Source organism: Nymphaea colorata, chromosome 5, assembly GCF_008831285.2.
Source record: "Nymphaea colorata isolate Beijing-Zhang1983 chromosome 5, ASM883128v2, whole genome shotgun sequence".
NCBI lineage: Eukaryota > Viridiplantae > Streptophyta > Magnoliopsida > Nymphaeales > Nymphaeaceae > Nymphaea > Nymphaea colorata.
Window position 1 is genome coordinate 25,424,164 of NC_045142.1, and position 57,775 is coordinate 25,481,938.

The following is a 57,775-nucleotide window of genomic DNA, read 5'->3' on the forward strand; positions in this document are numbered from 1 at the left end:
TCTCTTAGACGTGTGAAGGTGCCCATATATTAATAACAATAATGCCTTGATTTTCGGACTTGTTTTTAAAAGGCCGATACACACCCATGTGACTCGGGATTTCGTGCACCGATTTTTGTCGGTTTCCAGTCGGTATTCATGACGTTTAACTTCTGCTGGTTGTACTTGTACACCTTGGATAGTGAACCGTACCCCTGATGCAAGAGTAATTAGCCAATTAAGTTTGCATTAAAATACATCAATTATTAGCTGGGGAGCCTAAACAAATCGAGTTGAGCGGGCAAGTAAATCATTTCCATAAGTTCGAGAGTTTGATAAAGCGAGCCAAGTCAAACTGGAAGTCTAATCATTAGTTTGATTCTGGTACTGGTAGTGCAAATCATCTAGACTGCAAAGGTAGATGCACAACTCTATAGTTGATAGTGGATCATTTCGTACCCAAGTCTTAAAGCATGGGGTCTGGTCAGATTGACAAGTTGGTGAATGTCTGGTCATTAGTTTGATTCTGGATAGCGCAACACTCTAGTTGATAAGTGGACCACTTTTTACTCAAGTTCCAAAGTAAGAGGTATAGTCTAGCGGGTCAGGTTGGCGGGCTGATGAAAGTCTGTCTAGTCATTAGTTTGATTTTGGATAGCAAAAATCATCTAGACCCACCAAAAGGTGGATGCGCAATATTCTAGTTGATAGGTGGACCATTTCGTACTCAATTCTTAAAGCGGGGGTATAGCATAGCTGGTCACAGGCAGGTGAAAGTTTAGTTTGATTTTGGGTAGTGCAAATCATCTAAACTGCAAAAGGTGTTGTTGATAAGTGGACTACTTCTTACCCAAGTCTCAAAGCATACCTAAACCCTAAGGTAAGGGGAAGAGGAAGGGGTTCTCGATCTCTTTCGGATATCTCTCCTTTTAGTGACAAATGAAGATAAAAAATTTGGAGATTGAGGTTTGTTTATCCATATGAGATTTTGTTAGTACCCTTCTTTGAGGATTGAATCATTTCCTTGTATATGAGAGAAACTTCCACATTAATTCAAAGTGGTTGAATCAAATGTTGATGTTTTGCAATTTTGGGCTGTATCATGTAAGTGAACCTAGATCCATTTGTTGGTATGGTTTGTTTGGTTGTCTGACATCAGGTGACAAACCATTATTGGAGTTATAGCACAAATCTTTAAGATTGAAGGACTATTTACCTGTATCTTTAAGCACATCCGACTAAGTTGTTAATTGATAATTAGTCAACCGATTCCAAATGTATATTCCGAGACCTACCCTTTGTTTCGTATTTTAAAATAGCTGTTGTTTTCTGAAGAAAAGTTAGCATTTGGATCCAACTTTTAGCTTATTCTGTCAAATAAAGCCCTCAACTTGGCTCTTTTTAGGTTAACTTTAAGTTCAGTATGTGATGCAATCGTTTAAAGATAATAAAACATGCAAACCAAAATTTTACAATGTAAATATGATACATCCTATTGTTCTTTCAACTACAAAACTGCTCACATGGAGGATTTGCTGAAATATTGGGGTTGGAAATATCTTTCAGACGTGAACGACTGTTTTCTGAATATTATGACAAGAGGCAGGAGTCAACATGAAAAATTCACCTTGATATGACACCCCACAAGCGTCTTTCACCTTGCAAAATTATCTCCAAGATATTATTAAAAAATGAAAGTTCATTTCAAATGGGTGCTCGAGGATCCAATTGTAAGTAATCGACTTTTTTATTTATAAACTAGAAAATAGAGAAGTATCCACCTAGTCAATGGTTGAGTTTCTCAAAATCTTCCCCAAATATCACCTCCTGCTTTCCTCACAAAAGATTACATGATCAATTATTGAGGAGTTAAAGAAGAATTAGTGAAAAGTTAAATTGCAATTTTATATTCTCTAGCTTCCAGTTTTTTCTTTTTTGTTTCATTAAAATTAAATAAACTGAATGTGCCATAATGTCGAACCATAATCATAAATGACGGCCCATAGACCCATAAATAAATTCAGCAAAAGGCTAAAGGGCTCGTTGTTAACCATATTCCAGCAAAATCTTCATATTGGAATGATTTTTTCTTCAGTGATCCAGAGAATGTTCGCTAGCTATGTAGCCTAGCACACCATTAAGTTGCTGCCAGTACACAAACCGACGAGTACCAAACATCATGTCAAGATTAGAATATTGGAAGATGACAAAGAAAAGAGCTGCCATATGCAAACAATTTTTTGTTCATGTTTATAAAATTAAGACAAAGAGAAAAAATTACCAATCATGGTTCAATACATTATCATTGACTGCAGAATTAGCTTCCTGCTTTTCCAGCAAAATCAATCAGCCATAAGATGCTGAATTATTTAAAATACTGAACTATTGAAAATTATTAATATACACTCAACTAGGAAGGATATGTTGAAAGTTGAAACATCTTTAGGAGATTTTCCCTCCTTTAGAATAAGCAGGTTTTATACATGCCTCGCTAGAAAAGGTGCTTCATTATATAACATGCTTCAGCATCACCTTGCCGTCTCCAGGTAAAGCATGGCATCCAGAATTTTCCTTCTAAGGAATCTAACTTGCAGAAAGAGAGTGGCGGAAGTTCCACTGTCAGATGTAATACACAAAACACAAGTAAACCAAGAAGCCATAATCAAGGAAACAAACTTTAGAACACTATATCAAGCACTTGGTTCCAGCACTAACAATGAAGAAACCAACTTCAGTTATTAGCTGACAAACTTGAGCAACTCACAACAGATGACAAGTTGTCTCTAGAACCCAAAGGTTCAAGTGAGCAAGATGAATCAAGAACAGCAAACAGCAATTTGGAAAAAGAAATAACTGGTGTTTCCCCATTTTCATAGGGAAACTGCCTCGGGACACGAGACTCAGTCACTTGTTTGGCATATAACCTCATTCCCTGTCCCTGATGCCTGCAACGGGCCATTTGAGAACTCATGGAACAGCAGAACAGGAAATCTGCCATTCCACGGAAAGTGATTTTGGTGTTTAAAAGAGAGATCTCAGAAGATCAAAGAATGAATGCTCCTGTATACAGAAATCTAGGAATCTCTAGTCGACCATAACAAACATTGCCTGAAGATTAAACAGCAACTGCCTGCTAAGCAGCCTCAGCCGGCACTTTGATGCTACAACCCCTCAGGGCACTGTTGTTTGAGTTACAAATATTTAATTGGGATCTAATTGTGAATAACTCAAAGCTGCATGCATATAAACATAAAATACTGCCATGCCTGAATACTACTACTCGATGCCTAAAAAGACTTCCCATTGGAATAACAAGTTGCAAAACATAGATAAAAAAATCAAAAACAAGCAAATGGAGTGAAAGATACATCCAGTAGCTTCTGGACACTGCTTCCTCAAAGATCATATTTGGCTCTCGTTTCCTGTTTCAAGCAGTCTTCAGCCTGCAAACATAATTGACAGCTGCTTCTTAAACTAACAATATGCATATGGGGACATGCAATCACTGGGTGAAACTTCAAGAATGTAACTTTCATAATGTAATCTGAATGAGAATACTCCAAGGTCCAATTGGAAGCCTTCCTGGAACAGTAAGCAACAGCCTTGCTAATCACTGCATCTTCAAAGCCGGCCATATATGAATCACTGCCCATCCCAAGTTCCTCAAAAATATTCACAAATTTTTTTAACAAAACCCTGTCAATCTGGTCTCCTTCAGGCTCTTTTTCTATCTGGAAAAATAGCACAAGACGACAGAGCTTCCATTAACACAGACAATTGTTATACAGATACAGAGATACTCTCATAAGCTGAATATTATTTTGACATACCAAAGCAATTACAGAATCTCCAACATGCATGTCCCTGTATACCAGACATTCACAAAAGCCATAACCTACGGTCATGGAAATACTCTACATGAATAATAAAGCTATTTGAGAGAATGTTAGAAGGTGTCACTTTGCTGGAAAATTTATTATTAAGATCTTCCTGAGATATTAAGCAGACTATAAGGTGCATTATTGATTTAAATGAAACTTCAAAGTTTCAAAACATCAAACCATAAAATCATTTCACATAAAGAGAGCAGTTAGAAAGAAGAAAAGTAGTATGTAGTATCTGCACTCTGGCAAAGAGTACGATTAAAAATTAAATGTCAGACTTCTGAAGGGGCTTAAGCATAGTCTAGGTCGATCAGGTGGATTCAAAAGAAGCAAATCAGCGAGATCATCAGGTAGTGCTGTTGCAAAAATTGCACTGTGCATGCTTGAGGAAATAAAGGCAATAATCCGTACTAAAAGCAGGAGGGAAAACAACGATTTCAACAATGAGAAATAAATGCAGAGCAGAAAAAAGAAAATTACATTTGTACAGCCCCCCATAAGGGCCCACTCGAGCAGGTATAAAAGGACCAAAACCCCATTAAACAGGTGAAGCAGCAGTTGGGTGCCATAACATCGTAACCTAAAACTTCCAACCGACTTGCAATTCAAACAAAATAAGAGATCGCATGTTTGAGTGCAGACATAAATAGAGCATGTTACCAGATCATGGAAGCTTGTGAGGCCAACTTTATTGAGTGGTGGAAGTGATCTTCTAGGAATGAAGTAGCGATCAAGATAATGAAATAATCGAGAAAGCCAATAGACCATGAGCTTGTGATTTGACCACCTTTTTACAAGCTCCGTCAGCATCAACTCACCATGCTTCTCTTTCAGAGATGGTATCACCTTGTCATATAAGGATGGAAACCACGTGAATAAGAAAACTCAACAAGCTCGCAACGCGAGGATCTAAATTAACACCTTGGAAACAACCAATTTAACATAAAAGTTACAGAACATTTTTTTTTTCCTAAAACTATCTGGCGTAAATCAGGAATCATAAAGAGAAACTAGTTGTTTCTAAGAGGTGAGATGGCATAGTAAAGTAGCGTAACCTCTGAATATTATATATTCACAGATAAAGTATAAACTGTGTGGTAAGTCAACGGGTAGGACAAAATATTTCTAGTCTTCTTTCCTGCAACCACCAAGTCCTTAATCCAGCCAAGCATGAATCAACATGCAAATAACGTCTTGCTTTTTCGTTTGAAGCGTATTTTCTGTATTCGCTAAACTGAATCTGCGCACCAACGGAAGTTGAAAAATAGGAAAGTGACCGCAGAAAAAGAATTTCACGATTCTCACAGGTGCGAGTGGTAGTTCGTAAAGGATGAAGTGGCATAATTTGAGGCATGGTGAAGAAACCAAACTGCAGGTTTGGTTCTGTCTTTTGATTATTTGAATTTTATTTCTCTGAAAGAAATGCAAACTTTGACATGATTGATGTCAGTTCGAGTAACTGACCACGAATTGCTTTGAAAAACTACACGGATTCTAAGTTGTACGTTTTGCTTTAAGAAAAACTGTCCAAAAGTTCAAAGCCGTTACAAGTTTGGCATTAGAATGAAGTTCAGTGCTTAATTCTACAATCCGACATCAGAGAATGCAAGATGATTTTCGGTGATAGACTTAACAAACCACTTGTACGCAAGGACTTCAAACAGTCTCCAATATATTTTTCGGAGAATTCTTCAGGAACTTGTAGACTCATTTCACAACATAGGGCCCTCGGTTTGTAGTCTTTTTTGGTGAGAACCGACGCACGCTATACAGGCGGTTTGGATCCGGCACACTGGCTGGTCAATTTTCACCGAGTTGTTCAGCATCAATATAAAATAAGATAAATATGAGCCACCAAACACAACCACATAACAAGAAAGGCCCCCTTTCAAACGAAACAATGAGGTAATGAGCCACTAATAAAATAAAAACAGCAAATTGTCAGTGAAGGATATTCAATATGGTACCTTTGAGGTAATGTACTCTTCATAAACTTCCTTATATCTGTCATAAAGCTGTTGAGAATAGTCGTGAGGAGGTTCCTGAGTTCACATACGATAGATTGTACCACAGACAAGACAAGCAAAGATTTCAACGAGGTTTCCAATATAGAGAAACCAATGCCTCCTCCCTTGCATGAGACGAGCAAATTCCGAACCAAAGCACGGGGAAAATGTCCCTACTCATAGAGCGCCATGTACTCTTCTGAAGAGAAGGTCGTGTCTGAAAGTCCCTCCAGAATGTTCTCCAATTTTATGATACCCTTTTGCACAAATTCCCATCCCTGCTCCAAATCGATGATTTTGCTCTCGTTCGTGACCATGAATCCGCGTCCGATTTCAGTGCCCCTAGTCCGATTACAACCATTAAGTCAATAGAAAAACGAAACAGTTACATAATCGACGAACCGAGATACATGCATTTGATTAACGAATTAATTGAATGAATTGAGCTTTCGAGAAGCAAGTTTAAGAAAGCAAAATCAAAAGATCTGTGGCCTCCACCCAACGAAGTAGCGATTTTCTCGACATTGTAAAAAATCAAAGGTCAACGTGAAAGAGGATAACCCACTAGAATTCGAATGAAATAAGAGGAATCAGAAAAAGATAGGGGGAACCCAAAACCTTAAATCCGATGAAGAGCTCGACGCATGAACTTGGGCCAGTATTACCAACCACACCACCCATTGACATCTTAAAGCAAACTCAGCCATTAATCTCGCTCTCTCTCGTCAATTCTTGAGTTGTGCTGCTTGCTGCATGGTGGAACAAAAGAATTTTCCAACGGACGTGGCACAAAAGAAGGGTCTTCAATTTAAGAATTTTCATTTGCTCCCACTTTTTCATGGCAGAACAGAGTCTCAGGTATCTGATTTTACACATCCGCTAATGTCGCAATAATAATTTTAATTAAAAATATCAAGTAAGCTAAGCTGCTTAAGATGCTGCAGCCTTTTCTTTTCTAGAATTTTTAGAAGAAACGAGCTCAATTTTGAAGTTATTTCATTCAACCACGTGCAGTTTATGTATTTTGACCATTACTGAAAGAAATTAAAATGAAGTGTATTTTCATTATATCATTCAAATTTAAACATGTTTTTGTGAAGCTCTCAATTTTTTTCCAACTTAAAAATATGAAACTGGAAAGCAACAATTCTGGTATGACTGTAAAAATTACACATAGTAGACATACTGCCCTAAAAGAGCATGCCAAAGGACGCAGTGTTGGATCTTGTTATAGGAAATGAGTAGGGTTGTAAACTGTTTGAACCCAGTTTAGATCCACCGCTTACCAGATCCGACCTAATTGGGTTTGCGGTCGGGCTCTTGTTTGGCCTCGAAATTCTTAGATGCGGCTTTTACATGTAATCGGCGTCAGATCCATGTTGAATCTCAGGAATCGACTTAAAATTCTGTTACCTAAACAGAAATCAAGTTTCACTCTGACCAACTAAAACAGGTTCATTCTTCGCTTGGCCGGATAACATGACTTATAAACCATCCAACCATAACATTACTCGTTACGTAAGAAGAATAATTTTTCAGGCGGGCATACTTTTCAAGCTGTTCATGCAAAAACAAGCCTTCCAAAGTCTCTTCTAAAGCGATATATCAAAATGCTCTTGAACACCGGAATTTAGGTTACTTCAAACGCCACCATCTTTGTGCAAACCGCTAGCTGATTAAGTAGGTCCCTCCTAATTTACTCCAATTATGGCTTTATGAGAATACATTTTATTAGATCTCACCCACTCAGGCAAGGACACAGTACAAGTTAAGGCAAAGGAGTGAGAGAAGACACAGGATCCTTTACCTCCGTAGAATGTAGAGAAAAAAATTAGAACATCCACATGGTAAGACAGCCGGATAAAAGCATGCAAGCTACAAGGATAATAACCAACTATATGATGAAATAATACAGGCGTTTTTTTTTTTTTTTTTAATTTTATCTGGTGGAGGACAACATGGAAAGCAAGGACAAAGAGAATCTGGCAAAACAAATGACGATGTGGCCGGCTGCAAAAACTTTCTCATTAACACTTTACACCATCGGCATGGTCGGTACTGACAGGATTTTCTTCACTCCAGCAGCTTGAACATGCCGTTTACAGAGAAGGATTATGATGAGGACTAAGGCTGCTTTCATCTCGAGTAGCCATCGTCTTCCCACAGATTCCCAACTTTTCCAGTAACTACCTCCGAGAGGAAACCAGAGTTAGCTCCCTTTCATGAACAAATCAGTGTACTGGATCAAGCCAAGTATCTAAAAGTGTTGGACTTGTCCTTGTCTCTTTCAAGATAATCCCTCGTGATCAAGTCTTCAATCCTTTTCTTGATTGCTTTGATATCAGGCTGCATCAACAAGTACTACGCTCAGTTCAATATACACCATGATTGAACAAGTCAGAAGGGTACCAAAAACTAGGACGTGCAAATTATTTTCAAGGCCCATGACCACACATTCCAGTTTAATGGCCCCACCGGGGCAAATTTCTCATGAGTTATGAAATCCAGCAGTCCATGCGTTAATACCTTGAACATGCGCTCAAGCTGCTTAACACATTCCGATACCAGCTCTTGGTGAGTAAGAACTTTGCGGCTTTTCATTATTCGCACGATTTTGGCATCAATTGCATATCTCCTATCCTTGTCCACATCTTCAATAACCTTCTTCTTCTCATCAACAGGAGGGAGAGGAATCTGCATTTTTGCAACGGCAGGTGTCACTCACTACCTAGGTAATAGTAAGAACTAAGAACTCGTAGCAAGAGACAAACATTATCAAAAAAGGAAATAATTCCAAAAGGAAAATTTAGACCTTAATTCTCTTCAGTTTGTCGGTAAATTTTGGATTAAATTCAAAGGTATCACTTTGGGAAACGTTTTTTGTGTTGGGCTCCTTATTAAGGATCTTGTACTTTGCACAGGACAATGAATGAAGTAACCTAATCACATCATCGTCTGTCAAGTTCAGTTGAGTCATAATCTCAGAATAGGTCAACTTGTCTGACGCATTAAAAAGCAGCAGTGCGGATGCCTGAAACAAGAGGAATAAAAACCACATGAAAATCAAGAAACCAGCCACAAATGAATGAAACTACCAACATGATGCAAAACATAGAAAACACAACTATTCACCTGATAGGTTGTCACTATAAGCTCCATAGTCTTCGGTTCAAACTTGCCATTGATATTACAAGTTCCCAAAGAGTATACCCAGGTAAGCTTCCTATGTTTCGTTTTTGTTTGATAGAACTCTTTAAAAACCTCTACGCATTTGATCTACAAAGCAAAACAAGAAAAGGAGCCTTAGTGGCTAATACACCCCCAAGAATACTATGTGGTGCAAAATTTAACAAGTACCATCTCTGCAGGAAGATTCAAATCAAAGGATTTGTAACTAGGCCAGTATCCTGTAGTAAGCACTGTGACTGCCAAATCTATGCCAGGATCTGCGTTGGGATTGTTACTAAGATATTCCTCAAAGTGAGATTGGTGATCTCTCGCCAGTGTCAAATCCATCACCTGCATGAGCATGCAAATTTAAGAAAATTTTGGACAAAAAAAAAATGCTTGAAGAACTGTCTGAGTCTCAAACGTAGTCTCTGTACCATTCCCTCCATCTTTGAGGTGAACTGCCCACCACACTGCTGCTTTAGCTTCGTCAAAATGCTCCTCTCATGATCATCATTCGCACTTTTATCAAACAAAAGCCTTCTTGCCAATTTTTTCCTGCAAGTAAACAGCAAGAAAGTTACAGGAGCAACCAATCTTCCAGATAGCATAAAATGCCATCAGGAAAAATAGAGCAAAAGCAATTGAAGGCCCAAACTGAAACAAGTCCTAACGAAGTTACCTGTAAAACTCCGCGAAAAGGTCCTTGTCGCTGATGTATGCAAGGAGCTTCACAACCTGCAAGGGATGCACAGTTTCATGACCTGATTGATCCCAACAGTGACCAAACATGCAACTAGTGTCAAAGAACGAAATTAAGCAAACCTTCTCAAGTGTCTCTTCAATGGCTTCATCACTAAGTTTCTCACTACTGCCCTTCTTGAGTATATTATCACAGAAATTTGCGAGTAACTCGGCACTGGAGCTGCTTGCAACACCTTTGTTGCAGAATATCTCAAAAGCTTCTTTGAGCGCCTGTACACACAAGATGTACACTTGGGAAAAGAAAAGGACTTGACACCAGGCAAAAGGATATAAGAGTTCAAGCAGACCTTGTGGAAAAGGTTGTGGTTCTGAAAGCAGTTGTTGACATAGTCCAAGTACTTGTCATGGAGCTCAATAACTTTTCTAACAAAAAGCTGGAGACCACAAAGATCTTATTGTTTATGGTAATCTGTTATAAATAGCTTGAGGCAGATTAGTTGACAAAAAAGTTACCTGTTCTTGCAAACCAACGACATCCTTCTTCTCGGCCTGAGAATAAAATTGTTCCAAAGTCAGAAAAGAGTCTTCTAACTAACAGAACCACACCACCTAAGACTATGTTTCATAGAATGAGTCCAGTTACACATTCAACTGAATGTTGCAAAAAAACATGCATACAAGACAAAATTATGAACTTCCTTATCCTTTAAGATAAAGCAAGTCCATTCAACAAACACAAGTGTCCACCCACCTCTAGCATTCTATAATAATCAGAGGGGAAAAGTTAAAATGTAGACCAGATAACCACACACACACCGATTAAGGAACTCTAGTAAAGGACGTAAAAGCCTTTAAAAACTAAGATGAGCAATCTGAGCACCATCTTCTAATACAGCCTATTGCATTTTTGCTTCTCACTACTTGCTGATTTTCAAAACCTGGACTCCAACAGTTTTTTTCTTTTTTTCTCCACGTCAGACTATCATGTTAGATTATTGGAGCACGTGCATCTCCATTAAATACTTGTATCTAGATGTTCATGTGACCAAGTGTTTGGTGTATGGTTGTCGACAATCTTAGTAGCTGCAAGAAATACATGACAAGCGTTCCATTTGGATGGGGTTGAAAGCCAATGCAGTTTCTTGATAGCTGTTCCTAGTTGCTTCAGTTTAACAAAAGTGACACTTGTACAATAATTTATTATATTTATGTATTGATTGCCCTCGAGCAGAGTAATCATACACCCAGGACACTTGTCACTCAGAATACTAGCAGAAGCATGGAATCAGTGTCACAGGCCTCAAGATCAATCTCCATTAGGTTATATTTCGGGAAGCCATAAATGCCCGTTTCAACTATAAAAAAGCAATTTCAATTCCTCAGCTAATGCAATGCCTTCTAAGTTCTACCAGTGTCGGTTGATCGTACAACAAGCTGGAGAGGGATGTAATCATTCCCCTTTTACTCATTCCCCTTTTACCCATTCACGACCACTGCATATGCCTTCTATGTTCTATTCATCAGTTACGTGGAAAAGAGGGTGCAACTTCTATATATCTATAACATACAAACTTAACATATAAAAGTGACCCTGACCAGAAGAGTCACATGCAACCAACACTTTCATGTCCCATAGTATTCAACACTATCAGATAAATAGTCCCCATTTTCCTTCATCCAATAGTTTCCATATTGCATTTCTATTGTCTCATAACATTACAAAATCAATGAAGGATAAAAGAACCTTTGCTATGGCAAGAATGGTCCAGATTAATTAAAGAGAGATTGTTCCTTATACAACATCCAAAAATTAGGGATTAGATGACAAACTTCCAAAGGGAGGGCTTGAAAGCAACAAAAAGGACCGGGAAGCTCAGGACACAAGAATGCAGGATGCTTATGAATTAATGATTTAGGGAAAAAGGGAAAAGATAAATGATTGATAAACAAAAAGGAGGAACTGATGTGACAAAACTTAAGGAAGCAACATAAGGATGGCAAACTATCCATGACATCAATACCAGTGGTAGTCAGTTTTGCTGGATGGAAAAAATCCAGAAGATTTGATAAGTTAAATCAATGAAAATGTTAACTAACACACAACAATGATCCCCAACAAAATGTGCAAAAAAGGTGCACGATAAATTTGTACTTACACAGGACATACATGAAATGAAGATATAGTTTCAGTATCAATCTTAAAAGAGAAAGTAAACATAGTAATAACAAACACCCGTAAAAGCCAAACTAAGATGAAGAATGCTTATCATACCTTCTTGCTGCTTGCAGCATCTTCTGCTTGTTTTACCAAGGCAATCCCCTCAGCCGTAACATGCTGAATTATGTTTACCATTATCAATACAAAAGGACAGAAGAAAATGTACCTTGAGTACTGAGAGGGGAAACAAGGTGATCCTTACATGCTTAAATATAAGAGAAACTGGGTCCAAACCCTTGTTTATTCTGCTAAAGAGCCTGAACATTCTTGAAAGATCTTCTCTCTACAATGAAGATGAAATAGACAGGTTTAACTTTACGTAAACCGTACTGGAAAAAGGAAATGCTTAAAAAACATAACATAAATCTTCAGCATCACCTTGTCATCTCTAAGTAAAGCATGACATCCAGAATGTTCCTTTTCAAGAAGCTGACTTGCATAGACAAATAGTAGCTCATGTTGCACTTTCTGATGCCATCAAACAATTCCCACACAAAAAAAAAAGAGAATTAGTACCAAAAACCATGGTCCAGGGAAACAAAGTTGAAAAAACTCCTGTCACCATGATAGTGACTTGTGGCAAAGGTGCAAAAGCTATGCAAATCAATTTGTTTTGGAATCCAGATTAATATATGCAGACAAAACAACAATAGACAATTTGAAGGACATTAGTGTCCAAGCCCTAAATGACCAAGACGAGAATAACTAGGCTAAATTCCATAGGCAAGCAAGCATGGTCCATGAAATGGGAAAATTACTAAATACATATATTTCAGAGATACATATGAAATAACAGACAGCTTCCATGTGTATGCCTGAGAAATTCATCCTACATGCAATTACTGATGCAGTGATACTCAAAAGCATTTTCTTTAGCGAAGTTATATTGGCAACTCACAAATACTTTACAATTAAACAGAAGACATTTACCTCTAACAACTTCTGTTCACTACTTGCATGCAAATAGTGTGTCACTCTATCTTTCTCTCGTTTCAAGCACTCTTCAGCCTGAAAATCCAAATGATTCCTCAGTAAACTATTCACTATGTGGGGTAGCATGCCAACCAAACATTAAAGAGTGACCTTTAGCATGTAATCAGGACAAGAATCTTCCAAGATCCAATTCGAAGCCTTCCGAGAATAGTAAGCAGCAGTATCACAAAGCATGGCATCTTCAAAATCAGCCACATAGCAATCCATACTGACCATCCCTATCTCCACAAAAATGTCCAGAATATTTTTTAACAATGCCCTATCAATTTGCTCTCCTTCCCGCTCTTGATCAATCTGCCAAGGAAGCACAAAAATAGAGATCTAAGAAGTAAGAGCACTAAAAAAAATAACCCCTTTAACATGCTTGATTAATTACTAAGACATACCAAAACAATTACAGCATCTCTGACTTTGGTATTGATCTCCTTGTAGACCTGGCACCAAAAAGGAAAGCTACAGCTATGCAATCAAAAACAAACAGTTACGATATAAAATATCAGAGCAAGCAGATCTTTCTTCACATATTTTATGTCTGTCCTGAGTAATCACGAGGTTTGAAGATGCTTTATCAATTTGGAAAGCAACCCTCAAAGTAAAAAATACTACATTGGAAGCAGCAACGGTAAAGGCAACAAAGAGAGCAAATTATGATTGACCAGGAAGAATAGAGGAACAGTACCCAACTGTTATACAAGAGAATTGAGTTCTAAACATGAGCAAGGGAATGGAATTAGCATGCATAATATATTAATAAACTTAATTTGAATCTGACTGCTAACACATACATATAAATGTGTGCCTGTGTGTGTATCTATGTATATATGTGTATATAGTATATACATACATGCATGCATATGATATATATTAATTCATTTGAATCTGACTGCACAGAATCAATGGCATAAGCAATTGAAATATTTATGAGAAAAAAGGTACTGGTGCTTAGCATAATGATGATTTGAGATGTACCCAAAACATGCTGTGTAACAAGACATCCCAGACCAAATGCTCAAACTTTGAAAGGTAGATAATCACTGGATGTTCCATTGGTATTTTATGTAACAAACACTTATTTTTAAGAACACAAATATGTAATACATAGACATTGCACAGCTTCACAGTTTACATGTATAGTAAGAATCTAATCAGGCATATAAATAAAACAAAGAAGCAAGTGAGCTTTATTTTTTACACCAAAATACAACCCAGTTATTAACTGGATCCAAGATTTTATACCAAACCCAGCTAAAGGGGTTTAGGTAGTCAGATATCTAACAAAGACCTGTACTGTTTACATCCCTAGCTTAAACCACAACCCTCTCATGTCTATCTGTAGCATGTTGCCATCTCTATGCTAAAAGAATTAAGCATGACAGAAAAATCAGAAAACGAATAAAGACCTCAATCATGGATAAAAAGAAGGCAAAATGGAGAATGAAAATGAAGTCATTTGACTATCACCCCGGGCCAAAAGGAGCAAATCATAAATAGAGAAAGAGCACTTGCATACAATAATCATATCAAAAGCTAAACCTTGCACCTCACTCTCGAGCCAACTAGTAAAAAAATATTCTACAAGGTGTGATCTAAACACAACCAAGAAATATAACATGCAAAAGTTACAGAGATATAGTGCTTTAATTACCAGATCACGGAAGCATGTGAGGCCAACTTCATTGAGGGGTGGAAGTGACCTTCTAGCAATGAAGTAGCGATCAAGATAATGGAAGAATCGTGAAAGCCATCGAACCATAACTTTGTGATTTGACCACCTTTTTACAAGTTCCCTCAACATAAATTCATCATGCTTCTCCCTCAGAGATGGCATCACCTTGTTAGACAGAACAGCAATAAAATCAATTCGACTAGCATAATGACGTGATTCTGTGGAAAATACCAAACAGATAAAGCAGCATTCTGCGTCATCGAGTAGAAAATAAATTATCTACCATCAGGGAATAGATTTATCAGGGTCAACCCAGATGATAAGTGTGCAATAAACTTTCTTTTCTGTGTGATATAACACCTTATTGGAATTTTGAGTTAGCTGCTAAAAGAGACTCGTGAGCTTGGCTTTTTCAGGCTTAATCATCCGCAGTCACCAGATAATGAACACCATCACTTGTTGAATTCACAATTCAAATGATATCATCAGGTGCACGAATAGCTGTAGTGAAAAGAAAACTGGGGAAACAGCCTAGCTGTAGTAAATGTGGACATATCATGGTTAAAGTAAGTCTGCACCAGTATCCATCAAGACTCTTAATTTTATTGGCGTCAATGAAAAACTCTCGATGGAAGAGTAGGGAGATGGTAAAGTAGGGAGATGGTAACTCCCACAGCAGTGTAATGCACATGGAAGGTTTGGTTTGTTGACACTTCCTTCTCAAAGCCCCTTTATTTCTTTCCTTGCTGGAAGGATTTCCATATAGAAAATGTCACCCATCGCCAGTCTTTAACAGAAGCATCCTACCAAGCATTCACTATTATAGACATTATACTGCCGAAATTAGTTTTTGTTAAGATGAAATCATTGATTGTCAGACACCTTTCAGTATTCCCCATCACTTACTTTTCAAAACAATAAATTGCAAGATTTAAGAGCTTGAGTTCAACCATGTCTACCCTGCTATGTGATCCACTTTCAAGGTCCGACCTATTGTTTCTGGAATCAGCAATCAATTGGCTAAATCACCACCAGTTATTTGTGCATGAAGCCTCAGGATGATTTGGCAATACTAATTTCTTGAAAAAACAAGAGGATCATCAAATCATTAAGTTATCACCAACAATTTCAGTCATTATTCAAGTTCAGAATACAAACACTTATACATGAGAATTTGGAAAAAAATTTGAAGGATGCTGCAGAAATAATGGCAGGAGAAAAGGAGAGAGAGAGAGCGAGATGAAATGATGTTTTTTCTAGAGAAAAAGTTACTCATAATGTCAGCAGTAATGACAGCATGTAAAACAAGAAAAAGAAAAGTCACTAATGATAATATCCAAAGAAATTAATATCTTCACTTACTTAACTTTAAAAAGGAAATAAAATAATTCGAAAATTCAATTTTAAAATGTATATTTATGACATTCATTGTTTACTTTGAATGAAGTGTTTGTGTCATTTGTAATGCCCAATTTTGCCAGTAAACTTTATAATTTCAAATTAGCATCAAATTGACATGCACCCAAAAAAAGAAAGGGTATGCATGAAATGATTAATCGTGATTTTTCTTTTGTCAATTGATTGTGAACTAAAAGTTTCCCAAATGCTGAGCCTGTTCAATTTCCTCTGATTAATCATGATTTTCCAACTTGGACAAGACCTGAGAAACTGCCAATTGACAACTATAGTCCAACTACTGCTAACATCGTTTGGTTTTTCACTTCCAATATTCAGTCCTTGCACCCAACAATCAAGGTACATCATTCAGTTTATTCCCTCTGTTTCTAATCACTAACTCATTATTAGGATGGCTATTTTTCAACAATTTAAAGTTTTCTAAGACTTCTTCTTACTTGACTTTTTTGTTTGCAATATAAGGCATTTGGAAGAAGTCTTTTAACACCAGCATAATTACAGTTCAGCGACCATCAGACCATAGTAACTATAAGTAGTCAAGAGGCCCCTCCAGGAATATCTCAAACATAGTTTTCTTTTCTCCATAATTAATTATGTATCACATACAAATTGCCAAGTATGCTATGGAGAATATTTCTCGTTTATAGTATGCCTTTATATTGTGCAATTGACTGAAAGTTTTGGTAGTGCATGAATGTGTGCGCATGTCTGCAAAGATGATCCTAGAAAGACAAAACTTCGGTAATTCTTTGCAAGTCAGGTAGTACAATTATTGTGCCCTGACAGCAAAATGTAGACGTATTATCCACAATAAATAAGCAAAAAAGCATGTAATTACCACCACCTATTCTTCTTCCTTGAAACAGATACAATTATGTCAAGGGATAATTATCGTCAAACATTCATTAATTAATGTTAGCTAGTGGTTACCATTAACCATTGACATTGTGATCTCAGAATCAATATTCTGGTGCAGTACAAATTCACTGCTTGCATGACCGACCATAAGCTATTGAATACTCAAGTGAAAGAAATGACACCAATGAAACGTTCCAAAAAAGTTTAGGCAAATGTAATGCTCCAGAAAAGGGAGAAACTGACTATCAGCAAATACATAAAAGGATGCAAGCTATAGACATCGAATGCGGAAAATGATACAGAACAAATACCCAATTAGTTAACGGTAGCAGAACCAATCATCTTTTCTCAGTAACAAACAAACGTGTTGATTTAATAGATGCTCAAACTATACAGTAAAAGTATCGTACCTTCGAAGTAATGTACTCTTCGAAAGCCTCCTTATATCTGTCGTAAAGCTGTTGCGAATAGTCATGAGGCGGCTTCTGAGTGCACATATTGTATATTGTACTATGCCAAGAGTAAAGGATTCAAGGCATCAGCAAATAAATGCAACAATGGACAAGAAGATGAAATTCGAAAATAACGTATAACAGAAATTCAGGATACGTGTAGAGCATCATATAGTCTTCCGAACTGAATTGCGGCTCCGGAAGACCCTCCAGAATGTTCTTCAACTTGGTGATCCCCTTTTGCATGTATTCCCATCCTTGCTCGAGATCGATGATCTTACGCTCGTTCATCGTCATGTTACCGCAACTCCAGCTTCCCTAGACCGAATTCACAACCAGAGCTTCATAATGAAAACAAAACAATCAATTTTCAACCAACAAAACAAAACAAGAAGATAAAAACTGAAAATGTTGCACGCAGTGAACCAATTAGAGACAATCACGACCACCAACAACCAATAACGCCATTAAACAACAATTAACCACTTGGAAAAACGAAAAAACAAAAAGAAGAACCCAGTAGAAGGGAAGGAAACCCAAAAACCCCCAAATCGAGCGAACAGCTCGAGACCTGTGCAGCGTCCAGAATTACCATCGAAAACGGCCCAAATAAACCCTAATTTAAAAATTTGCATCCCAATTTGAGAAATAAGTCGAGCTTATCAAAAGAACCAGAGTAGGCTCACCAACATGATCGCACGATCGATACAAAGAAAGCAAAATCAAAGGCACACGACAAACCTCAATCAAATGCGTTCAAACTAAGGAAACGGAGATATGATCGCAATGGTGTCCCCGTGAGAGAGATAAAGAGGGGGAGATAGATAAACAGATAAAGAAAAAGACGTACCAGAGCGCCCGTCCCTCGCAGAGACGAGATCAAGAAAGAGATTGAGAGAGAGAGAGAGAGAGTAGAAAGAGGACTCGGGAGATCGAGGCGTCGTCACTCTCTCTCTCTCTCTCTCCCGTCCGACGCCTGGCCCCAAAAGATACCCAACAGGGAAGAAAAAGGCCAATGGCGAAGTCTTCTGGAATAACTATCCATTCGAATTAATCCAGTTAATTTATTAGAAAACAAACAAACAATTGCGATAATATATGTTCACTAAATGAACAAGAAAATACTTTCGTTCAAGGAACAGCGTTTTTACTATAAACCCGTATGTGGGCCTCCGATGTTTGTAGTTCCTTGGAAGTACCGGGCCCGGACGGTTCATTTTCAATAAAAATAGTAATAATATATATATATATACATATATATTAAATTTAATCAAATTTAATAAAATTTTTATAAGGCCCAACCGACGCCACTCTTGGAATGTTTCTTGTATTTGGCTGTAGCATTGTACTTAAGACCATCCAGATTAAAAAAATATCAAAAAGAGTTGGTTTTAAAGGATTTCTTTTCTCAAAGGAAAAAAAAAAAGACTAATTTTGTCAATTAATTTAGTGTGCATCTGCCTAACCTTAGGTTTATCTACAAAGAAAAGGAGAAATAGCGGATCTACAATTAATGGAATGGTCTGTAAATCAGCAAAAAAAACAATTTAATTTTAGATTTCATACGATTTTTGTCCGACAGAATACTATTTTCTGGGATGCATGGCGCTATGCAATGGCGAAGCCATAAAAATTGGTTGGAGAGATATTGTTTAAAAATACTCATATTTGGTAAGGTATTTATATATATATATATATATATAATTTCACATGAACGACCTCAACTATTAAACTAATAAAAAAATTGCTCTCGGTAGGAGCTTGAATGGAACAATTAAACAAAGTTAAACGAAATATTTTCAAGGACGAGGGCTATTTTGTAGTGCCTCTAAAAATTGGACACCTCTTATGTAAATTTCTCACTCCACGATTTAAAATAAAAACAATAATTGTCGGGACAATAATGTGAACAATTATTGTTCCAGATATCTTTGTTAGGTAATCATTCTTAAGAGGGAATTTGACATTGCAAATGATTATCACTGTAAGATCTTGAATTAAATTTAAATATATAAATTATGAAATATTACAAAAGTTAACACGCATCCCCGGTTATTTTGGGATTATAATTATCCGGGCAAAAATAGGGAAATTTCAATATATCGCTCATAATCAATATAACGCCAAAATTAATGACATTTAAGCATCTAAAAATTTAGGAAACCAGTATAGGGTTTTTCATTATCTTTGTTTGCAGTAGATCCAAATCCCACTTATAAATTATTTTAGCTGTCTTGGATTCCGTTCGTTTGCATCAACATGGATTTGAGACAAGTGGGTCTACCTTGCTCAATTATTAGAAAATGTCATTATGGGTTTCCATAACCAATCAATGTCGATTAAGACGGCTTCGGAACTTTAATGCTGGATTAGATATATTTCGTTGCTAATTTTCGACCAGTCTAATGTGTTGTTGGATGGAAGAAATGGAGGAAAAATAAAAGAAAGAACAATCAGTTCTTTGTTTGGTTGATCAATTGAAAAGAAGATAAAGAAAATGAGAGTAAAAAACTTATAATCAATCCTTTAATTGGTTGATTAATTGAGAAGAAGAAGATATAGAAAATGAGACTAAAAAACTTGTTTGGTTGCGAAGGAAGGAAAAAAATTGAAGGGAATAAAAATGAGTCTCTTCAAAATTGGAGTGAATAAAATGAAATACTTGTCGTTTTCTGTTGTATATGATCTTCATTTCTCTTTGTGCATACATGAACAACTTTTTATGTTATAGCAACATATTTTTCGATCCAGAGTTTTTTTTTACTATCATTCACGTAAACTATCGCAACAAATAAGTTTTTTCAAGTTCTTCTCCCTTCTCTTCTCCATTTGGCCGCCGTTCACAAACGCCCCCTTCCCCGTATGTTGTAGGGGCATTATTATAAAGTAATGTAAATTTTATCATTTCCTATGCAGCCCAAATAAACATGATTTTAGCAATTTTGTACATTCTATCCAACAAGCTTTATAATTACTTTTTCCCCTTCCTTTTGTTCTTCTCCTTTCCCATCATCTTTCTTTATTTATTTTTGTTTTCTTTCTACTTCTCCCTTTCTTTTCCTTTCCCATCATCTTTCTTTATTTATTTTTGTTTTCTTTCTACTTCTCCCTTTCTTTTCCTTTCCTTTATATCCCTCTTTTTTCCTTTCTTTCCTTTATATCCCTTCTTTTTCTTTCATTTCCCTCCATCCAAGCAAAGTGTAATGTACATCATAAATCGAGTCACACCCAACTCGATCGCGACACATGGAATCAATATCATTTGATGAACTTAATGCACATCATAATCGAGTCATGCAGGATCCATTAAGATGCAATCTACCGATGATCTTGATTTAAAATGATGGATGAGATTACCAAATTGATTAAAATTAAGAGCGCCAACTTAGCTAGGCCTTGAAGCTAAACCAGGGAAAAATAAAGTGAGAACTAAATTAAAAGGTAGTACATGGTCTAGTATGTGAAATGACAGTATCATAATGACATTCTTAATCCCAATATCAAAGGACGCAGCTACAACACACCACCTGAAGCAGTGCCAAAAATTTTTCATGAGGGGGCCGAATTATAGTTTCAAAATTTTGGCTCCTATCGTTTTTCAAAATTTGTATATAGGACAAGCAATTTTTGTTTTAAAGGGGAGGGGTTGGGAGGCGCCAGGGCCCTTGCCGGACCCACACCCACCCCCCCTGGCTCCATCCTTGACACCACCGAACCTGACCAGTTGCACTACCCATCATTTGGGGGAGAGAGAGAGAGTTCTTCGGCATGTTTGACCCGACAATAGACCAAAACAAGATCATGCAAACACATGGATGACTTCTCCCTACTATCTCAATAGTAAGACATTTCTCAATTCTTGGTAGAAAAGAAAATCGACGACTTTGCCTCTGACATTAGGGGCATTTGATTAGCTTTGATCCACTAGGAGCCAGATTTTTTTTATGTGGGAACACTCATTCAATATCTTCAATTTCTTTGACATATATATTAAACTAATTTTGTGAGGCTAGTGTGGACAATTGCTCACACTAGCCACCGTGTGGCTCCGCCACTGCTTTGATATAATGTCGTCTAAAAATCTGTGAATTTGAGATCCATGAATTTGATATTAAATGCTTCCACCTCTTCTCTTATATTAGTAAGTACATCAAATTATTTGATGGCGAAAGAAAAAAACATCAGAATCTCAAATGTGGATATAATGTATGATCTAACATCTTAATTTAATTTCATAAACCGTAAATTTTACTCTAAAGAATCGCTATTCTCATATTTAAATGATGAGAATTACATTATCAAACAAGGAATTTTGAACTCTGAATTATAGATTCGTTCTGGAATCAAAATTCCACAACTATGATCCCCTTAGGCAGTAGAAACATGATTGTGAAATTTTTGAATTTTTATCTAGGCATAAGTAATGAAGACTCTAATTCATGAATTTTATATTTTAATTTTCTCTTACAAAAAAAGTAAATTTTTAATTCTGAAATTAAAAATTCAGACCGTCAAACCCAAAGGAAAACTGAAACTTTCAATTCAATTCCAAACTAGAAATGCTCCTGTAAGGAAAGTATTTGGAAGGCATAAATGAGTTTCATAAGGGGAACTTGATAGCTTTATATTTGAAATCCTGTAAATTTCAAAACCATATATTTAAGATCAAATCCATCTTAAACCCAACAATTTCTCAATACAAAAAAAAAAAAAGGATCTGGATCTAAAAAAAATAAAATAAAGATCAATCTTGGTTTGGTGAACCATAGATTTTTCCATGAATCTTTTACCACATCAACAAAAGCTGACTTCAGATTTTTAGTTTGGTGAACCTCAGATTTTACCATTAATCTTTTACCACATGAACAAAAGCTGATTTAAGATCTTTATTTTGGTGAATCTTTGATTTTACCATGGATCTTTTACCACATCAACAACAAAAGCATGTTGAGTCGCATCTACATCAAATCTATAATCTGATGCCATCAGGTACTCCTATATTAACGCAAAAATTGGAATGTATAATTTTTGAGAGAAAGGAAAATTTGAAAGAACCCATTTCTTCCCGTAAATCACAAATGGGCCATTCCGCGCCGAGGGGGTTGCTACCATCGAAATGAAGTGTGAACGGGTTTAGTGACGGCGCTGTATGTAGATAGTGCGAGAATGCAGATGGGGAGTGCTGTTGGCCCCCGCCTGCATTTTGTCGGCGCCTCAAACCCACCACAGAAAAAGACGCAGGTGAAAATTTCACTTTCTTACAACCAAAACGACGCTCCCCAGATCGTGTTTTTAGGTTATTGAGTGACGGGCATCTCCCATTCTAAATCCTTTATTCTTATTTTACTTGGTTTTGTAGACTAGATACCTTATTGTTAATATTTTTAGTGCTCAATCTGTGTTTTCTTAGCATCTAAAGGATGCTCAGACAGTCTTCAGGGTTTAATTTTATGCATAGATGCTCGTTTATTGGCTACGCCGTCTCTTACTGCTTCTATATCGCTGTTCTTGCAAGCATATGCTACTAGCTCGTTTGCATTTTAGAAAAAGGTTGCGGGCTCTCTGTCTTATCTTATTTTCTTTCTTCGGCTGTTTTGGGAGTGCAGGGGCAGTAAATTGAATGGATTTGGAGTTGTTTATGTAACAGGCGTTAGAGGCCGAACAGTTCAGCCGCTTAGAGCGAATTTAGGCATATACATCTGTGACCATGCGGAAGAGAGGATCTCATGGCATGTTTAAGTTCAACTATAATTGCCTTTATTGTTTATATGATTTTTCTTTGTTTTTTTTTTTAAGCTTGTCATAGGATATGGGCCCTTAAGTGGATGTCATGTTTATTTGTATAAGGAAGATATCAGTATTTAAAAAATTCACTTTCTTCAAGGAGCAGCAGCTTGCTGGTTCTTTCTTGTGGTTGTTCTTTTTCTCTTGTAGCATTGGTGATAGGACAGATTGGCTGGATTCAACAGTTAGTTTCTTTGAGCACTACATACTTGTCTTTTGTTATTTGTAGAGAACCCCCATTTTATATCCTGTTCTTTCGCTATGTGTTGAGCAACTTGAGAAAACAATGAACTCTAGCTGACTCAAATTATTCCAATATTCTACCTTTTTTGAGATTGAAGGCTTTAGATAAGGCTTAATATTACGATAATTACAAGATGGCTTCTTCTTTTTGTCTCTAATGTCACAGATTTTCAAACAATTATCTGACTCTTAGACATTTATCTAAAGGAAGATCTTAACCATATTTCTGTACCAGCACCCACCATAAAGCATCACACCTTTAATTTCTTTGAGCAAAGTAGAATGTCAACTTAACTTGTTATTGACTAGAAAAACATAGCTAGGACATTTTTTTTTAGCACAATATTTTTGTCCCAATGTTGATTCATTTATCTTAACCAGAAAGTGATTGTCCTACTAAAGATTTGATTAATGAACATGTAGAATGTCCAATTGCACACTAAGACCGAGGATCCTAGGCCATGTATCTGGAAGGAGGTTGTTCAAGCTATTGGAACCAAAAGAAATCATCTGGAGTTCTGCACTCTTAGGAAGTTTTAGTTTTCTGAACTCCAACAATTTTACGCTTTATAAGTTGTCATGAACTAGAGATTTTGTTGGTCTTCATGCTTCATTTTTCCATGATAGTAAGCATATAACAGTCATTGCTTCTTTGAGGCATCTGTATAGCCTGTGCAATTGTTTTGGCTACTTTGGGGTATCCACATGGTTTATCCCTTTCTTATGATTTTCTGATATGTTCACGTAATATACTTGTTGACAAAAAGAAAACTCAATGTGGAATTGCACTTAAAGTTTCCTGTACAGACTGGTTTGTGTCATATTTTATACTTGTTCCACCTACTGAATTGGAACTTGGATTACATCTAATCTTAATCAGTGGTCTGATGTAGCTACGAGGTGCAACCTGTCAAATGCTTGTGATTTTCCGTTTTCTTCCCTTGAGGATTTGCAACCCTGGGGCCTTGTTCCTGTGAATCCCTGCTCGCAGCCTGAGCACTTTATCATTGAACAAAGCAGTGTCCCTTTCTCGGTGTGGATTATGTTGCAGTACTGAGTTTGAAGTTCTATATTTTTCTTCTCTTATTATCGACACATTTATAAAGTGACAAATGAACTGGTATCACTCCACAGGCAACTCCGTACAGGATGAAGGTGCTGATACATGTCTATGTGATAACTGCTGAGTCTATATATACATTTGCATTGCTCCTTATTAGTCAGAACACATAGAACAAAGCAGGAATTCATATCTGTACTGTGCCATTCATTACAAATTCAATTGGAACGTAATGGTTTTGGCAGTCAGCTTATTCATGAAAGTGAGTTTTGCTTGAGCATTTATAGCATCATAAAGGAGGCTAGTGTAAGTTGAAAATTTGAAATCACAAATTGATACTAGAAAATCCTTATCAGTCTTGTCATTGTAAGTCTATGCCAGAGATGAGCATCCATACCTCGAGTACCTATCATTTTTCCTTTCCGCCAATGGAAGCCTTGCCAAAAGATTTATCCAGACTAAGAAAGTTACGACATGTCTGTATGTCTTGACGTAAGTGCTTTATGTTTGACACTTGGTTATGTCTTTGATTTTATGCTGCTTGTACATTTGATTGTTCTTTTCTTTACAATTATAAAATGAAAATAAAATGATAGCACATTTCTGTCATCATGTTCATAGTTCACACTAGTTAATGGTTATGAACCAGGAGATTCAAAAGTCATGGCCATAGATCAACTCATATGTAAATTCTCATTTCGTTATTTGTAATGCCTTCAATTTTCTAAATTTTCATGTATGTTGTTTGTGATGCTTTCATTTTTCAGTGTGTGCTTTGTGTCACCATCTTCTTCTTGTATACTTTACGATATCATTTATGGTGTGTTTAGATTCTTTTAAACCAATAATAGAAACTTCTAGTTATGTATAATTTGATGCACTGACTATTTTTTTCTTGTTTTTTCTTGTTTTTTGTTATTTTATTGCATTATCAGCTCCATCGGTTGGGAACTCAGTTTAGATGTTTGTCTGTGCACAGAGATTTGAAGGGTCAGACAACTGCCAGGACAGGTACTTTCTAGTTATTTAGATCTTTCAGAGTTTCACCTTCTGATCAGTCTGTTCATTGAGAGTTTGTATTTGGCTGGTACCCTAGTACTTGGACGAGGGGAGCCATATGGTTGATAATGGAGTCGATACCAAGTACGGGCACCAAGTGCCAAATTGAGCAGTGACTCAAAAAATCTTTGCCATTGATCTACGCACGTGAAACAAGTCCATTCTCTATTTGCAGAACCTTTCACTTTGCCTGCAGCAAACTCATTTCAACTGAAGTTATTTTATTTTTTGCAGAGATTTTATTTATTGAAAATGGTCCACCATCCTGTATGCTGCCCAATTTTTTGATGGTCCGAATGTGGAGTTTCTTCACGTCGACATATGAAATTGCAAACAGTTTGGCAATCACTCAAAAGCAGTTCGGTCATGCTCAGTCGGTTCACAAGTTTTCCTTGTGCTGTCAGTTTTCAAGGTTCCTGGCTGAATCAGCTTGCAGCTTCGGAAGTGCTAGTTCTAATTTGCACATAATAGTTGGTTATTGGGTTGGACCTGACATTGAAGATGGATGGGGATATGCGGAGGCCTCTGTAAACCAAATTTTTAGGTATTGAAAAGCGTCTCTCTCTCTCCACATTTAATGCACTCCTGGGAATGTCTCCTGGTTGTCCCTGGCGACACATAACGCATCTTGAGGAAGAAGATCAAAAAGGACCCTGATGCATACGAGATATTGATGTCGACGGCTGAGCCAGGGACGTGGCATGGTCGTGGCCATGCAGCTTTTGGTGAATGCATTCGGCGGACAGGAATCACACAAGTGTTCCACTGGTAGGGGAGCTCAATCCCTTTTTTCGATTGTGGGCCTTTTTCTTTGTCATCACACCTCCCCTTGTAAAACTTTTTTCTCATTATTTCATTATGGCAACATTTTGACCTGCGCAGACCCACTTTCATACCGGCCTTTCGATAGATCTCAACCTACTCCTTAAAACTAACCTAAAAAGATTAAAGGAACATGATAACTAACCATTTAACAAGTTTATTTATAAGCTCTATGATAACTAACCATTTAAGAACTTCATTTATAAGCTCTTGAGTATTTCTTACAATTTTCAATATAAAATTAAATTTATTAAAATAGAGCAGTGTCTGTACGCGTAGGATTTTAGGTCCAAGTGTGAACCATATTCTGATACCACTATAATGACATGATCTACTCTTACATTGATTTGAGTCTTTGGTTGGATGGATCTCAACTTGCTTTGGTTTTGACTAAAAAAAAAAAAAGAAAACAAGACAATCAATCACTTAACTCTTTTTATAAGCTTTCAAAAGTTTGCTACAATCTTTAATACAAAATTAAACTTATAGTAGAGTGTTGTTCAGCTTTTCTTTGCCTCTCCCTCTCTTTATTGTTATTTTTGTTCTTCCTTAGGGAACCCAATTTCACCAAGCACATATTAGCAGACTACTATTTTGTAGATTCTTACTCCTCTTTATAAAGCAAATGCCTCCTAAAGACACTAGGCATAGATCCTCAGAGACAACTTTCTGGGCCTGGCTGCTGTTGGAATTGGTGAGCCAGCAGCAGTAGCTGCGCATAATGTTGAAAGGCACGCATATTTTCTGTCGGGAACAATTTCATAAGCAATTTTTCTAGCAGAAAAATCCTATCACGTCTCATAGCAACGAAACCGAGGTCCAGCCAGATGCACAATTGCCCAAGAAAACATCCTTATACACCAAAAACCATAGACCATCTTCTCTAACCACAAATAAAACATGAACTTAGATGCCAACGGCAATCACCCTACATTAAAACATTATATCATTATGTTATTGAAAATGGTAGTTAAACTCCAGGGTCCATGCCGGCCGCTACCTGTGAAAAAGCAACTGTTGCCTCCGTTCCTTCTCAAATGCAAGGAGAGCGAGGCCTTACCATCCATTACACACTCAAGGTTGTGAAATGCGCTCTCGGTCACCTGCAAGAAACATGAACTCCGTTACGTTCACATCATCATTGCACGTTGGCAGGCTCCAGTTAGTAGAACCCTTATATTCTGGTCTGCGCACCAAAGACAAAGAGTGTGTCCAGCTTTCAACAGGGACACGCGCATGGCATTCCTAATGGCCTCTAATCAAATTTTCAGGGCCCTCGTGGTGACTCTTCTTATCTGAGGGCGTTAGAAGCTGCATGTGGAACACCTTGAATTATGAACATCTGTTTAACAGCCTAAGCACTGCAGAATTGAACACCATCTGCTGCTTGCATTTTCTCAACCAAGTAATTTGCAGCACTGAGCGAGCTACACTTCCTGGCCAAGACACCTTGGCTTCAACATCACGCTTGACTAGTGAAAGATCACCAATAGTCTCCACACGAGCACGATCCATTTCCAAAATGGTGAAATCTGTTAACATCTCTAACTATGAGATCCCTGCTGACAATCTCACTGAGGAGCTTGAATGCTTCATGACAATCACTACATATCCTCAGATTCTTGAGAATTCTTATCACCGAGCCTTCTGCAGTATTTATCAAGCCAAAAGCCAAAGCCAGCCTCTCACTGTGAAAACCAAGTATTTCCTCTTTGGCCTCTTCCTCAACATTATGGAACACCAGACTCCTGTCAGCCACATACCCTTTCTCCCTCATCTTCTTTTCCAACTCCTGCAAAACAGTGATAATCTGGCCTTCATGGACGCATGACTGATCGCCTGCAAAGAATACATATGTCTTGCTTTTAACCTCAATCCAGCTGCATCCGGGCTCCTTGCAGATACCTCGGATCTTCATTTCTCTGCGGATTCTTACTGCATCACTCCACCGGTCAACTGATGCATACATGTTGGAAAGTGTCACATAAGTGGAATCTAGTTGTTGGTTCAACTCAATTAGGTTCTCAGCCGCCTTGATGGCAAGCTCAATTCTACCATGACTTCTGCTTGCGGATAGAAGTGCACCCCATAATAGAACATCTGGCGCCATTGGCATTGTCTCGATTAGCGCTTCTGCATCATCTAGACGCCCAGCCCGGCCGAGCATATCCACCATGCATGTATAATGTTTCGTGTCAGGAATAACTCCATATACTCTGTACATGGAATCAAAGACTTCCTTACCTCGATTAACTAGACCGGAATGGCTGCAAGCATATAGAACACCAACCAACGTGACATCATTTGGCTGAATGCCCCTCGCAAGCATTTCATCAAAAAGCTGCAGTCCTGCATGGCCGAGGCCATGCTGAGCATGGCCCATGATGATGGAAGTCCACTGAATCACCTTCGGATCGGCAACCCGGCGAAATACCTTCACTGCATAGTTTAAGCAACCACATTTTGGATACATATCAACAAGTGCACTAGAAACTACTTCATTGGTGTCGCAGTGCCGGCGTATAATTAGTGCATGACTCAACTTCCCGGCACCAAGACAGCCCAAGCTCGCACAGGCATTTACAACAGTCGCAAATGTATATTCATTTGGCACCAAATTGCGGGCCTGTAAGGCAGCAAAGAGCTGAATAGCCTCAGGCCCACGCCCATTCTGTGCACATATCGAAATCATCGACGTCCAAGTCACGATGTTCTTCACTGCCATCTCGTCAAAAACTCTCCGCGCATGGTCAACAAGGCCGCATTTCCCATACATGTCAACGAGAGCGCTCCCAACCACCAAATTCGACACATAGCCTTCAATCTCGGCTTGGCCATGCAGCTTCAGTCCGTCGTGGACGTCGGCCAGAGCCGAGCATGCATTAATGGCAGTAGCGAAGGTGAACGCATTCACCCAAGCCCCACCCTTCTTAGCCTCAGCAAAGAGCTGCAGGGCCTCGTAACCTTGCCCACAGTGGACGTAACCGGCCATGAGAGCAGTCCACGAGACAACATTTCTCTGGGGCATTTCATCAAATAATCGGTGCGCGTTCTGGATAAGTTGACACTTGCAGTAAAAATTGAGCAGATGATTGTTCAAGAACAGTAGGTCCCCATATCCCAGCTTCAGTGCAATTGCATGTATTGCAGTTCCTGTTGCCACGTCCTTACAGACTGAAGATTGTTGAAGTTGGGCAGCAAAGAGAGCGAGCGGACAGTGTCGATTGAAGAGATGGGGAGAGAAGCAATGAGCTCGAAAACTGAGGAATAGCAATGAGGTGGGGAATGGCGATCTCATGCTATGAGGCGTCTCCCCTTTCCATGAGGAACAACAGGGAAAACGGGTTTGTGGCCGTCCGGTTTACCGGTGTATCAACACTTTTTTCTTACCACAACCTGTCCAGAACTCTAGGTTGTCATCGGGCAACGCTTGATTCTTGGGGACAATTGCACATGGACAAAATGTCTTTGAATAGATAATTTGATTGGCTTCACCGAATGTCCCTTGTTTGATTGCATTGGTTGACTTCACCAACTGGCTGGACGGTGTCTGGGGTGAGCAAGAGATAACCTATTACATAGAAAGACACACAGACCTCCTCATTCCCCATGTCTCGTTTCGGCTTCCGAGTGTTTCAGTGAGCAGGAGGTTAATAATGCATTACTAAACAAAAGCCGAAAGGCGAAAGCCCTCTCATTCTCCTTACCTTTGGAATACTGAGTTTCTTCGACGCCTGAATGGAAATGGAATACAGTGGAATATGGTATGATGTTATAGCGATTTGCCAACAATTGCAGCATGTTATCGGCCGAAAAGGGTCATTTTCATCGGCTTTTTTTGGGTTAAAAATTAATTATAAAACTTGAAATTATTTGAAATTCGTATCCACTCAATATTTTTTTGTCGACGGGCCAATAATAGGACCGCCGATTCCACATGAGGGATTATTCTTCAAAATCTAAAGTGCGAACCGTTTGGCTCAAGATGATTCAATAGAATTATAGATGGTGCCATGTAAATTAATGCAACTGAAAAAACTGGAATCCTAAAACCATATTTAATCGCTTATGTTTCCAACGTTACCCATGCTTAAGTGCTTAGAAAAATATAATGATGTGTCTTTTTTCTCCATTCAGAGTCCACTAAAATTCATCCTTATAAATCAACTTATCGTATCAATAATAAATCCATCCTCGATAGCTTTAAAGTTGTTTTCTTATAATCTAAAGAATAATTATTGATTAGGTACGTAAAAAAAGCGGGTGCATGGTATCTCATCAAGTTTTACAATAGACTTAGAACCGCTTTTTATTAAATTTCACAGGCAGCCAACACCATCATTGCTTCTCTTAGAAAAGTTCACAACCCCGCAGGCTTTGTACCGCCAAGCGGCATTGTTCAGGCTTCGCAGAATATTCAGCCACGGTTAGTGGTTTGGTACCACTACTTCCATCATCTTCTTCACTTCTCTATTGACATTTAATAGCATAATGGGTCAGAATCGCTCAACAAATTCACAACACAAGCATGAAACATGCATATTTTCTCGAAACAGCCGACTTTTTTCTATAACAACGTCATACAAAAGAGTTGAGAATGGACTCACAGCTGCTTGAGCTCGGTGGAAAGGTATATGTATCTCAAAACATCGAGTTCTGTCCTCCACCTCGAAAAGGTTAGGCAGACAGATACATACTAAAGCTGAAACTTCTTTCCTTCCATTTATCCCTAAAGTAAAGATTTGGGGAACGAAAAAGCAACAAACACCAAATTTCTCTAATTCATGGGCGCTAACCAGCGCAGGGATTTTATTTGGGAAAAGAATAAAAATGTTCTTATGATACATTAGTCAGGAAATGTCATTTTTCCGATTTCCCTTTTTGTACACTTTGATACAGTTTCCTTGGCTGGTGGCCTGAGCCACCTGCTACAAAAATTGGTCACCTCCAGAACCTGTCCTCTGACCTGAAAGGGAGATCACATTTACTTATGCCCTTTGTCACAGCGCAGCGGAACACATGCATGCATGTACACACGCTTGAATCAATAATAGATGCATGTGTTTATTTGTAGATGTGTTTGGCGAGAGTGAATTTACAGCAGTGCAATTTTTTCTGCTTTAGAGACACGAAACACATTTTTTACCTGTAAGAATTGCCAGTTCTGCAAGGGTCTAGATACACAGGTCCAAAACAACAGCAGTCTCCCCTCTAATAGTTAGTATATGCACAATTTAACAAGCCTGGTCCTGAAATTCAAGCAGCGTAAAATCAATTGTAGTGGCAATATGGGTCAACATTTGCATGACAAAACAAAGAATAAAAAGATGACCAACCTTGATACTCACCTTTCCAACTCAAAGCATCGCAGAACTTCAAGAAATGAATTAGGTTAGTATTAGGCCTTCTGAACTCCATATTCCTAGCACTGTCAATAAAAGCAGGAAGCGGACACAGGACCAAAAGTAAGGATGAAAGTTTAATATGAATAGAGGGAAAAACTAAATACATTATGCAATTAACAAGCATACATTACCCGGACACAATCCCAACATGGCCTCAGTTCGACACCTGCCCAAAACACTGAAGTTTAGGCACAATGCATCAAACCTACTGCACTAAATCCTCCTGGAGCTTCCTGCTTTTCTTTTCTTCCCCTTCCGTTTGCCATCAGAAAGTAACAGATACAGATGATTAAAGTCACGTTCTTTTCACTGAACTTCAAAATAGACCACATATGAACCATGCAAAAGAGGATATGTATTGCATGAACTTTTGGTTTGATTCTACTTTTGGAGCCCGAATTTTCGATGCTCAAACAAATCCCACCAGCTCATATATGCACCAAGTATCATCCCAGCTCAAGATTTTGAAGCACTCCAGGCAATAGGTGTAGAAGGATGGTGGTGTACACTGCATCATTACCTCCCAAGTGAGAAAACTCTTTGTACATGCGGTAGTGTCCTTCGGAAGAAGATGGCATGAACAAAAATGACGTGTTGGTTCCATGATTTGCCCATTCTCCGGTATGATCCAGAGAGTAGTTTATTCACAGATCACATACCATCATCACCAAACACCTAGCGTTTAATTTTCTCCATTGCCACACGTACTAGAAGCAGTAACCTTTCGACATCATGGAAGTTGAACTCAATGGCTTTCCTCACAGAAGGCATGCCTTCAGGTCCGTATTGAGCTTCCCCTGAACTTCCACTAGCAGCTGCGAATGCACTTTGAGATTTCTTTAAAGCATCCATCGCTGAGCTCACATCAGTTGCCTGAAACAGAATGAAGTTCTCTCTCATGCAAAAGCAGAGATAGTGACTGCAGCCCAGGGTTTGATTCTAAGCAAGGAATCTCCTTGAAAAATAAGGATTAACAAATACAATAGCAAAACTAGAACTGATATTTTTTTTGTACCCACAAGAAAACTATGGTATGGTATGCAAATGAATAACTGGATGCCAACAACCACTTTCACTCTTTTGCATAACTTAAAAAATGCATTTTAATTCAATTATTACCTTTGTGACAACATCATATTCCTTTTATTTTTTTTCCTTCCAAGGTAACTAACAAGGAAATATAGTTTATGAACAAAATTCCCCCGACATTTTCTGAGTGGTTAATAATAGGTGCAGATATATCACCAGGAGCCAATCTATAAAGGAGAAATTAGATACCTTATCAATTACACTCAACTACCAGTTTTTGTTAACAAGGTTTGCCAAGCTTTAGCAACTCCACTTATTCAAAAGAATGACATAGAAGACGAGTTTATAAGATAAAATTCTCCAAGAAATACAATTGACTCAAAAGATCATAGCATTAAAAAGAAACAGACAATGGAAAACTCTCATATTTCCAACATGATGAACGGTCTTCTTCATAATGAACACCAGCAAGGGCCAAAACCATAATTTACATGGTGCAAAGAGATAATATATGTGTATCTCTGTAAAGGAAGCCTGTCTTTTGTAAAATAAACACACTTGGCAAAGAACTTCTTTGATTAGAGATCAAGACTCTTTCACAAAAGATCTTAATGAGCTTATGACATTTCCAGACCATGCACCAAACACCACAAAGGCATGCTTTGTACCTATCATGGATAAAGAGTATAACAGAAGCTACAGAAAGACAACTTACCAGGTTGAGCAAGTAATCAATGCTACGGCGATTGCGAGAGTTAATAACAAGGCTAGATGGTTTTTGAGGAGAACCAACTCCCTTCACCTGAAGTGCCTTTTCTGGTATTCCAGGATTATTCAAATTATCAACATCTGAAGCTGAAGATGACGGTGACTCACCTGGATGACAGAAGCTGTTAACATCTAGAACAGAAAAGCACATTTTTTGTATGTGTGAGCCATATATCACATGTTAAAGTTATAGAACCAACATAATACAAAAGGAAAGCCACAAACAGTCATCAAGAAAAGGGTGAAGACTGAGGTCCCAAGCAGATTGAAAACAGCTGCCTTGAGGCACAAAGCATACAGTTCAAGGCAAGAGGGCAAATCCATGCCTAAATGCTTTCTTTTGAGATGAGAATCTGAGATGTACTATGAGATGTGCACATCAACATGTACTGTGAAGGCACATTGGGTCTTCCCATGTTCAACCTCAAGCTTCATGAATCCAAATTCTAACAACCAGAAAGAACTTGGCCACTAAAATATCCTCCCCATTCGTCAGGTGCCAGGTTGGAAAGTCTCTCAAAAAGCCTATTCAAGGCCTAGTTGGAGCTTCGCTGTGTACCCAAAAAAAAAAACCTCAAGAAAATAACTTTTAAAAATGAATGACAATTGAACAAACACAAAATAAAAACATTTGAAAACCCCATCTTTTACTTTTCCTCTCACAAAAAACCTCAAAAAAAGAAAAAAGAACTCGGGCAGTTTCCACTTAAGTAGCTACTAAAGCTGCTTAGGTGCCACTTTTGCCTACCATCCCACTTACTCCCCTCACCTTTTTTTCCAAACTGCAACCATTATTTCAGACTCTTCCTCTTTCGCTCTTTATCTCTAAATTTTTCCCCTTTAATTCACAGATCTACCAGGTGATACTTTTGAAAATGTTTGCGACCACAGAGAATTAGTGTAACTAACTCACAGCAATATAGCATTACAATATAGAACCCTCCAGTTATAAGAAAAAATAATCCATGGAGTTCTAAAACCGTTTTCCTTGATTGTGTCACATAATTTTTCAAGATGGAGTGAGAGTCAGAATCGTCTAACCTAAATGAATAGTCTCAACTTGTATTTTTTCAAATTTTGTTTATTTTGTTGTCATAGTAACAAAGGATGTGGATGTCCTACTGTCTGGAAGGATGATGCTATATGAGATAGACAGGTTCATAGCGAAGCACACTTATTTACAAGTTTGTCTTAGCTTGTCTTACTGAACATATGCTTGAATTCTCAGTACTTTATCCCATGACCTTCAAAAGTTGAAAAATATTAAAATTTACTACTTATCATCAACGTTTAATGTAACAAGAAGCAATCTAATACAAACCAAGCAACCAAAATAAAGCTCTTACTATTGTACATTACTGTGTAAGATCCCTATTCTGAACAAATGCTTTCATGGTGCCCAATGTAGTAAGCCAAGTTTCCCACATACCAGGAAGATTAGGTAACGCTGCCTGCAACTCAAGGCGAACTCTGTTTGCACGCCCGTGCTTTAAGAAGATAACCCTCATATAAGCCACTTCGATGCACTTGTATGCTAGTGCAGCAGCAGCGAAATCCTTACGCTTTTCATAAAAACGAGCACAAAACCTATACATTGAGGAACAAAAAACTATTGAACTATGAAGAATATGACAAGGTTGCATTCACACAGTGAAGCACATATATAAATTTGCATTGTCCTCGACTTAAGTAATGCAGTGCTCATATGGTTGAATGAACGTAAGACGACAAACTACAGGAGGGCTTAAACCATAAGGATGAAAAACATGACAACACAGTGTGTGGTGTTGTGGTGTGCCAGGCCACAGGGAAAATGCAGAAGATAGCAGCCTCACTGCTGGAAACAAAGCCATGATGAGATCACTAGATATAACTAAAAAATATAGCATTTCTTTCTATTCATTATCACCATGTTTTGGTACTAATACAAACAGGTAAGGTATGTCGGAAAAGCCTTGTTATGAGTCATGCAACAGCAGCCAGATATGGAAACTTTAAATTTTTGAACCTGCAGCTATTGCAGAAACTAATATTCCTGAAGATTAGATATAGAAAAGGTTTCACTTGTCAAAACATATGTATTAAGAAGAGCCCAACAGAACAATAGCACTAGATATCACAATAGTAGTAGTATAACATCCAATATGTTATTAAGTATATTTTGTCGAGTTCCTTAAAAGACTTGAATACATCTTGTATTTGAACCAGTCCCCACACAAACACATGGGTGTAGGTACATGGTGCAAACAATTTCAAAAAACTTGAATATCAATATTCGGCTACACACACACACACATATATATAGCAACAATGAAATTTTAAGAAAACAAACAATATATTCATTATTCATAGTCATAAATATAAACAAAAAGTACCAAATAGACCAACAAGACCCCAAAGATCACTTGGTCGTGTCCCTTTATCTGCACCTAAGTCCAGCCACAAGTGTGGTGCCTTTGCAGGCAAATCCATACGAGTTATGACATAGGAACCCTCACCATGTTTGGATGTTTCCAACAGCAGTTTTACTTGAATTATTTTCAAAGATTTTGTTCATGTTTGATAGCTTAGTATCTACTTATATTTAATGAATTTGCATAAACAGCAATGAAGCCTCTCTGGAATAAGTCAAACCTGTTTTCCTGTTCATTCAGCCTGCTCATCACCTTATACAATCTGAACTGCTATATGCCTTTTGTATTGTGTTTCAGTATTTTTTCTTCATGTATCAAGCATGATACATTAGCTTATACTCTACCCTTTTCTGGATTTTTAAAAGCACATACAAGGAATTGGCAGTGATGAAAAACAGGCCCAAATTTTTTTACGTTGTCAAAAGTGTGTCTAACAATATTGGAAAAGATTCATTTCAGTCCAAATAACTATTAAGTAAGTGAAAAGTTAGAATTCACTAATTTAATATTAAAAAGAAAATATATCTAATTGGAATCTAACAAAATATATATTCATATGATTAGGTACTGTCAAGGAGACTAATGCAAACTAATGAGCATAAAGTTTGTTTATATTAAAGGTATTGTGGTCATTTATCTCGTTTACAAAACTTAAGCTAGTGATAACCTGGGTTGAAGGGTTGTTCTTTTTCATTAACAATACAAAACTTTGAAAAAAAGTTAGGCATATTTTTTGTTATCGCAAAAAAACATAGGTGTCTCTGAAAATTTACCTATCTCCTGTCTGAATTCTTGCAGGCCCATCAACCATGGCTTCTGAATACATAGATATTAGTGAATATTATTAAATGTTTACATAAGAAATATGTAAATATTATGAAAGTTGTGAATATTCTCATACCCACGAAAAGGAATGCACCAGTCTAAGGTGATAGAAAAAGTTGTTCATATATCAGTCAGTACACATGTACAAGAGTGATATATAATTCCCTCATTATTCTATTCTAATGCTGGCTAAAGTTTGCATGGAGACAGGAGATCTAAGCACTTATTCAAGTTCCATTCGGTATGCCACATCCTTTTCCTTACACAGGTTATCCAAATGATTGAGAGAAAGTGAAACTCCAGTAACTTATAAGTTATAACATAGAAGCGTACACAATATGGGTGAGGGAGAAAAACAAAACCATTTAAGGGCAATCAATCTCTCCATTTCATAAAATGGGCAGCATCATTTCCTGATAGCAACCCCAAAAAAAATTTGTAAATCATGTCAAATTTAGGTTCGATTCAGTCAAATAAAAGTTGTTTTTTCTCCTATTAGAGTAAACAAGTATTTTCAGACTTACAAAGGACGACATGAAAAATTTAAGAAATCACCTTCTGCAGTAAAACAGGTCTTAAACATGAGGACTTCTATTCAGCAATTTCCAGAAAGTGGTGCCTTAGTCAGGAAATTTAAAATAACACAGCACTATAACAAGGCAGCTACTTATGTAGGGGTATATACAACTTACTCGCACAATTTCACAGTATCAAGATAGACAAGAATTGAATAGTCAACCCCTTGCTTTGCAACATCTGTGTCGTTGGGTTCCAATAGAGAGGCTCCATGAAGAAACTTCAATGCTGCACCAAAGTACAGGCTCATACTTTCGAGCTCTGGACCATCCTAAAACAGATTACAGGAGAATTTAGCACTTACTGTAGGAAAGTACCTAGATCAAAAAACAGAAAACCTTTCCACGCCACAAACCTTCAAACGGTCAGCAGAGTGCTTAAGATCCTTAGCTTCTTTTATAGCAGCATGACCATTTTCCTTTCTAACCGGGCTTCTGATATCTACTTCCCTGCTCATAACACCATTAACTGCAGGATGCCGCAGATTACCATTATTAATCATGGTTGAGCCATCAGGTCTCTTGGGCTGCTTCAACAACTTTGCTCCATCACCATTAGATGCATTAGCTGAGAAACCCTCTACCTTGGTTCCCATATGAGATGAAAATGTGTCTCTTGGACGTTCCAGTTTGTCCTCAGACAGAGAGAATGACTTTGTGTTTCCTTTGGCAGAAGCCAAGTCTCGGTCTGTTCTGTCTGGGAGAGAAGGGCTTAATGACCTTTTATCCTCCCTTGATATCAGAGGCTGAAAAGTTTGCTGCAAACCAGATCCTCCATCCTTGTTGATGTTGTGAATTCCCTTGACCTTTCCAGTGACTAAATCAGATGGCTGCTTAGCAGATGGAAAAGAACCCCGAATATCTGAATTCTCATGATGAGTGATCATAGAATGGACATCTCTCTTCTTTTCACCTGAACATTTTACTGAGTCCTTGATTTCAAGGGAATTCGCGTCCTTATCAGACTTGGTTTTACCCTTGTATCGAGAAATGTCATCCCTTAGTTCTTCATGAAACAAGGATCCATCGTGTGCATTAACAATGATATCACCAGCATTCTTTGTGGAATAAAGTTCATGATCCTCATCACAAGAATCAGAAGACTTAAATTTCCCTTTTCCAGAATCTGATTTACCGATCAATTGTTTGTCCTTCAATCGCGATGAAGACCCTTTTTCAGACTTTGTTTGAGCTGATCCATTTGCAACAGCACAAATTTTCCTTTCTAAATTGTTGTCCTTGATCCTTGTACCACCAGGAAGCTGATTTTGCTGCCCCGGTTCATCAATGCTGTTAACAAGGTGGCTAGTACAGCATTCAATAGAATTGCCAGGTTTCCAGTTTTTCTTGTCTCCACCTTGACTGTCACATGCCTCTCTATGGCCATCAAGAACTGAAGATCTAGCAAGCTTATCGATGTCCTGCAATGCATGCTCCACGAAACAAACTTTATTCTTTAAGATGCTACCAGAACGACTGCTTCCACCATCCACTTCTCCATCTGAAGAGCGTCGTGGACTCACAAGACCTGCATTCACTACCTCATCCATCCCCGAAAAGTTTTTTCTGGAAACAGACTTATCTAGACTGGATACCCTTAAAGGAGAAGATGAAACAGACTCAACAGGAGAGCCTTTCATTTCCTGGGGATTTACTTTCATTTTACGAGAGCCAGAAACCTTTGAGGAGCTTGAAGCAGCACCAGCAGAAAGCTGCACTTCCTTCTTTAAGGAATCCGCCCCTTCAGAGATCCTCTTAGAGACCATGTTTCCTCGAAAAGATTCTTTCTCGTATAGGCCTCTGCTACCATCTTCCGCTCCATCAAATGGGGGATCTCCAGTGACATCAAGCACAACTTGTGTGGTTCTTACTTTGCTTTCCGTTCTAGCATTGCTAGTGCTTGACTCTCTTCCATCAGATCTTGATGACTTGATTTTCTTTTCCTGTCTATGCTCACTCTCCAGCTCTTTTACTGAATCCCTAACATCAGAGCAATGTCCATTGTTAATAGGGCCTTCTCCAAACTCCTGAATTTCCCGCCGTTCTTTCATTTTCCTCTTTTTTGTTGCTATTTCATTTTTATCAAGCTCTGCTGTACTTATGGCACCAGGATCTACCTTGCATTCACCATCTAATGGATAGGGACTTTGGTCCTTCAACTTTTTTGAAAAATTATTATCATATTCCTTATTGTCATCCTCGTACATTTGAGCACTACCACTGGTTAGTTTAGTAGGGATACCGTTGCTAGCCTTTCTTCTCATTTCATTCTTCGAATTCCATTCTTCATTGATATGTGGTAGAACATCTATCTTTACTTTCTTGGAAGCATTGTGATTATCCAGTTGAGACTCTCTCTTAGACTTGGACTTTGAGTGCAAACCTTGTTCAAGTTTATCACCTGCAATCAAATTGCAAAACATGAATGTAAGAAGATAATGCAATTAAAGTCATCAATCAAAACTATAAGAGAAACGGTTATCATAGGAACACGAAGGAAAGGGAAACAAATAGGTACCTCCACTAGAGTAATTTTTCAGCAATTTATGTTTCTCTTTCTGTTTATGCTTTTGCTTCCCATGACTGTGTTCATCATCCTTAATCACAGGTACCATCCCATCTTTGCTTAAAAGGGTTGGATCTGGAGGACACTGATTCACATCATTCAAACTCCTACTTTTGATGGAGTTTTGCTGACTCTTTTTTGTGGTATTTAGAAGAGAGTAAGGGGCAGTCAAGCTTAAACTATTTTGCGTCTCCGTTACCATATGTTTCTTCTTTCCATTGGATGGGATGGCACTGTCAGAAAATAAACTTGGTCCATGACCTTGGCCATCATAATGTCCATCTGCTAAAGTTGCAACTGATACAGTTCCAGAGCTTGGTGCGTGCAGCCCATTTTGGTGATCCTGAACTCTGTATAATGCATAGAATGCATTAATTGCCTCCTGTTCGGCGACACTGCACTTGTTCAGTCCAGGCCTGGAGAGCAAAAAGCAAAAATCATCAATAAATAATCTTCAAAACAATGAGAATAATTTTATTTGGTTGGGGCAGTTAAGCACACACGCAACAGAATTTGTTATTTTACATATTAGAATAAAAGAAGAAACTTACAACCAACTTTGCATACTGCATATCCACTTCTTCGGCAAAGATATATTCTCTGGATGTAGGCGCCACTTTTGACATTTATCGCAACAAACCCAGTGATCAGAATCTGCATCAGACACTAAACCATTTGCTGCAGTAGAAGGAGCAGCAGCTTGACCATTCAACCCAATATCAGATACAGTTTCAAACCTTCTTGCATCTATCCTCTCATTTGGCTTTCCCAAATGTTCATAGGGTTCTCTCTCAGGATGGTTCACTGCAATTTTATCTGCGACATAGCTGTTGAATGAATCTAACCTGCTCTCAACATGTTCATTCTTAATATCTCTTGTTGAACCATTCTGGAAATCCCTGTCAACTCTCTTGTTTAACTCCTTCAATCTCATCAAGTCAAGATGGGTTTCAAGGATATCGTCCCCCCATGTGTGCCTTTTTTCCTATGCTTAAACGGAGCTGATTTTGATTTTTCTTTGGATGAATCTGAAGCAGGTTTTCTGTTGCTTTGGCTATCCTTCTGTTTCTTCACAAGGAAGTCCTTCCCTTCTTCTGCCTTTTGATCAGCAGTATCATGTGCAAAATGTCTCTCAGTACTCTTGGGTTTCGGAGAGTCCATAAAAGAGCTACTACATTTTATTTCTTGAACAAAGTCATTGGATGCATTGAACTTCACATCATTTTTGACTTTCATATCTTTCCTCAACTCTGCATTATCCTTGAAAATAACCTCCTTTTGGTCTTCCCGTAGTTTTCCTGACAAGTTGGTTCTGAAAGTTAGCTTCTCTTTCACAGGTACTTTCTCATTCTCAGTTTTTCCAGTCCTGTTAATGCCAGGGCTAGCTGGCACTTCTTTTGGTTCTTCTTCTTGTATAGCTTCTGGTACATCGATGTTTATTTCCTTCTTAATTGAGGAGGCAAAACCCTTCTCATCAGATGTATCGCTCGCATGCTTGACTTCAACAGGTTTCCCAGACTTATCCCCAACCTTTTTGGCTTTTTCTTTCTCTCTTGTTATAGCCAGTAATAGAGGCTTTGAAGCATCTAAAACACGTTCCTTTCCATCCAATGCATCAACATCTGATTCCTTCTTAACAATTAGACTGATGTTCTTCTCCTCAGTTGTGGAACTTGTGTGATTTACTTCATTAGACTTTCCAGGTTTATCCACAGGCCTTATGGTCCTTACTGTCTGTCCTTTCAAATCCTTACCAGAAGGAAGATCAAATACTGCTGCTGCATCTGTACCATTCTTTTGTCCCGTTCCAGATTTAACATCCCTATGAAGAAACTTCTCTTTCTCCATCAAGTGCAACAGACCATCAGAAAGTGGAGAAAGCAAAGGAGCATTCTGAATAGCCAAGGATGTCATAACCTGTTTAAAATGTCAAAAACGAATCGATTTTAGCTTATTCACCTCAAAACAGCAATTGAAGCAACAACCAAACAAACTACCTCAAGTATGGTGTTAGGGGATTCATCAGGTGCCTCACGAATGTCAGGTGATAACTCTCCACTATAATCCAAACTATCTTCAAGCGATGATGATGGAGAAATAAGGCCCAGGCCACTGTAAATATCTGCATTATTCCTTGCAGAAATATTTTCTTGCTGGACCTTGAATCGTACTTTTAGGGATTGACCATTTCCATTAGAGGTTTTAACAGGCTCGCGCTTTGGAGAAGATTCTGCAGCACAATGAATAGAAACATGTGCTCCAGGGTCTTTGCGAACAGAGGCATCCAAGGAAGTCACAGATGCCACTGTCTGCGTGCTAGTTGGAGCTGGAATAGACCTAGCAGCGAGAGAAGCACTTGCCTGATGTGTGAGGCTCTGGCGTGTACTCTGTTGAGGAAAAGATGATTAAAAAGTTTAGAACTAGGATAATCCCATAGCCTAATAACACTCAGAGCTCCAAATAGATACCTCAGATGGCTGGTCTCCTCGACTTGGTGTGCTAGAATGTTGAATCCTTGCTGAACCTCCAGAATGCGATAGAATAAGAGGAGAGCGCTGATAGGTTGGCAAGAAGGAGCCATAATCACCAAATTTTGCCCCTGTGAACTCAATAACAAGGACAGTGGTAATGAAGTTGTTCTCATTCATGCAGCATCTACGTCACAGCAACCGGAATAGAAATTAGTTTAAATGGCAGTTCACAACCAAATTTACTCACCCAAATTCTTTGCACAGACACTGCCCTCAAAGTCCTTCTGGAAATGCCCTAAGACATTCCTTATTCTGTCGTCCTGGGAAGGAATAAGCTGCTGTCATTAAATACATTTCAACATTACAGACGGATGAATCAACAAAAAAGAAAAAAAAAACATGGGCTCGCCTTAACATTGAAAAAACATCAAGTATTCTTAAACTTAGGTCAAAAAACATGAAAGTAATTTGATCAGATTGTTGTTCACCATTCATCTCGCTGAAGCTAGTCTCACAAATTTCTTATCGTGGTCGTGATGGAACCGAACTGAACCAATCTCCTTTTTGAGATTGTTTAAAAAAATATTGGAATTCTTAAATGAAAATGGAAGAGAAAACCCATAATTTTGTTAAGAATAATTAGACCAGGTTACTGAAAGCTAGCTCTGGACCCAATTTTCCAATCAGGGAGAGCTCGGTTTAAGATGAGAAACAATCTGCCACAAATATAATATAAGAGAATCTATCACCATCTCATATAAATCTTAATCAGATAATTCCATCATCTCCACTGCCAATTCCGCAAGATCCTCGTAAAAGGTTCGGCGATTAAGAGCAGTGTGCATACAGAGATCCATGACCAACATTGTAGAATCAATGACAAAAGCGACTGAACGAAAGTCGATTAGAACATCAGAATATAAAAGATCCCACACAGTTCATTCGGTCTTTAAAACTATTGATCGTGAGCAACCAACGAGATCCATGCGGAAAGTAGCTTAAAGCAATAACAAGTAATCAAAACAAGGATACCGTTCTCAGGCGAAACACGGAGAATTCACGAGACTCACAATGTAAGACAAGTCGACATCGACATTGGGCTCATGGACGCCACAATCCTCGTCGCGGTAGGAGCAGGCTTCGCCTTCTTCAAGCTCGCTCTCCTCCATTTCCCCCGCACCTCCAAACCCTAGCCCCTCCCTCCTTTCCTTCCCGAACCCCCTATCTTCATCCCTACTCCTCACAGACAACATCAACTCGATCCAACCCCCAGAAATTCCAGCAAGAATACTCCAATCTCGAAGTCCAACACCGAGAAACAGAAAACCATCATCCTCAATTCATCACAAACTCCAGTAATCAAAAACCCTAAAAGCCCACCATCCCTCACCAACCCCAAAAACAACCGCGATCGGCCCCCAATCCGGGAACTCGAGCCACCCACCTTCACAGAAACCCAAAAAACGAACAATTGCGAGATGCCCAACAATCAAAAATTAAAGAAAACAGCTGCAGACGCGATTCCCATTAAGGGGAACCGATCAGTACCCGTCGCCAAACATCCGATCCTTCCAGACCCACTTCCAATTTTCCCAAAAATTCCCGGATATTCCTGGTTTCCAGCCTATTGCAGGCAGTTGCAGAAGCCCCCAAATGGTGCTTCTCCTCCCACCCTCTTTTTTCCCTCTTTTTCCCCAAAAATTTCACTTTATTTCTGGCTTGGGGAACGATGAAGGACAGTAGGACACCACAAAGACGGACTCGGAAATAAAACTTAGAAATTTTAAAAAATGGCAAATTCTCAGGAAATTTAATTTTATATATATGTGTGTGTGCAGGTATACATGGAGATGAAGAGAGAGAAGGAGGCGATCCAACCAGCAGACAAAAAGTGGGGGCGCAGCGATTTCTTTTCTTTTCTTTGCTCAACGGAGTTGAAACTAATCTCGTTCTTTTCATTTCTCGTCTCCTTCTCTTTTCCTTCCCTTCTTTTATCCTAAAATTCTACTTTCAGCCTCCTTTCAATTTTTTCTGCCCTCCTCTTTACCCTTCTGAATCTTAGGTCTTGGCACCTTCTCAATCTTTATACTAACTTTTTTTTTTTTGTGTTTTTAAGTAGTCATGTCTATTATTCTCTATCATAAAAACATATACATTTTTCCACATTTTGTTGGTAACTTCTTTTTCATTGTATTTCTTTTTAATAAATTTAGGTCACGGTTGATTCGTTAGATTCAATATTTCAAGTCTGAATTATTTCAAAGATTTGCATTCTCAATAAATTGTCTTCTAGAACTAATTTGTTGATAGTGCCTATATATATATATATATATAGGAGTGCTGAACAAATTGAACAATATTTTTTCTATAATTTATTAAAAAATATATTCTATTTATCTCCTTTGATCGTTAGTTTTAATTTTATCTATGCTTATTATTACAACACGCACATATGCAAAACAACACATGCCCTTGCACTATACGTATGTGTACAAAAATGATTGGTATTTTTTCAGTTTATTTTATTCTGATTATTCATTACTCACTGCTTTTAATCATCGTTTCATCTCAAGGGCACTTGATTCATTTGAAGCAAAACAACACATTCATATGTATATGTATATGTATAAGATATTTGTTATGAATGAAATACACTAATTATCTATAAGCCAAATATCCAAATCAACAGATATAAAATCACGGTAACTTGGATTTTAAGTATAAGTACATGAATATTTGAGTATCAACAATATAAGATCACTCTATTTCTGTTTCAATTAGGATTACGATTATGTAATTTTAGATCAACAGCCCAATCCCCAATCAAACACGTTATAAGAAAAATACAAAGTTGAAATTCCCATTTGACTGAAATAAGTGTGATAATGAATTTCTCTCTCTAATTTAGTGTTCATCTCCACGGCTGGGATTTGCTAATATGGTATGTTGAGATTCATGTGATTTTGACATGTGTCCAATCTTTTTTTCTATTTTTAAGTTGATTTTTTTTTTTCTTTTTGGCATGGATTAGGTTGAGATAGGGACATTTTGGACATTTCAATAAGAGCGGGGAACAAAATACATGAGGCCTCCTGGATTGAGTTGTACTGTTCTGAAGAATCCACACTAGATAATACCGTGGGGAAGGTGGGCCCACCACGACCGTTCATCTGACACAGATGGGCGATCACTCGGGAGATGGACGGCTCCGATTAGTCGGGCATCTGATCAACTTGCCTCCTTCCTGTCCACTGTTTTTCCCAACTTTCCTGAAACAATAACCTTAGGCATCCACATTTTTTGTTCTACTACGAAAACAGTCTCCGAATTTAATATCAATTCTATGTACCACGTTGCTTTGTGCTTAGATGAAGCGGCTGAACCGAAAAAAAAACAATTACGTGTGGGTTCCGGAAATAAATTATTAATATAAGGAGTTTTTTTAAAAATAATTCAGTTCATGTACCGACGAGATGGCTATAAGAATTTGTGTCCAGAGTGGCTGATATCCTGACCGTCCATCTAAACGGGCCAGATGGACGGTGATCAAGCTGCCTTCGTCTGCCCCTTGTGCGATGCACGTGCGGGCAGGATCAGTCCGGCGCCGGCTTTCAGGGTACTGTTTGGCGGTGTTGCAAAAGCTGACCAGGTTCATGAAATTTTAAGAACATTGTATTGTTTTGCCGTATAAAGTCGATGAAAGTTTATGTAAGCCGAATATTAGCAGAAATTGTACATGCATTCATATATATATATATATATATATATAATATATGAAATTACGGCAAAGTTAACTTTCGCAATTGTGTGAAAGGAGATAACAATATGAAGCGTCGATGTAGTGGAAAATTTGGACAAGGTGATGCAATTACGATCGAATGCCGACATTTTTCGTTCATCTTCATAAATCGTTACGTGTCTTTTTAGAACGCAGTTAGTTCAACAACTTTTAGGTTGACAACCGAGTTCGATATTCTTTTTGTTGAAGCAATTTTAGCTTTCAACTTGGACTTGTTCAACTAAATGGTATCAGCCTAATTGAAGGGCTTCTAATTGTCGTTGACCATGAATTTTTTGTCATGATTCTCATCAAATCCACCAAGGGATTTTGTTGAATTTTAATCTCATATTAAACTATCTACTCAATGCAGGGGCAGATAGACTATGGTCTATTTTCTTTTAATACATGTAAATTTTAGAAAATTTTACTAGTTTTATATAAAATTTTTAAAAAATAATATTTTAGTTTGTGTCAAAATTTAGAAACTTTAATTCGACCCCCCACATAAAAAAATTTATGACTTTGTCTCTGAATCAACGCAAACTCAATGAGTTTAGCCTAGTGAATGATTGGCGAGACCCAACAGCCAGTTGTGTTCTGATTCCATGGTTTTGCCAACTCCTTCTAAGCCAAAGCAAGATACAGTCATGGCGGAGCCAGAAATTTGAAGCTAAGAAACACCGATGGTTTGAAATTTAAAGTTAAAACGGACATTCACATGTAAATTAATAAAAGTTAACAAATAAAATAAGCGAGTTCACATGGCTGGTGTGGGCAATTGCCCACATGAAGTCAAATAGGTGTACCCAATGGCTTTTATCTTTCTAGGTCACGAGAAAACCATGCTGAAACGGAAAGACTCTGTTGCTCATTCGGCATGTTATATAACGGGATATAGATTCTTAAGGCTCCATAGGATCATTCAAGTCGGGTTTCTTTGTCAAATGAATTCTTAAGTATCCATTTCTATAAAGAACCAAATACGTTTTCATAACCCAACTCAGGCAACAATCCATGGAATGAGTCGGCAAATGGGTTAATAATGTACACCTATTTGTGCTTAGGCTGACTTAGAGCGTTGACACCCACGGGAAATTGGACATCAAACCAGCAACCAAGGGGGCCGGCATAGGCCCTGACCCACTTCATGTTTTTTTAAATTTACATGTAAATTAAAAAAAAAAATTATCCTAAATAAAAAAAATAAAAAATGATATTTTGGCTCATGTCAAAATTTAGAAACTTTAATTCTACCCTTTTATGAAATTTTTTTGACTCTGCTCTTACTTGAAGTGCACAAAAAAAAAGTATTGTTTTATGAATCTGCATCAAAAAATGAAATAAGTTTATGTAAGACTTGTTGTCTTATTTTTTTAGTATATTTATGAGACAGTAATATGTTCCTGTTGCTAAACACCTTACAAGGTTTTGCTTCTTTTAAGTATGTAATGAAAGATTCAAAACATACACTTGGCACGCAAAATATATAAAATAAAGCCAAGCCACGCACATTTATAAGCAGCAAAATTGAACTCAAACTGTAACATATTTTTATTTATGCAGCGGTTTCAGAGAATTCATGTGTGTGCAGTGGTTTTAGCAAGTGGTTTTGATGTGGGGATGCATCGTAGAAGCTGCATGTGTTGTGAAAGGAAGGAACCCTTTTGATGGCGATGGTCAAAATTGACCAAAGTCTAACATTGAATAGCAGCCACAGCTCACACCATGCCCCACCAGTGAAAAAAAAAAAAAAAAAAAATTTAAGGACCACATTTTTTTGCCTTTAATTCGAGCGATTTTTTTGCATCTATTGAGCTCGATTTCACCCTTGGGAATTGTAAATAATGACATTCAATGGAAAGTTCCTTGTTTATAAGTTTTATTTCAGCATGGAATATTTTAGCCCCTATGAGCAATCAAATCTGGACCGGATCTAAATCTGAAATTTAAGCAGATCTGATTGACTATCACTGAATCCAAAGCTTCTTTTTTTTTTCCCTCGCATTTGGTAACAAATACGACATGAATCGCTGATAATGCATTGAATCCGACAAAGAATGGTAACAAATAAGTACTTCACATGTTAATTACATTTATGGTGGATTTTTATCCAGATCCGAACCAAAACTGATTAAAGAGATCTAAATAAATTAAACAATTTGCCCGATATGTACTAAAAACTCGTTTCAACGATCCAAACGGGAAAAAGTAAATGGGTCCGGTTCGGGAGTGAATATCTGACGAAAGCCGATCCGCTTGCACCTTATTACGTGCGCCGGCATCAGAAAGATTAAGCGTTACTATTTCCTTTAAATTGAATCCGCTAAATTGAAATTTGACGTTAAAAAGCATGGTTAAAAAGCCGTGCACCCAAGTTTCTATCATTTCCCGTTAAGCTGCTGACATTTTCATTATCGCAAATAGCCGACACTTGTGCCCTGTTTCAAGTTGCGAAACACAATTCCAATGCGTCCATTGACTGATTTTTTGTCGATAAGTGACTGACACCAGTGGCGGAAACAAATGTAGGCTGATGTGGGCGATTGCCCACACGAGTAAAAAAAAAAAGCATTATTTATGCATTAAAACCTTAGTCATTTTTATTTATTTATATATGAGTGTTTTTCAACTTTAAAATATATACTATTAGTGCCCCTATGAAATTTATGGCTCCCTTGAAAACCAATATCGTCTTAAAAGAAGATGATAATTTAAAAATATTCCATGTTTACCATTGATCTGCTTGCTTAGGGGACTGGGTGTTGGGCTGTGCGAGGATGTTTATGTAATAAAACCGCCTTTTTTCGTTTTTTTGCATTTTGCAGGATTTTAATCAGTCTATTAGCCAATTATGTTTTCTTATTATTCATATATTGAAATCAAATGTTCGCCCTAATTGGACAGGCAAATTTTGTATTGAGTTAAAAATCTGTCGCTAACTTTGCTTTTGGTTTTCGTATCAACTTCATTTACATTGTTCATATCTCGATCACGAATACTTACTGATGTATTGAGTTAAAACCAACAATAAATGAAAAATTTGCTCCAAGAATCATAGCATAGGTGGTCGTGTTAAGGTTGTGTATCAGCCATGCCGTTGGTATGATTCTTATAAGTGCCATTCTTGTGAACTGCAAACAGTTAGGAACATGACACTTTAGTTGATGGATGTACTTTAGTCTACGCACTTGATAAAGCAGTATGAGACCGTGGGAAGATGAAGGGATTCGAGTTTTATTTGGGTGGCATCCACTCACCTGAAAAAAAAAAACACTACTGAGTTGGCAATTGAATTCATCTCCCAGATTAAGTTAATCTTTTTTTTAGGGTTCACAGCCCACATGCTATTCCATGTAGAAATCCCTCTACCAGAGAAACCAAAACCCTGGTTTATTATGATTATGAATGTGAAATAATAACAAATAGTGAAGCTTTCATCATTAAGGGGGCATTTGGTTGGCAGGAAAAGCACTGTTCAACAGGAAAAAAATTTTAAATTTTTAAAACTTTTCCATTTGATCAAACATGGAAAAAAAATTTGGACCGTTGGAGATGATTCTGGAAAAATATTTCCGGAAAAATTTCTCCAGCCAGAGGGGTGGAGAAATTTTTCCAGAAATTTTTTTGTGACCGTTGGAGGAGGAAATTTTTTCTCCCTCCTCCCTCCTTCTTCCTCACCATTCCCATCAAACAAAGAAATTTTTTTCTAGAAAAATAATTCCTCCATAACAAACACAAACTGGTTTTGGAAAAACGGAAAAAATTTTCCGTTTCTTCAATTCCAGAAATTTTTTTCTAGAAATTTTTTTCCAGAAATTTTTTCCTGACCATCAAACGGCCCCTAAAACATTGGTTTTTGCTAGTTTTTGTGATTCTACCTTTTCAGAATCACCAACAATCTAATCAGGGCTGTACGATATATCATTATAAACAGTTAAGAGAAAGATTAGAAGAAAAATGTACATTTTTGTATTGTAATGTTAGTTTATATATTTTTTTCTTTGTTTTTCTACAAAAAAATCCATATGTTTTAGATTGATGGTCCTAGTTAGATAAATGAATGACTCTGGATAGTCACAATAACCACCTTCGCCTTTTCTCAAAGAGAAGTTGCATGTCTTGTTACTTTCACTTTTTTTATGTGCATGAGATTCCTTTCGTCTTTATTCCTTTTATCTTCAACTAGCGTTGGTTTATGTTGCATAAAGAGCGTCGGCAACTATGACATTCTTCTAGAGGCTTCTCGCAATGATTTCACAAAGAGAAGTCAAATTGGTGATGTTTAATTTTTACATGGAAAGTACTATACCCATAAAAAGTTTAACCATAACGTACAATGATCAAGTTTTTACCGATTTTGACAAACGTTATGTTGCAGGGTTAAAGACTCAGCAGATTCGTCCCTTTGTCACTTTATGTATTAGTTATTTTCCATCCCTTCTACAATCACTTCTTCATATTGTTCTTTATCGTCACAGTCTCCTCCATCATTCCACAACTTTCATTATCGTGTCTTTGGAGGATCGCTCCAATATTCTAATTGTCACCTGCCCATTCTACTATGTTACTGTCATAGATTTGAAAGAAATGTTTGTATAAGCCAGGGTTTGTGCTTAACATACTTTGGCAAGGAATGCAAGATTTTGCAGTAACCTTATTGTCTTTTAAAAAGATACGTGTATTTCTATCTTCCGCCACCATCAAAGTGGATCTAGTGTAATGGGTATTTTGGTCTGTGGCTATTGTATAAGCTCTCCACCTCTTAAGTTGTGAATACACATCACCTTCAAGAAAAGCAATTCTAATAGTGTCTTCAGAAATTCTATTTTGTAGGGAATAAAGTGAAGTGAAATGTTTATCAAAATTTCTTGTTTTGCTTCACATGAGTATTCATAAGAACGAGGGATACATTCAGTATCTAGATAACATAGCCAAAAGGGTTTATACTTCCAATTTCAAACATTTTTCTTATCGTATACACCGACCACCAATTAAAATCAAGGCATTTTGCTTGTTCTTCTTTGGTAGTCATAATTTGTTTCAGAAACCCTTGATCCAGAAGAGCCTTGAGAGAGAGTTTTATTCCCTGAATTTCTTAATCTTGCCACTTTTTGAGATTAAGTATGACATGTATAATTGAGAATTCTTACTCATATTCACAAAAAAAAATTGTCGTCATAGTGGTCATGTTTGTATTTGATCAAAGTGAATCTTAAACAAGGCTTTATCTTGCTTGAGTTTTGTAACAATGTCCTCAATAAGTTCTACATATCAACTTCTTCTTTCCTTTTTGTTTGAATACCAAACGATAGATCTGTTCTTTCACTAGTTTTAGAGTTTCTATATTTTCGTTTAGCTATTCTTTTTCTTTCTTTCTCCAACTTATTTTTGATTTAGCTACCTTTAGACTTCTTTCTAGGGCAAGATAAGCATCTAGGTTATGAGGTCGGAGGGGTATATATTCCATGGAGATTTACGGTAGAGTTTTTGTTTGGAGTTGTCCATTTTTCAGGTTTAGGTGGCTTGCCACTATGAAAAAGATTTTTGGGTATGAAGGATTCTGTTTATTTTGCCAAAGATTGTCTAGTATGATATGGCCTTTTAGATCTAGAATAAGACTAGGAGAGGTTCGGAAGACTAGATTGAATGAGAAGAGAAAATTGGTAGCCCTAGGTCTAGGTCAATAGGCATATGGCTTGTGGAGGCCATTTTTCTTGTAATAAAAAAATAGAAAGTGAGAACAATGCATTCTATATTGTATATCACGGTTAATGACTTTTATAAATAAATTTAAATTTAGTCTACATGATGTGGGGCTACTGCTAACTGGAATCAATACAAGAATGAGATGAGGATGCTCAGAATTCTTGTTTCATAGTGGCGACCAAATGCTACAATATCTAATAAATTGTCACTTACTTTATTTTAATAGAAAAAGAGGGATCAATGTCATGTAGTCATTCTCTATACTGTTCAAGATATCCTATCATTTTATTAAGTCTCCTGATCTTGGATTCATAAACATCAATATCTCTATTCGTCTTTTGAGATTCTACTCAACATGTCAGCTAGACGGTTGTCTTCTCCCTTTATGTGTTCAATGTCACCATATAATTTTGGTTTATAAGGGTATCTTTAAAGGATATCCATCTTTTTTGATTTATTCATTTTGAGTTCTTGTTTTATTAAAATTTCACAATAACATCACAATCTGTTCTAACTATGATTTCCTTTTTGTTAAGCAAAAACAAGCAAAAACTATTTAACCCATATACTACAGTGAGAATTTCCTGGTCGATATTACTAGAAAGTCCTTTTTCTCTGTATTGGCCACTGCTATACCTTTAAATGACCTCAATTGCTTTAGAAGCATATTTGTTGGGTTTTCTTTTTTATACTACTCCCCGTCCATTGATACATCTATCTATTTCAATAATTAAGAAATCTGAATCTAGGGGGAGACACATTTATGACAACTATTTTATAACTTCTTTAACTTTTTTTGTTTGTCTTTATATATTCCATATTAAAATTTTTAATGTCAGTTTGTCCAAGTTGCCATATAAAAAGACAAACCACTTTTTCTAAGTCGTTTATAAATGGTTTTGCATGATTGTTGTTTATAAATGTACCTCAAATTCTAACACTTTTGTGGCTATATGTGGTTGTAACTTAATTTTTCCTTCACCAATTTTTATACCTAAATGTTCTACGTATTTTCAGGAGAATTGTGCCTTTTTACTATTGATTATAATTTCATTTAGTAAAAATTCTCCTATTACAATTTTTAAGTGACCCAAATGTTCGGGTTGGGTCTTCCTATGAACAAGAACTTCTTCTATATAGATACAAACAAATTCTCTATATTGGCTAAATATCATACCCATCTTTCCTTGGAATATAGCAGAAGTATTTTTTTTGGATACTATCTTTATGCATTTTTATTTGCCAAAATTCAGATTTGCAATCTAACTTATTAAACATTTTACTATGCTATATATTATTGATTAATTCAGTTTTATCGGGTATATCATAAGAGTCATTTATAACATTATCATTAAGTCATATGTACTCTATAACTGTTATAAAAATTTATATGTTTGAGATTGATGGTCCTAGTTAGATAAATGGATGACTCTGGATAGCCAAAGTCATAATTCAATATACATATAGCCTCAGGAGGTGACCGAATGCTTATCCTGTAGGGTATGTCACAACGTAAATTTTTATATTGAAAAATTTACAAAATTAAAACTCATATTTATCCTAGATGTTGGATATAGATGTGACCGAGTACTGATCCTGTAGGGTATGTCACAACGTAAATTTTTATATTGAAAAATTTACAAACTTAAAACTCATACTTATCATAGATGTTGGATATAGATGTGGACTATTACATACTCTCCGGTGGTGCTTATATTAGCGCTGGACTTTAAAATAAGACAAAGCTTGGAAAATGAATTGGAATTCTTCTTGAACATGCTAAACACTACCAAACAAAAACTTTACATGCGAAGTAACTCAAATGAGGACAACTGTCATGTGCTAGAAAAGGTGGTAGTCGAACATGACTAAAAAGTCAAAAGTGTCACAGTGCACAATAGTGTCCGCTGTAGTGCAACAGTGCTGCTACAAGGACTGTTACAATGACAGCTATAGTAACTGCCTTCGTCTTTTACCAAAAAAGAGGGATCAGATTTGTACATAAAAACACAGTTTGCTTTTCTTACATCATGGGAGGTAGAGGAGAAGAGGGAAGGAGTTATGAAGGAAGGGGACTAAGTACTTGGACGTAAGTACTCGATGATAGATATAGATGTGGATGGATATTACATACTCCGGTGTGGTGCTTATATAGGCTCCAGACTTCAAAATAAAGTATAACTCAGAAAAGGAATTGGTTCCTGCTCGAACAAGCTAAACACAATCATACAAAAATGGTTACATGCAAAGTAACTCAAATAAGGACAGCTGTCGTGTGCTAGAAAATGTGGTAGTTGAACGTTTCTAAAAAGTCAAAAGTGTTACAGTGAACAATAGTGTCCGCTGCAGTGCAACAGTGCTGCTACTAGGAATATTACAATGACTGTTATAGTAACCGCCTTCGCCTTTTACCAAAAAGAAAGAGGGATTAGATTTGTACATAAAAACACCAGTTTGCTTTTCTTACATCATGGTTGGCAGAGGAGAAGAGGGAAAGAGCGATGAAGGAAGGGGACTAAGCACTTGGATGTAAGTACTCGATGGTAGATATAAATGTGGATGGATATTACACACTCCGGTGTGGTGCTTATATAGGCTCCAGACTTCAAAATAAAATATAACTCAGAAAAGGAATTGGATTCCTGCTCGAACAAACTAAACACTATAAAATAAAAACGGTTACATGCGAAGGCACTTGAAGAAGGATAACTGTCGTGTGCTAGACGAGGTGACAGTCGAACGTGTCTAAAAAGTCAAAAGTGTTACAATGCACAATAGTGTCTGCCGCAGTGCAACACTGCCACAACAGGGACTGCTACAATGGCCGCTACAATAACCGCTTTCGCCTTTTCTCAAAGAGAAGCCGCATGTCATGTTACTTTCACTTTTTTGATGCGCATGAGATTCCTTTCGTCTTTATTTTTTTTATCTTCATGCAGCGTTGCTTTATGTTACATAATGAGCATCGGCAACTACGACATTCTTCTAGAGGCTGCTCGCAATGATTTCACAAGGAGAAGTTTATCACATACCTTCTCAAATGGGTGATGCTTAATTTTTACATGGAAAGTACTATACCCATGAGAAGTTTAACCATAACTTACAAGGGTCAAGTTTTTACCGATCTTGACAAACGTTAGAAAGCAGGGTTAAGGACTCAGCAGCTTCGTCCCTTTGTTACTTTATTTATTAGTTATTTTCCATCCCTTCTGCAATCTCTTCTTCATATTGTTCATTATCATCCCAGTCTCATCCGTCATTCCACTCATCTTTCATTATCGTTTCTTTGGAGGATTGCTTCGATATTCTAATTGTCACCTGCCCATTCTGCAATGTTATTGTCTTGAATTCGAAAAAAATGTTTGCATAAGCCAGGGTTTATGCTTAAGATACTTTGGTAAGGAATGCAAGATTTTGCAGTTACACTATTGTCTTTTAAAAGGATATGTGTATTTCTATCTTCAGCCATGATCAAACTGGATCTAGTGCAGTGGGTATTTTTGTCTGTGGCTATTGTATAAGCTCTCCATCTCTTAAGTTGTGAATACACATCATCTTCAAGAAAAGTAATTCTAATAGTGTCTTCAGATATTCTAGTTTGTAGGGAATAAAGTGAAGTGAAGTTATCAAAATTTTCTGTTTTGCTTCACATGGATAATATCTAGATTAACATAGCCATAAGGGTTTATACTTCCAATTTTAAACATTTTTCTTACCGTATACGCCAACCACCAATTAAAATAAAGATATTTTGCTTGTTCTTCTTTAGTAGTCATAATTCGTTTCAGAAACCCTTGATCCAGAAGAGTCTTGGGAGAGAGGTTTATTCCATGAATTTCTTAATCTTGCCACTTTTTGAGTTTAAGTGTGGCCTGTATAATTGAACTTTTTACTCATATTCAAAAAAAGAATGGTCGTCATAGTGGTCATGTCTGTATTTGATCAAAGTTCTTAAACCATAACAGTGTACTCAGTAAGTTCTACATGTCTACTTCTTCTTTCCTTTTTGCTTTCAATACCAGATGATAGATCTATTTTTCCACTAACGGAATACTTGGACGAATTGTCTCCCTTTTTCTCTTAGTTTCCTTATTTCTTTCTTAGCATATTCTCCTAGCATTCTATTTTCTAATTTCAGAGTTTCTATTTTTTCGTTTAGCTATTCTTTTTCTTTCTTTCTCCAACTTATGTTTGCTTTAGCTACCTTTAGACTTCTTTCTAGGGCAAGATAGACATTTAGGTTCTCAAGTCGGAGGGGTATATATTCCATGGAGATTTCTGATAGAGTTTTTGTTTGGAGTTGTCCATTTTTCAGGTTTAGGTGGCTTGCCACTAAGGAAAAGATTTTTGGGTACGTAGGATTCTGTTTATTTTACCAAAGATTGTCTAGTATGATGTGACCTTTTAGATCTAGAATACGACTAGGAGAGGTTCGGAAGACTAGACCTGAATGAGCAAGGAAAATTGGTAGCCCTAGGTCCAGCAGGCATATGGCTTGTGGAGACCATTTTTCCTGTAATGAAAAAATAGTAAGTGAGAACAATGCATTCTATATTGTCTATCATGGCTAATGACTTTTTATAGATAAATTTAAATTTAGTCTACATAATGTGGCACTACTGCTAACTGGAATCAATATAAGAATGAGATGAGGATGCTAGAACTCTTGTTTCATAGTGGCGACCAACTGCTGCATACTTAAAACAATATCTAATAAATTGTTACTTACTTTATTTTAATAGAAAAAAACGGATCAATGTCATCTAGTCATTCACTAGACTGTTCAAGATATCCTATCACTTTATTAAGTCTCTTGATCTTGGATTCATAAACATCATTATCTCTATTCTTCTTTTAAGATTCTACTCAACATGTCAGTTAGACGATTGTCTTCTCCCTTTATGTGTTCAAATGTCACCTTATAATTTTGGTTTATAAGGGTATCTTTAAAGGATATCCATTTTCTTTGATTTATTCTTTTTGAGTTATTGTTTTGGTAAAATTTTACAGTAGCATCACAATCTGTTCTAACTATGATTTCCTTTTTGTGAAGCAAAAATAAGCGAAAACTAGTTAACCCATATACTACGGCGAGGATTTCCTAGTCGATACTACTAGAAAGTCCTTTTTCTTTGTATTGGCGACTGCTATATGTTCAAATGACCTCAGTTGTTTTAGAAGCATATTTGTTGGGTTTTCTTTTTAACACTACTCCCCATCCATTGATTCATCTATCTATTTCAATAATTAAGAAATCTAATTCTAGGGGGAGATATATTTACGACAATTGTATTATAACTTCTTTAACTTTTTTTATTTGTCTTATATCTTCCATATTAAAATTTTTAGTACCAGTTTGTCCAAGTTGCCATATAAAGGGCAAACTATTTTTTCTAAGTCGTTTATAAATGGTCTCGCATGATTGACTAATCCTAAAAACTGCTGAAAACTTTTGATATCATGTACTTCAAATTCTAACACTTTTGTGGCTATATGTGGTTGTAACTTAATTTTTCCTTCACCAATTTTTATACCTAAATGTTCTACGTATTTTCAGGAGAATTGTGCCTTTTTACTATTGATTATAATTTCATTTAGTAAAAATTCTCCTATTACAATTTTTAAGTGGCCCACATATTCGGGTTGGGTCTTACTAGTTACTATGAACAAGGACATCATCTATATAGATACAAACAAATTATCTATATTGGCTAAATATCATACCCATCTTTCGTTGGACTATAGCAGAAGTATTTTTTTTGGATATTATGTTTATGCATTTTTATTTTTCAAAATTCAGATTTGCAATCTAACTTATTAAATGTATTACTATGTTGTATATTATTGATTAATTCATTTTTATCGGGTATATCATAAGAGTCATCTATAATATTATCATTAAGTCATGTAGTCTATGACCGT

The 57,775-nt window shown here is 37.2% G+C and overlaps 4 protein-coding genes and 1 long non-coding RNA gene across 10 annotated transcripts; 1 reads left to right on the top strand and 4 right to left on the bottom strand.

Annotated features, from left to right (window-relative positions):
- Positions 1-2,249: 2,249 nt before the first annotated feature.
- LOC116253993 (uncharacterized) lies at positions 2,250-6,706 on the bottom strand. Its single transcript, XR_004172601.2, has 5 exons — positions 6,488-6,706; positions 5,831-6,211; positions 4,524-4,709; positions 3,348-3,710; positions 2,250-2,595 (listed from the first exon to the last, which is right to left on the bottom strand). It is a non-coding gene; the product is annotated as an uncharacterized LOC116253993 (long non-coding RNA).
- A 1,024-nt stretch (positions 6,707-7,730) lies between these two features.
- LOC116254247 (cullin-1-like) lies at positions 7,731-18,353 on the bottom strand. 2 transcript variants are annotated; one of them, XM_031629489.2, is made up of 20 exons: positions 18,196-18,353; positions 17,503-17,686; positions 17,304-17,403; positions 14,599-14,784; positions 13,340-13,387; positions 13,044-13,247; positions 12,891-12,968; positions 12,339-12,428; positions 12,163-12,243; positions 12,015-12,077; positions 10,256-10,291; positions 10,090-10,176; positions 9,863-10,012; positions 9,720-9,775; positions 9,475-9,595; positions 9,227-9,388; positions 9,002-9,145; positions 8,682-8,900; positions 8,396-8,563; positions 7,731-8,215 (listed from the first exon to the last, which is right to left on the bottom strand). In XM_031629489.2, exons 2-20 carry the CDS (start codon positions 17,640-17,642, stop codon positions 8,114-8,116), a joined length of 2,235 nt encoding a protein of 744 aa, XP_031485349.1. In that variant the 5' UTR covers positions 17,643-17,686; positions 18,196-18,353; the 3' UTR covers positions 7,731-8,113. The 2 variants fall into 2 exon arrangements, with proteins under 2 accessions (XP_031485349.1, XP_031485350.1); XM_031629490.2 differs by having other exon boundaries at positions 17,503-17,663; positions 18,196-18,352.
- Positions 18,354-22,412: 4,059 nt separating this feature from the next.
- Positions 22,413-26,372, top strand: LOC116255082 (uncharacterized). Of its 4 annotated transcripts, none has more exons than XM_031630826.2 (3): positions 22,413-22,586; positions 25,368-25,443; positions 25,726-26,372. In XM_031630826.2, exons 1-3 carry the CDS (start codon positions 22,512-22,514, stop codon positions 26,040-26,042), a joined length of 468 nt encoding a protein of 155 aa, XP_031486686.1. In that variant the 5' UTR covers positions 22,413-22,511; the 3' UTR covers positions 26,043-26,372. The 4 variants fall into 4 exon arrangements, with proteins under 4 accessions (XP_031486686.1, XP_031486691.1, XP_031486690.1 ...); XM_031630831.2 differs by lacking the exon at positions 22,413-22,586 and adding an exon at positions 22,596-23,074; XM_031630830.2 differs by lacking the exon at positions 22,413-22,586 and adding an exon at positions 23,081-24,527.
- A 666-nt stretch (positions 26,373-27,038) lies between these two features.
- Positions 27,039-30,076, bottom strand: LOC116253991 (pentatricopeptide repeat-containing protein At4g15720). 2 transcript variants are annotated; one of them, XM_031629003.2, is made up of 2 exons: positions 28,558-30,076; positions 27,039-28,455 (listed from the first exon to the last, which is right to left on the bottom strand). In XM_031629003.2, the coding sequence occupies exons 1-2, from the start codon at positions 29,609-29,611 to the stop codon at positions 27,797-27,799; spliced, it is 1,713 nt and encodes a 570-aa protein (XP_031484863.1). In that variant the 5' UTR covers positions 29,612-30,076; the 3' UTR covers positions 27,039-27,796. The 2 variants fall into 2 exon arrangements, with proteins under 2 accessions (XP_031484863.1, XP_031484862.1); XM_031629002.2 differs by having other exon boundaries at positions 27,041-30,076.
- A 1,009-nt stretch (positions 30,077-31,085) lies between these two features.
- On the bottom strand, positions 31,086-44,358 carry LOC116255277 (cysteine-tryptophan domain-containing zinc finger protein 7-like). Its single transcript, XM_031631052.2, is given in 14 exon segments — positions 31,086-31,562; positions 31,662-31,741; positions 31,850-32,591; positions 33,463-33,623; positions 34,945-35,102; positions 37,447-37,601; positions 37,686-39,730; positions 39,848-40,311; positions 40,447-40,835; positions 40,838-41,812; positions 41,893-42,282; positions 42,364-42,494; positions 42,614-42,704; positions 43,437-44,358. Coding segments are annotated over 12 exon segments (5,340 nt in total). The 5' UTR covers positions 43,620-44,358; the 3' UTR covers positions 31,086-31,562; positions 31,662-31,741; positions 31,850-32,393.
- Positions 44,359-57,775: the final 13,417 nt, after the last annotated feature.

Excerpts from the sequence above, each read along its gene's own strand:
- LOC116254247 (XM_031629489.2), bottom strand. The coding sequence starts at position 17,642 with ATGACGATGAACGAGCGTAAGATCATCGATCTCGAGCAAGGATGGGAA. Across the intron at positions 13,388-14,598 it reads TCACATGCTTCCGTGATCTG|GTCTACAAGGAGATCAATAC; the intron begins GTAATTAAAGCA and ends TTTTGGTGCCAG. Across the intron at positions 12,078-12,162 it reads TTTCTCTTATATTTAAGCAT|CATGTTACGGCTGAGGGGAT; the intron begins GTAAGGATCACC and ends AACATAATTCAG.
- LOC116255082 (XM_031630826.2), top strand. The coding sequence starts at position 22,512 with ATGCAGATGGGGAGTGCTGTTGGCCCCCGCCTGCATTTTGTCGGCGCC. Across the intron at positions 22,587-25,367 it reads CACCACAGAAAAAGACGCAG|CTCCATCGGTTGGGAACTCA; the intron begins GTGAAAATTTCA and ends TTGCATTATCAG. Across the intron at positions 25,444-25,725 it reads TCAGACAACTGCCAGGACAG|AGATTTTATTTATTGAAAAT; the intron begins GTACTTTCTAGT and ends TATTTTTTGCAG.
- LOC116253991 (XM_031629002.2), bottom strand. The coding sequence starts at position 29,611 with ATGAGATCGCCATTCCCCACCTCATTGCTATTCCTCAGTTTTCGAGCT.